At 43.8% G+C, this 72,089-nt stretch overlaps 1 protein-coding gene across 1 annotated transcript; it reads left to right on the top strand.

Annotated features, from left to right (window-relative positions):
• The first annotated feature begins 24,316 nt into the window (after nt 1-24,316).
• Nucleotides 24,317-67,701, top strand: LOC142923249 (lens fiber membrane intrinsic protein-like). The gene is made up of 6 exons (XM_076064246.1): nt 24,317-24,460; nt 33,127-33,249; nt 42,829-42,883; nt 44,736-44,885; nt 61,661-61,795; nt 67,546-67,701. The coding sequence occupies exons 2-6, from the start codon at nt 33,127-33,129 to the stop codon at nt 67,602-67,604; spliced, it is 522 nt and encodes a 173-aa protein (XP_075920361.1). The 5' UTR covers nt 24,317-24,460; the 3' UTR covers nt 67,605-67,701.
• The last annotated feature ends 4,388 nt before the right edge of the window (nt 67,702-72,089 follow it).

Here is a 72,089-nt window from a genome sequence, read left to right as displayed (position 1 = left end):
ACAAAACCTCAACAATTTAACAACAAAACCTCAACAATTTAACAACAAAACCTCAACAATTTAACAACAAAACCTCAACAATTTATCAACAAAACCTCAACAATTTAACAACAAAAACCTCAACAATTTAACAACAAAAACCTCAACAATTTAACAACAAAACCTCAACAATTTAACAACAAAACCTCAACAATTTAACAACAAAACCTCAACAATTTAACAACAAAACCTCAACAATTTATCAACAAAACCTCAACAATTTAACAACAACAAAACCTCAACAATTTAACAACAAAACCTCAACAATTTAACAACAAAAACCTCAACAATTTAACAACAAAAACCTCAACAATTTAACAACAAAACCTCAACAATTTAACAACAAAACCTCAACAATTTAACAACAAAACCTCAACAATTTAACAACAAAACCTCAACAATTTAACAACAAAACCTCAACAATTTAACAACAAAAACCTCAACAATTTAACAACAAAAACCTCAACAATTTAACAACAAAACCTCAACAACAATTTAACAACAAAACCTCAACAATTTAACAACAAAACCTCAACAACAATTTAACAACAAAACCTGAATAATTTAACAACAAAACCTCAACAATTTAACAACAAAAACCTCAACAATTTAACAACAAAACCTCAACAATTTAACAACAAAACCTCAACAATTTAACAACAAAAACGTCAACAATTTAACAACAAAACCTCAACAATTTAACAACAACAAAACCTGAACAATTTAACAACAAAAACCTCAACAATTTAACAACAAAACCTCAACAATTTAACAACAAAACCTCAACAATTTAACAACAAAACCTCAACAATTTAACAACAAAACCTCAACAATTTAACAACAAAACCTCAACAATTTAACAACAAAAACCTCAACAATTTAACAACAAAAACCTCAACAATTTAACAACAAAACCTCAACAATTTAACAACAAAACCTCAACAATTTAACAACAAAACCTCAACAATTTAACAACAACAAAACCTCAACAATTTAACAACAAAACCTCAACAATTTAACAACAAAAACCTCAACAATTTAACAACAAAAACCTCAACAATTTAACAACAAAACCTGAACAATTTAACAACAAAACCTCAACAATTTATCAACAAAACCTCAACAATTTAACAACAACAAAACCTCAACAATTTAACAACAAAACCTCAAAAATTTAACAACAAAAACCTCAACAATTTAACAACAAAAACCTCAACAATTTAACAACAAAACCTCAACAATTTAACAACAAAACCTCAACAATTTATCAACAAAACCTCAACAATTTAACAACAAAACCTGAACAATTTAACAACAAAACCTCAACAATTTAACAACAAAAACCTCAACAATTTAACAACAAAACCTCAACAATTTAACAACAAAACCTCAACAATTTAACAACAAAAACGTCAACAATTTAACAACAAAACCTCAACAATTTAACAACAACAAAACCTCAACAATTTAACAACAAAAACCTCAACAATTTAACAACAAAACCTCAACAATTTAACAACAAAACCTCAACAATTTAACAACAAAAACGTCAACAATTTAACAACAAAAACCTCAACAAACTTAAACAACAAATACCTCAAAAAAATAAACACAAAAATACCTCAACAAACTTAAACAACAAAATACGTCTAAAAAATAAACACAAAAATATACCTCAACAAACTTAAACAACAAAATACCTCTAAAAAATAAACACAAAAATATACCTCAACAATTTAACAACAAAACCTGAACAATTTAACAACAAAACCTCAACAATTTAACAACAAAACCTGAACAATTTAACAACAAAACCTCAACAATTTAACAACAAAACCTGAACAATTTAACAACAAAAACCTCAACAATTTAACAACAAAACCTCAACAATTTAACAACAAAACCTCAACAATTTAACAACAAAACCTCAACAATTTAACAACAAAACCTCAACAATTTATCAACAAAACCTCGACAATTTAACAACAAAAACCTCAACAATTTAACAACAAAAACCTCAACAATTTAACAACAAAACCTCAACAATTTAACAACAAAACCTCAACAATTTAACAACAAAACCTGAACAATTTAACAACAACAAAACCTCAACAATTTAACAACAAAACCTCAACAATTTAACAACAAAAACCTCAACAATTTAACAACAAAAACCTCAACAATTTAACAACAAAACCTCAACAATTTAACAACAAAACCTCAACAATTTAACAACAAAACCTCAACAATTTAACAACAAAACCTCAACAATTTAACAACAAAACCTCAACAATTTAACAACAAAAACCTCAACAATTTAACAACAAAAACCTCAACAATTTAACAACAAAACCTCAACAACAATTTAACAACAAAACCTCAACAATTTAACAACAAAACCTCAACAACAATTTAACAACAAAACCTGAATAATTTAACAACAAAACCTCAACAATTTAACAACAAAAACCTCAACAATTTAACAACAAAACCTCAACAATTTAACAACAAAACCTCAACAATTTAACAACAAAAACGTCAACAATTTAACAACAAAACCTCAACAATTTAACAACAACAAAACCTGAACAATTTAACAACAAAAACCTCAACAATTTAACAACAAAACCTCAACAATTTAACAACAAAACCTCAACAATTTAACAACAAAACCTCAACAATTTAACAACAAAACCTCAACAATTTAACAACAAAACCTCAACAATTTAACAACAAAACCTCAACAATTTAACAACAAAACCTCAACAATTTAACAACAAAAACCTCAACAATTTAACAACAAAACCTGAACAATTTAACAACAAAACCTCAACAATTTAACAACAAAAACCTCAACAATTTAACAACAAAAACCTCAACAATTTAACAACAAAACCTCAACAATTTAACAACAAAACCTCAACAATTTATCAACAAAACCTCAACAATTTATCAACAAAACCTCAACAATTTAACAACAACAAAACCTCAACAATTTAACAACAAAACCTCAAAAATTTAACAACAAAAACCTCAACAATTTAACAACAAAAACCTCAACAATTTAACAACAAAACCTCAACAATTTAACAACAAAACCTCAACAATTTATCAACAAAACCTCAACAATTTAACAACAAAACCTGAACAATTTAACAACAAAACCTCAACAATTTAACAACAAAAACCTCAACAATTTAACAACAAAACCTCAACAATTTAACAACAAAACCTCAACAATTTAACAACAAAAACGTCAACAATTTAACAACAAAACCTCAACAATTTAACAACAACAAAACCTCAACAATTTAACAACAAAAACCTCAACAATTTAACAACAAAACCTCAACAATTTAACAACAAAAACCTCAACAATTTAACAACAAAAACCTCAACAAACTTAAACAACAAATACCTCAAAAAAATAAACACAAAAAAACCTCAACAAACTTAAACAACAAATACCTCAAAAAAATAAACACAAAAATATACCTCAACAATTTAACAACAAAACCTCAACAATTTAACAACAAAACCTCAACAATTTAACAACAAAAACCTCCACAATTTAACAACAAAACCTCAACAATTTAACAACAAAAACCTCAACAATTTAACAACAAAACCTCAACAATTTAACAACAAAACCTCAACAATTTAACAACAAAAACCTCCACAATTTAACAACAAAACCTCAACAATTTAACAACAAAACCTCAACAATTTAACAACAAAACCTCAACAATTTAACAACAAAAACCTCAACAATTTAACAACAAAACCTCAACAATTTAACAACAAAACCTCAACAATTTAACAACAAAACCTCAACAATTTAACAACAAAACCTCAACAATTTAACAACAAAACCTCAACAATTTAACAACAAAACCTCAACAATTTAACAACAAAACCTGAACAATTTAACAACAAAACCTCAACAATTTAACAACAAAAACCTCAACAATTTAACAACAAAACCTCAACAATTTAACAACAAAACCTCAACAATTTATCAACAAAACCTCAACAATTTAACAACAAAACCTCAACAATTTAACAACAAAACCTCAACAATTTAACAACAAAACCTCAACAATTTAACAACAAAACCTCAACAATTTAACAACAAAACCTCAACAATTTATCAACAAAACCTCAACAATTTAACAACAACAAAACCTCAACAATTTAACAACAAAACCTCAACAATTTAACAACAAAAACCTCAACAATTTAACAACAAAAACCTCAACAATTTAACAACAAAACCTCAACAATTTAACAACAAAACCTCAACAATTTATCAACAAAACCTCAACAATTTAACAACAACAAAACCTCAACAATTTAACAACAAAACCTCAACAATTTAACAACAAAACCTCAACAATTTAACAACAAAACCTGAACAATTTAACAACAAAACCTCAACAATTTAACAACATAAACCTCAACAATTTAACAACAAAACCTCAACAATTTAACAACAAAACCTCAACAATTTAACAACAAAAACGTCAACAATTTAACAACAAAAACCTCAACAAACTTAAACAACAAATACCTCAAAAAAATAAACACAAAAATACCTCAACAAACTTAAACAACAAAATACCTCTAAAAAATAAACACAAAAATATACCTCAACAATTTAACAACAAAACCTGAACAATTTAACAACAAAACCTCAACAATTTAACAACAAAACCTGAACAATTTAACAACAAAACCTCAACAATTTAACAACAAAACCTGAACAATTTAACAACAAAAACCTCAACAATTTAACAACAAAACCTCAACAATTTAACAACAAAACCTCAACAATTTAACAACAAAACCTCAACAATTTAACAACAAAACCTCAACAATTTATCAACAAAACCTCAACAATTTAACAACAAAAACCTCAACAATTTAACAACAAAAACCTCAACAATTTAACAACAAAACCTCAACAATTTAACAACAAAACCTCAACAATTTAACAACAAAACCTGAACAATTTAACAACAACAAAACCTCAACAATTTAACAACAAAACCTCAACAATTTAACAACAAAAACCTCAACAATTTAACAACAAAAACCTCAACAATTTAACAACAAAACCTCAACAATTTAACAACAAAACCTCAACAATTTAACAACAAAACCTCAACAATTTAACAACAAAACCTCAACAATTTAACAACAAAACCTCAACAATTTAACAACAAAAACCTCAACAATTTAACAACAAAAACCTCAACAATTTAACAACAAAACCTCAACAACAATTTAACAACAAAACCTCAACAATTTAACAACAAAACCTCAACAACAATTTAACAACAAAACCTGAATAATTTAACAACAAAACCTCAACAATTTAACAACAAAAACCTCAACAATTTAACAACAAAACCTCAACAATTTAACAACAAAACCTCAACAATTTAACAACAAAAACGTCAACAATTTAACAACAAAAACCTCAACAAACTTAAACAACAAATACCTCAAAAAAATAAACACAAAAATACCTCAACAAACTTAAACAACAAAATACGTCTAAAAAATAAACACAAAAATATACCTCAACAAACTTAAACAACAAAATACCTCTAAAAAATAAACACAAAAATATACCTCAACAATTTAACAACAAAACCTGAACAATTTAACAACAAAACCTCAACAATTTAACAACAAAACCTGAACAATTTAACAACAAAACCTCAACAATTTAACAACAAAACCTGAACAATTTAACAACAAAAACCTCAACAATTTAACAACAAAACCTCAACAATTTAACAACAAAACCTCGACAATTTAACAACAAAAACCTCAACAATTTAACAACAAAAACCTCAACAATTTAACAACAAAACCTCAACAATTTAACAACAAAACCTCAACAATTTAACAACAAAACCTGAACAATTTAACAACAACAAAACCTCAACAATTTAACAACAAAACCTCAACAATTTAACAACAAAAACCTCAACAATTTAACAACAAAAACCTCAACAATTTAACAACAAAACCTCAACAATTTAACAACAAAACCTCAACAATTTAACAACAAAACCTCAACAATTTAACAACAAAACCTGAACAATTTAACAACAAAACCTCAACAATTTAACAACAAAAACCTCAACAATTTAACAACAAAACCTCAACAATTTAACAACAAAACCTCAACAATTTATCAACAAAACCTCAACAATTTAACAACAAAACCTCAACAATTTAACAACAAAACCTCAACAATTTAACAACAAAACCTCAACAATTTAACAACAAAACCTCAACAATTTAACAACAAAACCTCAACAATTTATCAACAAAACCTCAACAATTTAACAACAACAAAACCTCAACAATTTAACAACAAAACCTCAACAATTTAACAACAAAAACCTCAACAATTTAACAACAAAAACCTCAACAATTTAACAACAAAACCTCAACAATTTAACAACAAAACCTCAACAATTTATCAACAAAACCTCAACAATTTAACAACAACAAAACCTCAACAATTTAACAACAAAACCTCAACAATTTAACAACAAAACCTCAACAATTTAACAACAAAACCTGAACAATTTAACAACAAAACCTCAACAATTTAACAACATAAACCTCAACAATTTAACAACAAAACCTCAACAATTTAACAACAAAACCTCAACAATTTAACAACAAAAACGTCAACAATTTAACAACAAAAACCTCAACAAACTTAAACAACAAATACCTCAAAAAAATAAACACAAAAATACCTCAACAAACTTAAACAACAAAATACCTCTAAAAAATAAACACAAATATACCTCAACAATTTAACAACAAAACCTGAACAATTTAACAACAAAACCTCAACAATTTAACAACAAAACCTGAACAATTTAACAACAAAACCTCAACAATTTAACAACAAAACCTGAACAATTTAACAACAAAAACCTCAACAATTTAACAACAAAACCTCAACAATTTAACAACAAAACCTCAACAATTTAACAACAAAACCTCAACAATTTAACAACAAAACCTCAACAATTTATCAACAAAACCTCAACAATTTAACAACAAAAACCTCAACAATTTAACAACAAAAACCTCAACAATTTAACAACAAAACCTCAACAATTTAACAACAAAACCTCAACAATTTAACAACAAAACCTGAACAATTTAACAACAACAAAACCTCAACAATTTAACAACAAAACCTCAACAATTTAACAACAAAAACCTCAACAATTTAACAACAAAAACCTCAACAATTTAACAACAAAACCTCAACAATTTAACAACAAAACCTCAACAATTTAACAACAAAACCTCAACAATTTAACAACAAAACCTCAACAATTTAACAACAAAACCTCAACAATTTAACAACAAAAACCTCAACAATTTAACAACAAAAACCTCAACAATTTAACAACAAAACCTCAACAACAATTTAACAACAAAACCTCAACAATTTAACAACAAAACCTCAACAACAATTTAACAACAAAACCTGAATAATTTAACAACAAAACCTCAACAATTTAACAACAAAAACCTCAACAATTTAACAACAAAACCTCAACAATTTAACAACAAAACCTCAACAATTTAACAACAAAAACGTCAACAATTTAACAACAAAAACCTCAACAAACTTAAACAACAAATACCTCAAAAAAATAAACACAAAAATACCTCAACAAACTTAAACAACAAAATACGTCTAAAAAATAAACACAAAAATATACCTCAACAAACTTAAACAACAAAATACCTCTAAAAAATAAACACAAAAATATACCTCAACAATTTAACAACAAAACCTGAACAATTTAACAACAAAACCTCAACAATTTAACAACAAAACCTGAACAATTTAACAACAAAACCTCAACAATTTAACAACAAAACCTGAACAATTTAACAACAAAAACCTCAACAATTTAACAACAAAACCTCAACAATTTAACAACAAAACCTCGACAATTTAACAACAAAAACCTCAACAATTTAACAACAAAAACCTCAACAATTTAACAACAAAACCTCAACAATTTAACAACAAAACCTCAACAATTTAACAACAAAACCTGAACAATTTAACAACAACAAAACCTCAACAATTTAACAACAAAACCTCAACAATTTAACAACAAAAACCTCAACAATTTAACAACAAAAACCTCAACAATTTAACAACAAAACCTCAACAATTTAACAACAAAACCTCAACAATTTAACAACAAAACCTCAACAATTTAACAACAAAACCTGAACAATTTAACAACAAAACCTCAACAATTTAACAACAAAAACCTCAACAATTTAACAACAAAACCTCAACAATTTAACAACAAAACCTCAACAATTTATCAACAAAACCTCAACAATTTAACAACAAAACCTCAACAATTTAACAACAAAACCTCAACAATTTAACAACAAAACCTCAACAATTTAACAACAAAACCTCAACAATTTAACAACAAAACCTCAACAATTTATCAACAAAACCTCAACAATTTAACAACAACAAAACCTCAACAATTTAACAACAAAACCTCAACAATTTAACAACAAAAACCTCAACAATTTAACAACAAAAACCTCAACAATTTAACAACAAAACCTCAACAATTTAACAACAAAACCTCAACAATTTATCAACAAAACCTCAACAATTTAACAACAACAAAACCTCAACAATTTAACAACAAAACCTCAACAATTTAACAACAAAACCTCAACAATTTAACAACAAAACCTGAACAATTTAACAACAAAACCTCAACAATTTAACAACATAAACCTCAACAATTTAACAACAAAACCTCAACAATTTAACAACAAAACCTCAACAATTTAACAACAAAAACGTCAACAATTTAACAACAAAAACCTCAACAAACTTAAACAACAAATACCTCAAAAAAATAAACACAAAAATACCTCAACAAACTTAAACAACAAAATACCTCTAAAAAATAAACACAAAAATATACCTCAACAATTTAACAACAAAACCTGAACAATTTAACAACAAAACCTCAACAATTTAACAACAAAACCTGAACAATTTAACAACAAAACCTCAACAATTTAACAACAAAACCTGAACAATTTAACAACAAAAACCTCAACAATTTAACAACAAAACCTCAACAATTTAACAACAAAACCTCAACAATTTAACAACAAAACCTCAACAATTTAACAACAAAACCTCAACAATTTATCAACAAAACCTCAACAATTTAACAACAAAAACCTCAACAATTTAACAACAAAAACCTCAACAATTTAACAACAAAACCTCAACAATTTAACAACAAAACCTCAACAATTTAACAACAAAACCTGAACAATTTAACAACAACAAAACCTCAACAATTTAACAACAAAACCTCAACAATTTAACAACAAAAACCTCAACAATTTAACAACAAAAACCTCAACAATTTAACAACAAAACCTCAACAATTTAACAACAAAACCTCAACAATTTAACAACAAAACCTCAACAATTTAACAACAAAACCTCAACAATTTAACAACAAAACCTCAACAATTTAACAACAAAAACCTCAACAATTTAACAACAAAAACCTCAACAATTTAACAACAAAACCTCAACAACAATTTAACAACAAAACCTCAACAATTTAACAACAAAACCTCAACAACAATTTAACAACAAAACCTGAATAATTTAACAACAAAACCTCAACAATTTAACAACAAAAACCTCAACAATTTAACAACAAAACCTCAACAATTTAACAACAAAACCTCAACAATTTAACAACAAAAACGTCAACAATTTAACAACAAAAACCTCAACAAACTTAAACAACAAATACCTCAAAAAAATAAACACAAAAATACCTCAACAAACTTAAACAACAAAATACGTCTAAAAAATAAACACAAAAATATACCTCAACAATTTAACAACAAAACCTGAACAATTTAACAACAAAACCTCAACAATTTAACAACAAAACCTGAACAATTTAACAACAAAACCTCAACAATTTAACAACAAAACCTGAACAATTTAACAACAAAAACCTCAACAATTTAACAACAAAACCTCAACAATTTAACAACAAAACCTCGACAATTTAACAACAAAAACCTCAACAATTTAACAACAAAAACCTCAACAATTTAACAACAAAACCTCAACAATTTAACAACAAAACCTCAACAATTTAACAACAAAACCTGAACAATTTAACAACAACAAAACCTCAACAATTTAACAACAAAACCTCAACAATTTAACAACAAAAACCTCAACAATTTAACAACAAAAACCTCAACAATTTAACAACAAAACCTCAACAATTTAACAACAAAACCTCAACAATTTAACAACAAAACCTCAACAATTTAACAACAAAACCTCAACAATTTAACAACAAAACCTCAACAATTTAACAACAAAAACCTCAACAATTTAACAACAAAAACCTCAACAATTTAACAACAAAACCTCAACAACAATTTAACAACAAAACCTCAACAATTTAACAACAAAACCTCAACAACAATTTAACAACAAAACCTGAATAATTTAACAACAAAACCTCAACAATTTAACAACAAAAACCTCAACAATTTAACAACAAAACCTCAACAATTTAACAACAAAACCTCAACAATTTAACAACAAAAACGTCAACAATTTAACAACAAAACCTCAACAATTTAACAACAACAAAACCTGAACAATTTAACAACAAAAACCTCAACAATTTAACAACAAAACCTCAACAATTTAACAACAAAACCTCAACAATTTAACAACAAAACCTCAACAATTTAACAACAAAACCTCAACAATTTAACAACAAAACCTCAACAATTTAACAACAAAACCTCAACAATTTAACAACAAAACCTCAACAATTTAACAACAAAAACCTCAACAATTTAACAACAAAACCTGAACAATTTAACAACAAAACCTCAACAATTTAACAACAAAAACCTCAACAATTTAACAACAAAAACCTCAACAATTTAACAACAAAACCTCAACAATTTAACAACAAAACCTCAACAATTTAACAACAAAACCTCAACAATTTAACAACAACAAAACCTCAACAATTTAACAACAAAACCTCAACAATTTAACAACAAAAACCTCAACAATTTAACAACAAAAACCTCAACAATTTAACAACAAAACCTGAACAATTTAACAACAAAACCTCAACAATTTATCAACAAAACCTCAACAATTTAACAACAACAAAACCTCAACAATTTAACAACAAAAACCTCAACAATTTAACAACAAAAACCTCAACAATTTAACAACAAAACCTCAACAATTTAACAACAAAACCTCAACAATTTAACAACAAAAACCTCAACAATTTAACAACAAAAACCTCAACAATTTAACAACAAAACCTCAACAATTTAACAACAAAACCTCAACAATTTATCAACAAAACCTCAACAATTTAACAACAAAACCTGAACAATTTAACAACAAAACCTCAACAATTTAACAACAAAAACCTCAACAATTTAACAACAAAACCTCAACAATTTAACAACAAAACCTCAACAATTTAACAACAAAAACGTCAACAATTTAACAACAAAACCTCAACAATTTAACAACAACAAAACCTCAACAATTTAACAACAAAAACCTCAACAATTTAACAACAAAACCTCAACAATTTAACAACAAAAACCTCAACAATTTAACAACAAAAACCTCAACAAACTTAAACAACAAATACCTCAAAAAAATAAACACAAAAATACCTCAACAAACTTAAACAACAAAATACGTCTAAAAAATAAACACAAAAATATACCTCAACAAACTTAAACAACAAAATACCTCTAAAAAATAAACACAAAAATATACCTCAACAAACTTAAACAACAAATACCTCTAAAAAATAAACACAAAAATATACCTCAACAAACTTAAACAACAAAATACCTCTAAAAAATAAACACAAAAATATACCTCAACAAACTTAAACAACAAATACCTCTAAAAAATAAACACAAAAATATACCTCAACAAACTTAAACAACAAAATACCTCTAAAAAATAAACAAAAAAAATACCTCAACAATTTAACAACAAAACCTCAACAATTTAACAACAAAACCTCAACAATTTAACAACAAAACCTCAACAATTTATCAACAAAACCTCAACAATTTAACAACAAAACCTCAACAATTTAACAACAAAACCTCAACAATTTAACAACAAAACCTCAACAATTTAACAACAAAACCTCAACAATTTAACAACAAAACCTCAACAATTTATCAACAAAACCTCAACAATTTAACAACAACAAAACCTCAACAATTTAACAACAAAACCTCAACAATTTAACAACAAAAACCTCAACAATTTTACAACAAAAACCTCAACAATTTAACAACAAAACCTCAACAATTTAACAACAAAACCTCAACAATTTATCAACAAAACCTCAACAATTTAACAACAACAAAACCTCAACAATTTAACAACAAAACCTGAACAATTTAACAACAAAAACCTCAAGAATTTAACAACAAAACCTCAACAATTTAACAACAAAACCTCAACAATTTAACAACAAAAACCTCAACAATTTAACAACAAAAACCTCAACAATTTAACAACAAAACCTCAACAATTTAACAACAAAAACCTCAACAATTTAACAACAAAACCTCAACAATTTAACAACAAAAACCTCAACAATTTAACAACAAAACCTCAACAATTTAACAACAAAACCTCAACAATTTAACAACAAAAACCTCAACAATTTAACAACAAAACCTCAACAATTTAACAACAAAACCTGAACAATTTAACAACAAAACCTCAACAATTTAACAACAAAACCTCAACAATTTAACAACAAAACCTCAACAATTTAACAACAAAACCTCAACAATTTAACAACAAAACCTGAACAATTTAACAACAAAACCTCAACAATTTAACAACAAAACCTCAACAATTTAACAACAAAACCTCAACAATTTAACAACAAAAACCTCAACAATTTAACAACAAAACCTGAACAATTTAACAACAAAACCTCAACAATTTAACAACAAAACCTCAACAATTTAACAACAAAACCTCAACAATTTAACAACAACCTCAACAATTTAACAACAAAACCTCAACAATTTAACAACAAAAACCTCAACAATTTAACAACAACAAAAACCTCAACAATTTAACAACAAAACCTCAACAATTTAACAACAAAAACCTCAACAATTTAACAACAAAACCTCAACAATTTAACAACAAAAACCTCAACAATTTAACAACAAAACCTCAACAATTTAACAACAAAACCTCAACAATTTAACAACAACAAAACCTCAACAATTTAACAACAAAACCTGAACAATTTAACAACAAAACCTGAACAATTTAACAACAAAACCTCAACAATTTAACAACAAAACCTCAACAATTTAACAACAACAAAACCTCAACAATTTAACAACAAAACCTGAACAATTTAACAACAAAACCTCAACAATTTAACAACAAAACCTCAACAATTTAACAACAAAAACCTCAACAATTTAACAACAAAACCTGAACAATTTAACAACAAAACCTCAACAATTTAACAACAAAACCTCAACAATTTAACAACAAAACCTCAACAATTTAACAACAACAAAACCTCAACAATTTAACACCAAAAACCTCAACAATTTAACAACAAAACCTCAACAATTTAACAACAAAACCTGAACAATTTAACAACAAAACCTCAACAATTTAACAACAAAACCTCAACAATTTAACAACCAAACCTCTACAATTTAACAACAAAACCTGAACAATTTAACAACAAAACCTCAACAATTTAACAACAAAACCTCAACAATTTAACAACAAAACCTCAACAATTTAACAACAAAACCTCAACAATTTAACAACAAAAACCTCAACAATTTAACAACAACAAAACCTCAACAATTTAATAACAAAACCTCAACAATTTAACAACAAAACCTCAACAAACTTAACAACAAAAACCTCAACAATTTAACAACAAAAACCTCAACAATTTAACAACAAAAACCTCAACAATTTAACAACAAAACCTCAACAATTTAACAACAAAACCTCAACAATTTAACAACAAAAACCTCAACAATTTAACAACAAAACCTCAACAATTTAACAACAAAACCTGAACAATTTAACAACAAAACCTCAACAATTTAACAACAAAACCTCAACAATTTAACAACAAAAACCTCAACAATTTAACAACAAAACCTCAACAATTTAACAACAAAACCTCAACAATTTAACAACAAAACCTGAACAATTTAACAACAAAAACCTCAACAATTTAACAACAAAACCTCAACAATTTAACAACAAAACCTCAACAATTTAACAACAAAACCTCAACAATTTAACAACAAAACCTCAACAATTTATCAACAAAACCTCGACAATTTAACAACAAAAACCTCAACAATTTAACAACAAAAACCTCAACAATTTAACAACAAAACCTCAACAATTTAACAACAAAACCTCAACAATTTAACAACAAAACCTGAACAATTTAACAACAACAAAACCTCAACAATTTAACAACAAAACCTGAACAATTTAACAACAAAACCTGAACAATTTAACAACAAAAACCTCAACAATTTAACAACAAAACCTCAACAATTTAACAACAAAAACCTCAACAATTTAACAACAAAACCTCAACAATTTAACAACAAAACCTCAACAATTTAACAACAAAACCTCAACAATTTAACAACAAAACCTCAACAATTTAACAACAAAAACCTCAACAATTTAACAACAAAACCTCAACAATTTAACAACAAAACCTCAACAATTTAACAACAAAACCTCAACAATTTAACAACAAAACCTCAACAATTTAACAACAAAACCTCAACAATTTAACAACAAATCCTCAACAATTTAACAACAAAACCTCAACAATTTAACAACAACCTCAACAATTTAACAACAAAACCTCAACAATTTAACAACAAAAACCTCAACAATTTAACAACAACAAAAACCTCAACAATTTAACAACAAAACCTCAACAATTTAACAACAACAAAACCTCAACAATTTAACAACAAAACCTCAACAATTTAACAACAAAACCTCAACAATTTAACAACAAAACCTCAACAATTTAACAACAAAACCTCAACAATTTAACAACAAAACCTCAACAATTTAACAACAAAACCTCAACAATTTAACAACAACAAAACCTCAACAATTTAACAACAAAACCTGAACAATTTAACAACAAAACCTGAACAATTTAACAACAAAACCTGAACAATTTAACAACAAAACCTCAACAATTTAACAACAAAACCTCAACAATTTAACAACAACAAAACCTCAACAATTTAACAACAAAACCTGAACAATTTAACAACAAAACCTCAACAATTTAACAACAAAACCTCAACAATTTAACAACAAAAACCTCAACAATTTAACAACAAAACCTGAACAATTTAACAACAAAACCTCAACAATTTAACAACAAAACCTCAACAATTTAACAACAAAACCTCAACAATTTAACAACAACAAAACCTCAACAATTTAACACCAAAAACCTCAACAATTTAACAACAAAACCTCAACAATTTAACAACAAAACCTGAACAATTTAACAACAAAACCTCAACAATTTAACAACAAAACCTCAACAATTTAACAACCAAACCTCTACAATTTAACAACAAAACCTGAACAATTTAACAACAAAACCTCAACAATTTAACAACAAAACCTCAACAATTTAACAACAAAACCTCAACAATTTAACAACAAAACCTCAACAATTTAACAACAAAAACCTCAACAATTTAACAACAACAAAACCTCAACAATTTAATAACAAAACCTCAACAATTTAACAACAAAACCTCAACAAACTTAACAACAAAAACCTCAACAATTTAACAACAAAAACCTCAACAATTTAACAACAAAAACCTCAACAATTTAACAACAAAACCTCAACAATTTAACAACAAAACCTCAACAATTTAACAACAAAAACCTCAACAATTTAACAACAAAACCTCAACAATTTAACAACAAAACCTGAACAATTTAACAACAAAACCTCAACAATTTAACAACAAAACCTCAACAATTTAACAACAAAAACCTCAACAATTTAACAACAAAACCTCAACAATTTAACAACAAAAACCTCAACAACAATTTAACTACAAAACCTCAACAATTTAACAACAAAAACCTCAACAATTTAACAACAAAACCTCAACAATTTAACAACAAAAACCTCAACAATTTAACAACAAAAACCTCAACAATTTAACAACAAAACCTCAACAATTTAACAACAAAACCTCAACAATTTAACAACAAAAACCTCAACAATTTAACAACAAAACCTCAACAACAATTTAACAACAAAAACCTCAACAATTTAACAACAAAACCTCAACAATTTAACAACAACAAAACCTCAACAATTTAACAACAAAACCTCAACAATTTAACAACAAAACCTGAACAATTTAACAACAAAACCTGAACAATTTAACAACAAACCCCTCAACAATTTAACAACAAAACCTCAACAATTTAACAACAAAAACCTCAACAATTTAACAACAAAACCTCAACAATTTAACAACAAAACCTCAACAATTTAACAACAAAACCTCAACAATTTAATAACAAAACCTCAACAATTTAACAACAAAACCTCAACAAACTTAACAACAAAAACCTCAACAATTTAACAACAAAAACCTCAACAATTTAACAACAAAAACCTCAACAATTTAACAACAAAACCTCAACAATTTAACAACAAAACCTCAACAATTTAACAACAAAAACCTCAACAATTTAACAACAAAACCTCAACAATTTAACAACAAAACCTGAACAATTTAACAACAAAACCTCAACAATTTAACAACAAAACCTCAACAATTTAACAACAAAAACCTCAACAATTTAACAACAAAACCTCAACAATTTAACAACAAAAACCTCAACAACAATTTAACTACAAAACCTCAACAATTTAACAACAAAAACCTCAACAATTTAACAACAAAACCTCAACAATTTAACAACAAAAACCTCAACAATTTAACAACAAAAACCTCAACAATTTAACAACAAAACCTCAACAATTTAACAACAAAACCTCAACAATTTAACAACAAAAACCTCAACAATTTAACAACAAAACCTCAACAACAATTTAACAACAAAAACCTCAACAATTTAACAACAAAACCTCAACAATTTAACAACAACAAAACCTCAACAATTTAACAACAAAACCTCAACAATTTAACAACAAAACCTGAACAATTTAACAACAAAACCTGAACAATTTAACAACAAAACCCTCAACAATTTAACAACAAAACCTCAACAATTTAACAACAAAAACCTCAACAATTTAACAACAAAACCTCAACAATTTAACAACAAAACCTCAACAATTTAACAACAAAACCTCAACAATTTAACAACAAAACCTCAACAATTTAACAACAAAAACCTCAACAATTTAACAACAAAACCTCAACAATTTAACAACAAAACCTCAACAATTTAACAACAAAACCTCAACAATTTAACAACAAAACCTCAACAATTTAACAACAAAACCTCAACAATTTAACAACAAAACCTCAACAATTTAACAACAAAACCTCAACAATTTAACAAAACCTCAACAATTTAACAACAAAACCTCAACAATTTAACAACAAAAACCTCAACAATTTAACAACAAAAACCTCAACAATTTAACAACAAAACCTCAACAATTTAACAACAACAAAACCTCAACAATTTAACAACAAAACCTCAACAATTTAACAACAAAACCTCAACAATTTAACAACAAAAACCTCAACAATTTAACAACAAAACCTCAACAATTTAACAACAAAAACCTCAACAATTTAACAACAAAACCTCAACAATTTAACAACAAAACCTCAACAATTTAACAACAAAAACCTCAACAATTTAACAACAAAACCTCAACAATTTAACAACAATAACCTCAACAATTTAACAACAAAACCTCAACAATTTAACAACAAAAACCTCAACAATTTAACAACAAAAACCTCAACAATTTAACAACAAAACCTCAACAATTTAACAACAAAACCTCAACAATTTAACAACAAAACCTCAACAATTTAACAACAAAACCTCAACAATTTAACAACAACAAAACCTCAACAATTTAACAACAAAACCTCAACAATTTAACAACAACAAAACCTCAACAATTTAACAACAAAACCTCAACAATTTAACAACAAAACCTCAACAATTTAACAACAAAACCTCAACAATTTAACAACAACAAAACCTCATGAATTTTATCAACAAAACCTCAACAATTTAACAACAAAACCTCAACAATTTAACAACAAAAACCTCAACAATTTAACAACAAAACCTCAACAATTTAACAACAAAACCTCAACAATTTAACAACAAAACCTCAACAATTTAACAACAAAAACCTCAACAATTTAACAACAACAAAACCTCAACAATTTAACAACAAAACCTCAACAATTTAACAACAAAACCTCAACAATTTAACAACAAAAACCTCAACAATTTAACAACAACAAAACCTCAACAATTTAACAACAAAACCTCAACAATTTAACAACAAAACCTCAACAATTTAACAAAAAAAACCTCAACATATTCTTAGTTTTTTCGGTAAAGTCACCACGTTGAAGAGAAACAACAAAATAATAATATATATATAAAACAATAAAAAAATTCTCACGGACGTTTCGACCATAACTCAAACGGTCATCTTCAGGTGTGTGTTGGTTTGCATAAATTAATTTTTAAACGGCGCCTTTATTTATTTATAAAAAACGTTAGCGCCACGCGCAACGATTTGGCATTTTGCCCAGGACTAGTCCATCTACATTCTGAAAAGAGGAGGGGGGAGACGAAATTTTTTTTTATAATGTATGCTGTCTGAAAGCCACTGTAAGCGTGAACAATCAATTAAGACCTGAAATGGTTTATCAAATCTTTCCAATGATTGCTAAGATAGAATCCATCTTCTCGGTTGAAATTGTCTCTGTGCTTGTATATGTGGATAGCCTCATGAACGAATCTCTCATGGAAGCCAGATGGCTTACAAAGAACCTCTGTCTTGGAAAAGTCAATGGCATGTGAGCCTACTGAATTAGAACAATGATCTGCTACGGCCGAGGTGTTGGTCCTACCGTGTTTAAGGTCTGCTTTGTGTTCACGAATGCGGTCCGAGACATGGCGTTTGGTTTCTCCAATGTAACTACTACCACAGAGGCAACTTAGTTTGTAGACACCAGGGTATTGTATGTCCGGAATCACATCTTTTACAGACGGAACCAGATTACGGATTTTATGTAATGTGTTGAAACGGACCTGGATCTTGTGTTTATTCAAGATTTTGGAGATCTTTTTTGTGATCCCAGCAATGTAGGGTAAAGTGATGGTTTTGAAAGGCTCCTCAAGAGGGTTCTTCTTCATGGTTTGAGTGATAGCTTTGCGGATTGTATAGTCGGAGTAACCATTAGCCCTAAGAGCTTGGTGTACGTGCTTGAGTTCACTGCTTATGTGTTCCTGGTCGGATATGCATTGGGCTCTATGATACAGAGTCTTGATGAGAGAATTCTTCTGTGATGGATGGTGGTGGGAATCCGGTTTCAGATAAGCATCCGTATGGGTAGCTTTCCTGTAGACAGAGTGGCTCATTGAACCATCAGGTCTCTTTTTAATTAGGACATCCAAAAAAGGTATCTTGCCATCTATTTCGACTTCCATGGTAAATCTGATGGCTGGGTGTATGGAATTGATGTGGTCGAAGAATTGGTCTAGAGCAGGCCGGCCATGTGGCCAGATGACAAAAGTGTCATCAACGTACCTCTTCCATAAGGTCGGGCGTAGAGTGGCAGTCTGGATGGCGTCAGTTTCAAATTTTTCCATGAATACGTTGGCTACAACCGGAGATAGGGGGGAGCCCATTGGGGTGCCCTCAGTTTGTTTGTAGAAAGTTCCATTCCAGGTGAAGTATGTGTTGGTTAAGCAATGTCTCACCAGGGGGGTACATCAGTATGCAGTCCTTGATTAACCAGGTCTTCAATGATAGCGATGGTGTCAGGTACCGGGACTTTGGTGAACAAGGACACCACATCAAAACTGACAAGCAGGTCGTCTGGGGACAGGGAAATGCCTTTGATTGTCGATACCAGGTGAGTAGAATTTAGTACCGCAGAGGTGGTTTTTCCAGTGAAAGGTCGCAGTATATCAGCAAGAAAACGTGCCAGTTTGTAGGTGGGGGAGCTTATAGTAGAGACGATGGGACGAAGGGGTGTATCTACTTTATGTATTTTTGGTAAGCCGTATAATCTTGGTGGCCTGGCAGCAGAAGGTTTCAACGAAAACTGTTTAGATTGATCAATTAATGCGGTTGAATCAGAAATTATTCTGTTGGTTTGTGTGACGAGGCTGTTGGTGGGATCTCTTTTTATTTTTGTACAACTACCATCGTCGAGTAATTCTTTAATTTTGTTGTTATATTCTATTTTATCCATGATGACAGTAGCATTGCCTTTGTCAGATGAGAGGACTACAATATCATTCCTCTTTTTTAAGTTATATAATTCAAAACGCTCATCTTTGCTGAGGTTGCTAGCTGGCATCTTAGCGTTTTTGAGGGTTGCAGCGATTTCAGATCTTGCTACGTCTGCAGCGATGTGACCCAGGCCCCTGAGAGCAACGTCTACTTGGGCAATTATATCATTAACTGGTATGTGTTTAGGTGTGACTGCAAAGTTTAGACCTTTAGCTAAAACGGATTTCAGACCATCGGAAATAAAACTGTTACTGCGATTAATTACGACTTTATTAACGTCTAACTTTTTGGTGTGTGGGTCCGGTCTTTTGTTGAAGAGGAGGTTAAATTTGGAAATCAGGTTTTCCTTACACTTGGTCGACATAGTAGCAGCTGAAGAGGCAGTCATATTGTCTACATGTTCCCAATCCGATGTGGACATTATTGCCGTCAATGATAAGTGTGATTTGTAGAGTGTCTTGTCTAACTGATCTAGTTCTGTGCGTATAAGTCTGATTTTTTCTGAGATAAGAGCTAAGCTAGTTTTGAAAATAATTCGTTTCGCATTAGAAGAAGTTACAGCAGCAGAGGTCAGTGTATATGCGATTGGTATTACCCCAGAGTCGCGGCATCTCTTCAGGAAGGTGAGAGACTCGATCAGCTGAGCTTTCTTATCCCGGAGTTTGTTGAAGGATCTTAAAGTTATGTGAAAACCCTCCCCGTAGAGGCGATTACATTTTGATTGAAAGCTTTCGTGACTGCAGTAATTCATATTCTTAGTTTTTTTGGTAAAGTCACCACGTTGAAGAGAAACAACAAATTAATAAAATAAATATAAAACAATAAAAAATGCTCACGACGTTTCGACCATAACACAAACGGTCATCTTCAGGTGTGTTGGTGTCTACAAACTAAGTTGCCTCTGTGGTAGTAGTTACATTGGAGAAACCAAACGCCATGTCTCGGACCGCATTCGTGAACACAAAGCAGACCTTAAATACGGTAGGACCAACACCTCGGCAGTGGCAGATCACTGTTATAATTCAGTAGGCTCACATGACATTGACTTTTCCAAGACGGAGGTTCTTTGTAAGCCATCTGGCTTCCATGAGAGATTCGTTCACGAGGCTATCCACATATACAAGCACAGAGACAATTTCAACCGAGAAGATGGATTCTATCTTAGCAATCATTGGAAAGATTTGATAAACCATTTCAGTTCTTAATTGATTGTTCACGCTTACAGTGGCTTTCAGACAGCATACATTATAAAAAAAATTCGTCTCCCCCCTCCTCTTTTCAGAATGTAGATGGACTAGTCCTGGGCAAACTGCCAAATCGTTGCGCGTGGCGCTAACGGTTTTTTTTAAATAAATAAAGGCGCCGTTTAAAAATAAATTTATGCGAACCAACACACACCTGAAGATGACCGTTTGAGTTATGGTCGAAACGTCCGTGAGAATTTTTTTATTGTTTTATATATATTTTGTTATTTTGTTGTTTCTCTTCAACGTGGTGACTTTACCGAAAAAACTAAGAATATGAATTACTGCAGTCACGAAAGCTTTAAATCAAAATTTTAAACATTATTATTTCGTGTCCCTGGTTAGTCAGTGTTATTTTTGCTAATTGCTTATGCCTCAAGAGTACATAAATGGCTGTTATTCACCACAAACACTTTGCTTTTGTGATCAAGACCGGTGGACATTGAAGACAGGAGAGTGAACCTATTCATCTTCTTTGGTTCTTTCGGTAAAGTCACCACGTAGAATGAGAATGAAATAATAAATTGACGAAATAAAATTACACAATAATATCATATTCATAGTTGTTTTTCGGTAAAGTCACGTTGAAGAGAAACAATAAAATAATAAAATATATATGTAAAACAATAAAACAAATAAAAAATTCTCACGACGTCGTGAGTTATGGTCGAAACGTCGTGAGAATTTTTTTATATTTTTTATTGTTTTATATATATTTTATTAATTTGTTGTTTCTTTTCAACGTGGTGACTTTACCGAAAAAACTAAGAATACGAATTACTGCAGTCACGAAAGCTTTAAATGAAAAAAAAAAATTAACCTAAACAATTTTACCCCCCCCAAAAAAAAAGTCGACAAACTTTAACAAGAGAAACTTTTTGTTCAAAAAAAAATAACACAAACCCATCACTCCCTCCCTCCCCTTCCAACCCCACCCACCACCCACACCACTCCACGCACACTCTCTCAAATTCGCCCTTACGAAGGCACAACATGTTTTTTTTTTGCTTTGTTCCAATGGTTGTGGTGATGGTGTTGTTGTGGTGTTGTTGTGGTGATGGTGGTGGTGGTGGTGTTGTTGTTGTTGTTGTGCCGCTGGGAGGGAGTGAGTGAGGGAGGGAGGGAGGGAGGGGGGGTCTGGATTTCTGTCAAAACTCACGGCCGACGGCTACGCCGCTCGCTAAACTTTTTGGTTCGCTCGGCACGGCTTGGTCGCTCTGCTCACCCAGCTCGCTCGGCTGATCGCTCACCCAGCTCGCTCGGCTGATCGCTCACTCGCTCGCTCGGCTGATCGCTCACCCAGCTCGCTCGGCTGATCGCTCACCCAGCTCGCTCGGCTGATCGCTCACCCAGCTCGCTCGGCTGATCGCTCACCCAGCTCGCTCGGCTGATCGCTCACCCAGCTCGCTCGGCTGATCGCTCACCCAGCTCGCTCGGCTGATCGCTCACCCAGCTCGCTCGGCTGATCGCTCACCCAGCTCGCTCGGCTGATCGCTCACCCAGCTCGCTCGGCTGATCGCTCACCCAGCTCGCTCGGCTGATCGCTCACCCAGCTCGCTCGGCTGATCGCTCACCCATCCGCTCACTCACCCATCCGCCCAGCTGATCGCTCACCCAGCTCGCTCGGCTGATCGCTCGCTCGCTCGCTCAGCTGATCGCTCAGCTGATCGCTCACCCATCCGCTCAGCTGATCGCTCACCCATCCGCTCAGCTGATCGCTCACCCATCCGCTCACTCACCCATCCGCTCACTCACCCATCCGCTCACTCACCCATCCGCTCACTCACCCATCCGCCCAGCTGATCGCTCACCCATCCGCTCAGCTGATCGCTCACCCATCCGCTCACTCACCCATCCGCCCAGCTGATCGCTCACCCATCCGCTCAGCTGATCGCTCACCCATCCGCTCACTCACCCATCCGCTCGGCTGATCGCTCACCCATCCGCTCAGCTGATCGCTCAGACGCTCAGCTGATCGCTCACTCGCTCAGCTGATCGCTCACTCGCTCAGCTGATCGCTCAGCTGATCGACCACTCGCTCAGCTGATCACTCACTCACTCGCTCAGCTGATCACTCACTCGCTCAGCTGATCACTCAGCTGATCACTCACTCGATCAGCTGATCACTCGCTCAGCTGATCACTCGCTCAGCTGATCACTCACTCGCTCAGCTGATCACTCACTCAGCTGATCACTCAGCTGGTCACTCACTCGCTCAGCTGATCACTCACTCAGCTGATCAATCGGCGGATCACTCGCCCAGCAAATCGCAGTCAGGGCCCCGCTCAACTGCAACTCACTCATCCCACAGACAGACAGAGACAGTGAGACAGACAGACAGACACAGACAGACACAGACATACACTGACACAGACAGACACAGACAGACAGACACAGACAGACACAGACAGACAAGGGCAGACGTGTTTGGGCTTAGACGGCTCAAAGGTGAGTCCGTGTGATGAGTCTATGGGTCTCTGTGTGGTGAGTCTATGGGTCTCTGTGTGGTGAGTCTGTGGGTCTCTGTGTGGTGAGTCTATGGGTCTCTGTGTGGTGAGTCTATGGGTGTCTGTGTGGTGAGTCTGTGGGTGTCTGTGTGGTGAGTCTATGGGTCTCTGTGTGGTGAGTCTGTGGGTCTCTGTGTGTGAGTCTGTGGGTCTCTGTGTGGTGAGTCTATGGGTCTCTGTGTGGTGAGTCTGTGGGTCTCTGTGTGTGAGTCTGTGGGTCTCTGTGTGGTGAGTCTATGGGTCTCTGTGTGGTGAGTCTATGGGTCTCTGTGTGGTGAGTCTGTGGGTCTCTGTGTGTGAGTCTGTGGGTCTTTGTGTGGTGAGTCTATGGGTCTCTGTGTGATGAGTCTATGGGTGTCTGTGTGGTGAGTCTATGGGTCTCTGTGTGGTGAGTCTATGGTTCTCTGTGTGGTGAGTCTATGGATGTCTGTGTGGTGGGTCTATGGGTCTCTGTGTGGTGAGTCTATGGGTGTCTGTGTGGTGAGTCTATGGGTCTCTATGTGGTGAGTCTATGGGTCTCTGTGTGGTGAGTCTATGGGTCTCTGTGTGGTGAGTCTATGGGTCTCTGTGTGGTGAGTCTGTGGGTCTTTGTGTGGTGAGTCTATGGGTCTCTGTGTGGTGAGTCTGTGGGTCTCTGTGTGGTGAGTCTGTGGGTGTCTGTGTGGTGAGTCTGTGGGTCTCTGTGTGATGAGTCTGTGGGTCTCTGTGTGATGAGTCTGTGGGTCTCTGTGTGGTGAGTCTGTGGGTCTCTGTGTGGTGAGTCTATGGGTGTCTGTGTGGTGAGTCTATGGGTGTCTGTGTGGTGAGTCTATGGGTGTCTGTGTGGTGAGTCTATGGGTGTCCGTGTGGTGAGTCTGTGGGTCTCTGTGTGGTGAGTCTATGGGTCTCTGTGTCGTGAGTCTATGGGTCTCTGTGTGATGAGTCTATGGGTCTCTGTGTGGTGAGTCTATGGGTCTCTGTGTGGTGAGTCTATGGGTCTCTGTGTGGTGAGTCTGTGGGTCTCTGTGTGGTGAGTCTATGGGTCTCTGTGTGGTGAGCCTATGGGTCTCTGTGTGGTGAGTCTATGGGTCTCTGTGTGGTGAGTCTATGGGTCTCTGTGTCGTGAGTCTATGGGTCTCTGTGTGATGAGTCTGTGGGTCTCTGTGTGGTGTGTCTATGGGTGTCTTTGTAGTGAGTCTATGGGTCTCTGTGTGATGAGTCTGTGGGTCTCTGTGTGGTGAGTCTATGGGTGTCTTTGTGGTGAGTCTATGGGTGTCTGTGTGGTGAGTCTATGGGTGTCTGTGTGGTGAGTCTATGGGTGTCTGTGTAGTGAGTCTATGGGTGTCTGTGTGGTGAGTCTATGGGTCTCTGTGTGATGAGTCTGTGGGTGTCTGTGTGGTGAGTCTATGGGTCTCTGTGTGGTGAGTCTGTGGGTCTCTGTGTGGTGTGTCTATGGGTGTCTGTGTGGTGAGTCTATGGGTCTCTGTGTGGTGAGTCTATGGGTGTCTGTGTGGTGTGTCTATGGGTGTCTGTGTGGTGAGTCTATGGGTGTCTGTGTGGTGAGTCTATGGGTGTCTGTGTGGTGAGTCTATGGGTCTCTGTGTGGTGAGTCTATGGGTCTCTGTGGGGTGAGTCTATGGGTCTCTCTGTGGTCAGTCTGTGGGTCTCTGTGTGGTGAGTCTATGGGTGTCCGTGTGGTGAGTCTATGGGTCTCTGTGTGGTGAGTCTGTGGGTGTCTGTGTGGTGAGTCTATGGGTCTCTGTGTGGTGAGTCTGTGGGTCTCTGTGTGGTGAGTCTGTGGGTCTCTGTGTGGTGAGTCTGTGGGTCTCTGTGTGGTGAGTCTATGGGTGTCTGTGTGGTGAGTCTATGGGTCTCTGTGTGGTGAGTCTATGGGTGTCTGTGTGGTGAGTCTATGGGTCTCTGTGTGGTGAGTCTATGGGTGTCTGTGTGGTGAGTCTATGGGTGTCTGTGTGGTGAGTCTATGGGTCTCTGTGTGGTGAGTCTATGGGTCTCTGTGTGGTGAGTCTATGGATGTCTGTGTGGTGAGTCTATGGGTCTCTGTGTGGTGAGTCTATGGGTGTCTGTGTGGTGAGTCTATGGGTCTCTGTGTAGTGAGTCTATGGGTGTCTGTGTGGTGAGTCTATGGGTCTCTATGTGGTGAGTCTATGGGTCTCTGTGTGGTGAGTCTATGGGTCTCTGTGTGGTGAGTCTATGGGTCTCTATGTGGTGAGTCTATGGGTCTCTGTGTGGTGAGTCTATGGGTCTCTGTGTGGTGAGTCTATGGGTATCTGTGTAGTGAGTCTATGGGTCTCTGTGTGGTGAGTCTATGGGTGTCTGTGTGGTGAGTCTATGGGTGTCTGTGTGGTGAGTCTATGGGTGTCTGTGTGGTGAGTCTATGGGTGTCCGTGTGGTGAGTCTATGGGTCTCTGTGTGGTGAGTCTATGGGTCTCTATGTGGTGAGTCTGTGGGTCTCTGTGTGGTGAGTCTGTGGGTCTCTGTGTGGTGAGTCTGTGGCTCTCTGTGTGGTGAGTCTGTGGGTGTCTGTGTGGTGAGTCTGTGGGTCTCTGTGTGGTGATGAGTCTATGGGTCTCTGTGTGAGTGAGCCTGTGGGTCTCTGTGTTAGTGAGTCTATGGGTCTCTCTGTGGTCAGTCTGTGGGTCTTTGTGTGATGAGTCTGTGGGTCTCTGTGTGGTGAGTCTATGGGTGTCTGTGTGGTGAGTCTGTGGGTCTCTGTGTGGTGAGTCTATGGGTGTCTGTGTGGTGAGTCTGTGGGTCTCTGTGTGATGAGTCTATGGGTCTCTCTGTGGTGAGTCTGTGGGTCTCTGTGTGATGAGTCTGTGGGTCTCTGTGTGGTGAGTCTATGGGTCTCTGTGTGGTGAGTCTGTGGGTCTCTGTGTGTGAGTCTATGGGTCTCTGTGTGGAGAGTCTGTGGGTCTCTGTGTGGTGAGTCTGTGGGTCTCTGTGTGGTGAGTCTATGGGTCTCTGTGTTGTGAGTCTGTGGGTCTCTGTGTGGTGAGTCTATGGGTCTCTGTGTGGAGAGTCTATGGGTGTCTGTGTGGTGAGTCTACGGGTTTCTGTGGTGAGTCTGTGGGTGTCTGTGTGGTGAGTCTATGGGTCTCTGTGTGGTGAGTCTATGGGTCTCTGTGTGGTGAGTCTATGGGTGTCTGTGTGGTGAGTCTATGGGTCTCTGTGTGATGAGTCTGTGGACCTCTCTGTGGTGAGTCTGTGGGTCTCTGTGTGGTGAGTCTATGGGTCTCTGTGTGGTGAGTCTGTGGGTCTCTGTGTGATGAGTCTATGGGTCTCTCTGTGGTGAGTCTGTGGGTCTCTGTGTGGTGAGTCTATGGGTCTCTGTGTGATGAGTCTATGGGTCTCTCTGTGGTGAGTCTGTGGGTGTCTGTGTGGTGAGTCTGTGGGTCTCTGTGTGATGAGTCTATGGGTCTCTCTGTGGTGAGTCTGTGGGTGTCTGTGTGGTGAGTCTGTGGGTCTCTGTGTGGTGAGTCTACGGGTTTCTGTGGTGAGTCTGTGGGTGTCTGAGTGGTGAGTCTGTGGGTCTCTGTGTGGTGAGTCTGTGGGTGTCTGTGTGGTGAGTCTACGGGTTCCTGTGGTGAGTCTGTGGGTGTCTGTGTGGTGAGTCTGTGGGTGTCTGTGTGGTGAGTCTGTGGGTCTCTGTGTGGTGAGTCTGTGGGTCTCTGTGTGGTGAGTCTGTGGATCTCTGTGTGATGAGTTTACAGTGAGGGAAAAAAAGTATTTGATCCCCTGCTGATTTTGTACGTTTGCCCACTGACAAAGAAATGATCAGTCTATAATTTTAATGGTAGGTTTATTTGAACAGTGAGAGACAGAATAACAACAAAATCCGGAAAAACGCATGTCAAAAATGTTATTAATTGATTTGCATTTTAACGAGGGAAATAAGAATTTGACCTCCTCTGCAAAACATGACTTAGTACTTGTTGGCAAAACCCTTGCTGGCAATCACAGAGGTCAGACGTTTCTTGTAGTTGGCCACCAGGTTTGCAACACATCTCAGGAGGGATTTTGTCCCACTCCTCTTTGCAGATCTTCTCCAAGTCATTAAGGTTTCGAGGCTGACGTTTGGCCAATTCGAAACCTTCAGCTCCCTCCACAGATTGTCTACGGGATTAAGGTCTGGAGACTGGCTAGGCCCACTCCAGGACCTTAATGTGCTTCTTCTTGAGCCACTCCTTTGTTGCCTTGGCCGTGTGGTTTGGGTCATTGTCATGCTGGAATACCCATCCACGGACCCATTTTCAATGCCCTGGGCTGAGGGAAGGAGGTTCTCACCCAAAGATTTGACGGTAACATGGCCCCCGTCCATCGTCCCTTTGATGCGGTGAAGTTGTCCTGTCCCCCTTAGCAGAAAAACACCCCCAAAGCATAATGTTTCCACCTCCATGTTTGACGGTGGGGGATGGTGTTCTTGGGGTCATAGGCAGCAATCCTCCTCCTCCAAACACGGCGAGTTGAGTTGATGCCAAAGAGCTCCATTTTGGTCTCATCTGACCCCACAACACTTTCACCCAGTTGTCCTCTGAATCATTCAGATTCTTCATTGGCAGACTTCAGACGGGCATGTATATTTGTGCTTTCTTGAGCAGGGGGACCTTGCGGGCGCTGCAGGATTTCAGTCCTTCACGGCGTAGTGTGTTACCAATTGTTGTCTTGGTGACTGTGGTCCCAGCTGCCTTGAGGTCATTGACAAGATCCTCCCGTGTAGTTCTGGGCTGATTCCTCACCGTTCTCATGATCATTGCAACTCCACGAGGTGAGATCTTGCATGGAGCCCCAGGCCGATGGGAGATTGACAGTTCTTTTGTGTTTCTAACATTTGCGAATAATCGCACCAACTGTTGTCACCTTCTCACCAAGCTGCTTGGCAATGGTCTCGTAGCCCATTCCAGCCTCGTGTAGGTCTACAATCTTGTCCCTGACATCCTTGGAGAGCTCCTTGGTCTTGGCCATGGTGGAGAGTTTGGAATCTGATTGATTGCTTCTGTGGACAGGTGTCTTTTATACGGGTAACGAGCTGAGATTTAAAGCACTCCCTTTAAGAGTGTGCTCCTAATCTCAGCTCGTTACCTGTATAAAAGACGCCTGGGAGACAGAAATCTTTCTGATTGATAGGGGGTCAAATACTTATTTCCCTTATATTGCAAATCAATTTATAACATTTTTGACATGCGTTTTTCTGGATTTTGTTGTGGTTATTCTGTCTCTCACTGTCCAAATAAACCTACCATTAATATTATAGACTGATCATTTCTTTGTCAGTGGGCAAACGTACAAAATCAGCAGGGGATCAAATGATTTTTTCCCTCACTGTATGGGTCTCTGTGTGGTGAGTCTATGGGTCTCTGTGTGGTGAGTCTATGGGTCTCTGTGTGATGAGTCTATGGGTCTCTGTTTGGTGAGGCTATGGGTCTCTGTGTGGTGAGTCTATGGGTCTCTGTGTGGTGAGTCTATGGGTCTCTGTGTGGTGAGTCTATGGGTGTCTGTGTGGTGAGTCTGTGGGTATCTGTGTGGTGAGTCTATAGGTCTCTGTGTGGTGAGTCTATAGGTCTCTGTGTGGTGAGTCTATAGGTCTCTGTGTGGTGAGTCTATGGGTCTCTGTGTGGTGAGTCTATGGGTGTCTGTGTGGTGAGTCTATAGGTCTCTGTGTGGTGAGTCTGTGGGTCTATGTGTGTTGAGTCTATGCGTTTCAGTGTGGTGAGTCTATGGGTCTCTGTGTGGTGAGTCTATGGGTCTCTGTGTGAGTCTATGGGTCTCTGTGTGAGTCTATGGGTCTCTGTCTGAGTCGATGCGTCTCTGTGTGAGTCTACGGGTCTCTATGTGAGTCTATGGGTCTCTGTGTGAGTGTATGGGACTCTGTGTGAGTCTACGGGTCTCTGTGTGAGTCTATAGGCATCTGTGTGAGTCTATGGGTATCTGTGTGAGTCTATGGGTCTCTGTGTGAGTCTATATGTCTCTGTGTGAGTCAATGGGTCTCTGTGTGAGTCTAAGAGTCTCTGTGTGAGTCTATGGGTCTCTGTGAGAGTCTACGGGTCTCTGTGTGTGTCTATTGGTCTCTGTGTGAGTCTATGGGTCTCTGTGTGGTGGTGAGTCTATGGGTCTCTGTGTGGTGAGTCTATGGGTCTCTGTGTGTTGAGTCTATGGGTCTCTGTGTGGTGAGTCTATGGGTGTCTGTGTGATGAGTCTATGGGTCTCTGTGTGGTGAGTCTGTGGGTCTATGTGTGATGAGTCTATGGGTCTCTGTGTGGTGAGTCTGTGGGTCTCTGTCTGGTGAGTCTATGGGTGTCTGTGTGGTGAGTCTATGGGTCTCTGTGTGGTGAGTCTATGGGTCTCTGTGTGAGTCTATAGATCTCTGTGTGTGTCTATGGGTTTCTGTGTGAGGCTACGGGTCTCTGTGTGAGTCTATGGGTCTCTGTGTGAGTCTACGGGTCTCTGTGTGTGTTTATGGGTCTCGGTGTGAGTCTATGGGTCTCTGTGTGAGTCTTTGGGTTTGTCAATGGGTGAGTGAGTTAATGACTGAGTGAGCGGGTGATTGATTCGACGTCTGAGTGAGCGGGTTTGTGAGTGAGTGGTTGAGCCATTTGGTGAGTGGGTAGGTGAGTGGGTGGTTGAGTGGGTGGGTGAGTGAGTAGGTGGTTGAGTAGGTGGGTGACTGAGTGGGTCGGTGAGTGGGTGGGTGAGTGAGTGAAAGAGTGAGTGGGTGGGTGGGTGGATGAGTGGATGGTTGAGTGGGTGGGTGAGTTAGTGAAAGAGTGAGTGAGTGGGTGCGTGGGTGGGTGAGTGAGTGGATGAGTAGCTGAGTGAGTGCGTGTGTGGATGAGTGGATGGTTGAGTGGGTGGGTGGGCGAGTTAGTGAATGGGTGAGTGAGTCAGTGAGTGAGTTGGTGGGTGAATGAGTTGGTGAGTGGGTGGGGGAGTGAGGTGATGAGTAGGTGAGTCGGTGGTTGAAGGGTTGGGTGAGTGGGTGGTTGAGTGAGTGAGTGGATGAGTAGGTAAATGAGTGGGTGAGTGGGTGGTTGAGTGGGTGGGTGAGTGACTGAGTGGGTGAGTAGGTGGTTGAGTGAGTGAGTGCCTGGGTGAGTGGGTGGATGTCCGTCTATAGTTAGAGTACTGGAGGAGAGACAAAGGCGGCCGGGCGTGGTGGTTCTGGCCACCCACCCCCTCTGTGTGTGTAGCCACAGCGCCGGTAACAGCACTTGCCCCTGTAGTCTGCTAGGGCTATACGCGGGATATGTATGTGTGTGTGTCTGTGTGTGTGTCTATGTCTGTGTGTGAGTTTGTGTTCGTGGGTCTGTGTGAGCCTGTATTTGTCTGTGTGTGTGTGTCTGTGTTTGAGTCTGTGTGTTTGTCTGTGTGTGTGTCTGTGTGTGTCTGTGTGTGTGTCTCGCTAACAGCACTTGCCCCTACATACGGTTAAGGCTATACGGGGGATCTTTGTCTTTGTGTCTGTGTGTGTGTGGGTCTTTGTGTGTGTCTGCATGAATCTGTGTGTCTGTTTGTGTGAGTCTGTGTGTTTGGCTGTGTGAGTCTGTGTGTGTCTGTGTGTGTTTGAATCTGTGTGTGTGACTGTGTGCTTATGACCGGCTCCAGTTTAACAGCGGAGGTCTCACTCCGAATCAGTCGAGCGGCAATATCTTTTCATCGGTTGCGTAACGCTGTGTGGAAGCTACCCGGTCTGTCGCTCCGCACTAAGCTTCAGGTCTTCTCGGCCACGGTCATTCCCTCCCTTCTCTACGCTTGCGAAACGTGGACCCCCTTAATGGAACATCTCCGCCGGTTAGAAACATTTAAGCTAGCCTGCCTACGATCCATCCTGGGTTTAACCTGCAGGCTGGATTGTGTGAGGAGCTCACAAATCTGGGCAAGGTCCCATCGGTGAGCTCCTCCGGCAGGCAAGGCTGCGATGGCCGGGTCATGTAGCCCGCATGCCCAGCCACCGCATGCCGAAACAGCATTTGTTTGGCCGGATTGAGGGGGCTAAGCGGGCGCGGCACGGGCTAGAGAAGAGATGGAGTGATGTGGTACAGGAGGACGTGGAGCTGAGTGGACTTGCCGATGACCGGTACCAGCGGTGTCAAGATCGGCCTCTGTGGAGGAGGCTCGTGAAGGACGCTACTGGGCAGTTGGAGGCAGTCGCCCTCCAACAACAACGGAGGGCGGAGGAGCGACGCTCACAACAACGAGCGGAGCGTCGGGTGGCTAAAGCACAGCAGGTTGGCACAGTAGGGGGCACAGGTGGTGCATCAGCCAGTCATCTCAGCCAGTCATCTCAGTCATCTCAGTCAGTCGACCAGTGGCACCTGCTGGGTCTGCCCCGTGACCTCCTGCCAGCGGGCGTTCGACACTCCACGTGATAGCCTCAAGGTGCACATAGCCTGGCACAAGCGTCGGGGTGACGTCACCGCCACTTAGTGGCGAATGGCGGTTGTTGTTGTTGTTGTTGTGTGTATATGTGTGTATATGTGTATGTGTGTTTACGTGTACGTGTGTGTCTGTGTGTGCGTCTGTGCTTCAGAGTATGCGCGTGTCCTACTGGCTAACGGCACTTGCCCCTACATTGCATCGGAGACTACCTGGGGGTTACCTTTGTCTCTGCAGATGATGTTCGGACTGCTAGGAGCCAGCCTTGTCTTTGGCTGTGCGGGCAGTCTGCTACTCATCGTGTCCACGGCAACGGACTTCTGGCTCGAGTACCGCTTCTCCGGGAACCTCTCTCACCAAGTACCCATAGACTCAACACTGCCACCCATAGACTCAACACTGCCACCCATAGACTCAGCACTGCACCATAGACTCAGCACTGCCCATAGACTCAACACTGCACCATAGACTCAACACTGCCACCCATAGACTCAACACTGAACCATAGACTCAACACTGCACCATAGACTCAACACTGCCACCCATAGACTCAACACTGCCACCCATAGACTCAGCACAGCCCATAGACTCAACACTGCACCATAGACTCAACACTGCCACCCATAGACTCAACACTGCCACCCATAGACTCAACACTGCACCATAGACTCAACACTGCCAGCCATAGACTCAACACTGCCACCCATAGACTCAGCACTGCACCATAGACTCAGCACTGCACCATAGACTCAGCACTGCACCATAGACTCAGCACTGCACCATAGACTCAGCACTGCACCATAGACTCAGCACTGCACCATAGACTCAACACTGCACCATAGACTCAACACTGCCACCCATAGACTCAGCACTGCACCATAGACTCAGCACTGCACCATAGACTCAGCACTGCACCATAGACTCAACACTGCCACCCATAGACTCAACACTGCCACCATAGACTCAACACTGCCACCCATAGACTCAACACTGCCACCCATAGACTCAGCACTGCACCATAGACTCAACACTGCCACCCATAGACTCAACACTGCACCATAGACTCAACACTGCCACCATAGACTCAACACTGCACCATAGACTCAACACTGCCACCCATAGACTCAACACTGCACCATAGACTCAACACTGCACCATAGACTCAACACTGCCACCCATAGACTCAGCACTGCACCATAGACTCAACACTGCACCATAGACTCAACACTGCACCATAGACTCAACACTGCCACCCATAGACTCAACACTGCCACCATAGACTCAACACTGCACCAAAGACTCAACACTGCCACCCATAGACTCAACACTGCACCATAGACTCAGCACTGCACAATAGACTCAGCATTGCACCATAGACTCAACACTGCACCATAGACTCAACACTGCCACCCATAGACTCAACATTGCACCATAGACTCAACACTGCCACCCATAGACTCAACACTGCCACCCATAGACTCAACACTGCCACCCATAGACTCAGCACTGCACCATAGACTCAACACTGCCACCCATAGACTCAGCACTGCACCATAGACTCAACACTGCCACCCATAGACTCAACACTGCACCATAGACTCAACACTGCACCATAGACTCAACACTGCCACCCATAGACTCAGCACTGCCACCCATAGACTCAACACTGCCACCCATAGACTCAGCACTGCCCCATAGACTCAACACTGCACCATAGACTCAACACTGCACCATAGACTCAGCACTGCACCATAGACTCAGCACTGCACCATAGACTCAACACTGCACCATAGACTCAACACTGCCACCCATAGACTCAGCACTGCACCATAGACTCAGCACTGCCCCATAGACTCAACACTGCACCATAGACTCAACACTGCACCATAGACTCAGCACTGCACCATAGACTCAACACTGCCACCCATAGACTCAGCACTGCCACCCATAGACTCAGCACTGCCACCCATAGACTCAGCACTGCACCATAGACTCAACACTGTCATAGACTCAGCACTGCCACCCATAGACTCAGCACTGCACCATAGACTCAGCACTGCACCATAGACTCAACACTGCCACCCATAGACTCAACACTGCACCATAGACTCAGCACTGCACCATAGACTCAACACTGCACCATAGACTCAGCACTGCACCATAGACTCAGCACTGCACCATAGACTCAACACTGCACCATAGACTCAGCACTGCACCATAGACTCAACACTGCACCATAGACTCAACACTGCACCATAGACTCAGCACTGCACCATAGACTCAGCACTGCACCATAGACTCAGCACTGCCCCATAGACTCAAAACTGCACCATAGACTCAACACTGTACCATAGACTCAACACTGCACCATAGACTCAACACTGCACCATAGACTCAGCACTGCACCATAGACTCAACACTGCACCATAGACTCAACACTGCCACCCATAGACTCAACACTGCACCATAGACTCAGCACTGCACCATAGACTCAACACTGCCACCCATAGACTCAACACTGCCACCCATAGACTCAACACTGCCCATAGACTCAGCACTGCACCATAGACTCAACACTGCCACCCATAGACTCAACACTGCACCATAGACTCAACACTGCACCATAGACTCAACACTGCCACCCATAGACTCAACACTGCACCATAGACTCAACACTGCACAATAGACTCAACACTGCCACCCATAGACTCAACACTGCACCATAGACTCAACACTGCCACCCATAGACTCAACACTGCACCATAGACTCAACACTGCCACCCATAGACTCAACACTGCCACCCATAGACTCAACACTGCACCATAGACTCAACACTGCACCATAGACTCAACACTGCCACCCATAGACTCAGCACTGCCACCCATAGACTCAGCACTGCCACCCATAGACTCAGCACTGCACCATAGACTCAACACTGCCCATAGACTCAACACTGCGCCATAGACTCAACACTGCACCATAGACTCAACACTGCCACCCATAGACTCAACACTGCACCATAGACTCAGCACTGCACCATAGACTCAGCACTGCACCATAGACTAAACACTGCACCATAGACTCAACACTGCACCATAGACTCAACACTGCACCATAGACTCAACACTGCCACCCATAGACTCAACAATGCACCATAGACTCAACACTGCCACCCATAGACTCAACACTGCACCATAGACTCAGCACTGCACCATAGACTCAGCACTGCACCATAGACTCAACACTGCACCATAGACTCAACCCTGCACCATAGACTCAACACTGCCCATAGACGCAACACTGCACCATAGACTCAACACTGCCCATAGACTCAACACTGCACCATAGACTCAGCACTGCACCATAGACTCAACACTGCACCATAGACTCAACACTGCCCATAGACTCAACACTGCACCATAGACTCAACACTGCACCATAGACTCAACACTGCCCATAGACTCAACACTGCACCATAGACTCAACACTGCCACCCATAGACTCAACACTGCACCATAGACTCAGCACTGCACAATAGACTCAGCATTGCACCATAGACTCAACACTGCACCATAGACTCAACACTGCCACCCATAGACTCAACATTGCACCATAGACTCAACACTGCCACCCATAGACTCAACACTGCCACCCATAGACTCAACACTGCCACCCATAGACTCAGCACTGCACCATAGACTCAACACTGCCACCCATAGACTCAGCACTGCACCATAGACTCAACACTGCCACCCATAGACTCAACACTGCACCATAGACTCAACACTGCACCATAGACTCAACACTGCCACCCATAGACTCAGCACTGCCACCCATAGACTCAACACTGCCACCCATAGACTCAGCACTGCCCCATAGACTCAACACTGCACCATAGACTCAACACTGCACCATAGACTCAGCACTGCACCATAGACTCAGCACTGCACCATAGACTCAACACTGCACCATAGACTCAACACTGCCACCCATAGACTCAGCACTGCACCATAGACTCAGCACTGCCCCATAGACTCAACACTGCACCATAGACTCAACACTGCACCATAGACTCAGCACTGCACCATAGACTCAACACTGCCACCCATAGACTCAGCACTGCCACCCATAGACTCAGCACTGCCACCCATAGACTCAGCACTGCACCATAGACTCAACACTGTCATAGACTCAGCACTGCCACCCATAGACTCAGCACTGCACCATAGACTCAGCACTGCACCATAGACTCAACACTGCCACCCATAGACTCAACACTGCACCATAGACTCAGCACTGCACCATAGACTCAACACTGCACCATAGACTCAGCACTGCACCATAGACTCAGCACTGCACCATAGACTCAACACTGCACCATAGACTCAGCACTGCACCATAGACTCAACACTGCACCATAGACTCAACACTGCACCATAGACTCAGCACTGCACCATAGACTCAGCACTGCACCATAGACTCAGCACTGCCCCATAGACTCAAAACTGCACCATAGACTCAACACTGTACCATAGACTCAACACTGCACCATAGACTCAACACTGCACCATAGACTCAGCACTGCACCATAGACTCAACACTGCACCATAGACTCAACACTGCCACCCATAGACTCAACACTGCACCATAGACTCAGCACTGCACCATAGACTCAACACTGCCACCCATAGACTCAACACTGCCACCCATAGACTCAACACTGCCCATAGACTCAGCACTGCACCATAGACTCAACACTGCCACCCATAGACTCAACACTGCACCATAGACTCAACACTGCACCATAGACTCAACACTGCCACCCATAGACTCAACACTGCACCATAGACTCAACACTGCACAATAGACTCAACACTGCCACCCATAGACTCAACACTGCACCATAGACTCAACACTGCCACCCATAGACTCAACACTGCACCATAGACTCAACACTGCCACCCATAGACTCAACACTGCCACCCATAGACTCAACACTGCACCATAGACTCAACACTGCACCATAGACTCAACACTGCCACCCATAGACTCAGCACTGCCACCCATAGACTCAGCACTGCCACCCATAGACTCAGCACTGCACCATAGACTCAACACTGCCCATAGACTCAACACTGCGCCATAGACTCAACACTGCACCATAGACTCAACACTGCCACCCATAGACTCAACACTGCACCATAGACTCAGCACTGCACCATAGACTCAGCACTGCACCATAGACTAAACACTGCACCATAGACTCAACACTGCACCATAGACTCAACACTGCACCATAGACTCAACACTGCCACCCATAGACTCAACAATGCACCATAGACTCAACACTGCCACCCATAGACTCAACACTGCACCATAGACTCAGCACTGCACCATAGACTCAACACTGCACCATAGACTCAACACTGCACCATAGACTCAACCCTGCACCATAGACTCAACACTGCCCATAGACGCAACACTGCACCATAGACTCAACACTGCCCATAGACTCAACACTGCACCATAGACTCAGCACTGCACCATAGACTCAACACTGCACCATAGACTCAACACTGCCCATAGACTCAACACTGCACCATAGACTCAACACTGCACCATAGACTCAACACTGCCCATAGACTCAACACTGCACCATAGACTCAACACTGCACCATAGACTCAACACTGCACCATAGACTCAACACTGCACCATAGACTCAGCACTGCACCATAGACTCAACACTGCACCATAGACTCAGCACTGCACCATAGACTCAGCACCAAACCATAGACTCAACACTGCACCATAGACTCAACACTGCACCATAGACTCAACACTGCACCATAGACTCAACACTGCACCATAGACTCAGCACTGCACCATAGACTCAACACTGCACCATAGACTCAGCACTGCACCATAGACTCAGCACTGCACCATAGACTCAACACTGCACCATAGACTCAGCACTGCACCATAGACTCAACACTGCACCATAGACTCAACACTGCACCATAGACTCAGCACTGCACCATAGACTCAGCACTGCACCATAGACTCAGCACTGCCCCATAGACTCAAAACTGCACCATAGACTCAACACTGTACCATAGACTCAACACTGCACCATAGACTCAACACTGCACCATAGACTCAGCACTGCACCATAGACTCAACACTGCACCATAGACTCAACACTGCCACCCATAGACTCAACACTGCACCATAGACTCAGCACTGCACCATAGACTCAACACTGCCACCCATAGACTCAACACTGCCACCCATAGACTCAACACTGCCCATAGACTCAGCACTGCACCATAGACTCAACACTGCCACCCATAGACTCAACACTGCACCATAGACTCAACACTGCACCATAGACTCAACACTGCCACCCATAGACTCAACACTGCACCATAGACTCAACACTGCACAATAGACTCAACACTGCCACCCATAGACTCAACACTGCACCATAGACTCAACACTGCCACCCATAGACTCAACACTGCACCATAGACTCAACACTGCCACCCATAGACTCAACACTGCCACCCATAGACTCAACACTGCACCATAGACTCAACACTGCACCATAGACTCAACACTGCCACCCATAGACTCAGCACTGCCACCCATAGACTCAGCACTGCCACCCATAGACTCAGCACTGCACCATAGACTCAACACTGCCCATAGACTCAACACTGCGCCATAGACTCAACACTGCACCATAGACTCAACACTGCCACCCATAGACTCAACACTGCACCATAGACTCAGCACTGCACCATAGACTCAGCACTGCACCATAGACTAAACACTGCACCATAGACTCAACACTGCACCATAGACTCAACACTGCACCATAGACTCAACACTGCCACCCATAGACTCAACAATGCACCATAGACTCAACACTGCCACCCATAGACTCAACACTGCACCATAGACTCAGCACTGCACCATAGACTCAGCACTGCACCATAGACTCAACACTGCACCATAGACTCAACCCTGCACCATAGACTCAACACTGCCCATAGACGCAACACTGCACCATAGACTCAACACTGCCCATAGACTCAACACTGCACCATAGACTCAGCACTGCACCATAGACTCAACACTGCACCATAGACTCAACACTGCCCATAGACTCAACACTGCCCATAGACTCAACACTGCACCATAGACTCAACACTGCACCATAGACTCAACACTGCCCATAGACTCAACACTGCACCATAGACTCAACACTGCACCATAGACTCAACACTGCACCATAGACTCAACACTGCACCATAGACTCAACACTGCACCATAGACTCAACACTGCACCATAGACTCAGCACTGCACCATAGACTCAGCACCAAACCATAGACTCAACACTGCACCATAGACTCAACACTGCACCATAGACTCAACACTGCACCATAGACTCAACACTGCACCATAGACTCAACACTGCACCATAGACTCAGCACCGCACCATAGACTCAACACTGCACCATAGACTCAACACTGCACCAGAGACTCATCACTGCACCATAGACTCAGCACTGCACCATAGACTCAACACTGCACCATAGACTCAACACTGCCACCCATAGACTCAACACTGCACCATAGACTCAGCACTGCCCCATTGACTCAGCACTGCACCATAGACTCAGCACTGCACCATAGACTCAACACTGCCACCATAGACTCAACACTGCACCATAGACTCAACACTGCCACCCATAGACTCAACACTGCACCATAGACTCAACACTGCCACCATAGACTCAACACTGCCCCATAGACTCAGCACTGCACCATAGACTCAGCACTGCACCATAGACTAAACACTGCACCATAGACTCAACACTGCACCATAGACTCAACACTGCCACCCATAGACTCAACACTGCACCATAGACTCAACACTGCACCATAGACTCAACACTGCACCATAGACTCAACACTGCACCATAGACTCAACACTGCCACCCATAGACTCAACACTGCCACCCATAGACTCAACACTGCACCATAGACTCAGCACTGCACCATAGACTCAACACTGCACCATAGACTCAGCACTGCACCATAGACTCAGCACTGCACCATAGACTCAACACTGCACCATAGATTCAACACTGCACCATAGACTCAGCACTGCACCATAGACTCAACACTGCACCATAGACTCAACACTGCACCATAGACTCAACACTGCCACCCATATACTCAACACTGCACCATAGACTCAGCACTGCACCATAGACTCAACACTGCACCATAGACTCAACACTGCACCATAGACTCAACACTGCACCATAGACTCAACACTGCCACCCATATACTCAACACTGCACCATAGACTCAGCACTGCACCATAGACTCAACACTGCACCATAGACTCAGCACTGCACCATAGACTCAACACTGCACCATAGACTCAACACTGCACCAGAGACTCAACACTGCACCATAGACTCAACACTGCCACCCATAGACTCAACACTGCACCATAGACTCAGCACTGCACCATAGACTCAACACTGCACCATAGACTCAACACTGCACCATAGACTCAACACTGCACCATAGAATCAACACTGCCACCATAGACTCAACACTGCACCATAGATTCAACACTACAGCATAGACTCAGCACTGCACCATAGACTCAACACTGCACCATAGACTCAGCACTGCACCATAGACTCAGCACTGCACCATAGACTCAGCACTGCACCATAGACTCAACACTGCACCATAGACTCAGCACTGCACCATAGACTCAGCACTGCACCATAGACTCAGCACTGCACCATAGACTCAGCACTGCACCATAGACTAAACACTGCACCATAGACTCAACACTGCACCATAGACTCAGCACTGCACCATAGACTCAACACTGCACCATAGACTCAACACTGCACCATAGACTCAACACTGCCACCATAGACTCAACACTGCACCATAGACTCAGCACTGCACCATAGACTCAACACTGCACCATAGACTCAACACTGCACCATAGACTCAACACTGCACCATAGACTCAACACTGCACCATAGACTCAGCACTGCACCATAGACTCAACACTGCACCATAGACTCAACACTGCCACCCATAGACTCAGCACTGCCACCATAGACTCAGCACTGCACCATAGACTCAACACTGCACCATAGACTCAGCACTGCACCATAGACTCAACACTGCACCATAGACTCAACACTGCCTATAGACTCAGCACTGCACCATAGACTCAACACTGCCACCCATAGACTCAACACTGCACCATAGACTCAGCACTGCACAATAGACTCAACACTGCCCATAGACTCAACACTGCACCATAGACTCAACACTTCCCATAGACTCAACACTGCCCATAGACTCAACACTGCACCATAGACTCAACACTGCACCATAGACTCAACACTGCCCATAGACTCAACACTGTCATAGAATCAGCACTGCCCATAGACTCAACACTGCACCATAGACTCAACACTGCACCATAGACTCAGCACTGCACCATAGACTCAACACTGCACCATAGACTCAACACTGCACCATAGACTCAGCACTGCACCATAGACTCAGCACTGCACCATAGACTCAGCACTGCACCATAGACTCAACACTGCACCATAGACTCAACACTGCACTATAGACGCAACACTGCACCATAGACTCAGCACTGCACCATAGACTCAACACTGCACCATAGACTCAACACTGCACCATAGACTCAACACTGCACTATAGACGCAACACTGCACCATAGACTCAGCACTGCACCATAGACTCAACACTGCACCATAGACTCAACACTGCCCATAGACTCAACACTGCACCATAGACTCAACACTGCCCATAGACTCAACACTGATGTTTTTGTTCATGTTGTTGATTTGTAGGGGCTGTGGAGATACTGCGTGGGTAATAAATGTTACTACCACACGGATACAATGGGTGAGTAACACTCACTCACCCACTCATTCACTCTACTCACTCACCCACTCATTCACCCACTCATTCACTCACTCACTCACCCACTTATTCACTCATTCACTCATCCACCCACCCACTCACCCACCCACTCACTCACCCACTCTCTCACTCACCCACTCACCAACCCACCCACTCACCCATTCGCTCAATAATCCACTCAAGCACCCACTCACCCACCCACCTATCCACTCACCCACACAATTAATTACCCACTCACCCACTCACTCACCCACTCACTCACGCACCCACTCACCCACCCACTCTCCCACCCACTAACCCACTCACTCACCCACTCACTCACTCACCCACTCACCCACCCACTCACCCACTCACTCACCCACTCACCCACCCACTCACTCACTCACTCACCCACCCACCCACTCACTCACCCATTCACCCACTCACTCACTCACTCACCCATGCACCCACCCACTCACCCATCCACTCACCCACTCACTCACTCACTCACCCACCCACTCACCCACCCACTCACCCATCCACTCACTCACTCACTCACCCACTCACTCACTCACTCACCCACTCACCAACCCACCCACTCTCCCACTCACTCACTCACCCACTCACTCACCCACTCACCCACCCACTCACTCACCCACTCACCCACTCACTCACTCACCCACTCACCCACCCACTCTCCCTCCCACTCACCCACTCACCGACCCACCCACGAACTCACCCACCCACCAACTCACTCACCCACCCACTCACCCACTCACTCACCCACCCACTCACCCACTCACTCACTCACTCACCCACCCACCCACCCACTCACCCACTCACCCACTCACTCACTCACCCACCCACCCACCCACTCACCCACCCACTCACCCAATCACTCACTCACCAACTCACCCACCCACTCTCCCTTCCACTCACCCACTCACTCACTCACCGACCCACCCACCCACCCACCCACTCACCCACTCACTCACCCACCCACTCACCCACCCACTCACCCACTCACTCACTCACTCACCCACCCACCCACCCACTCACCGACTCACCCACTCACCCACTCACCCACCCACCCACCCACTCACCCACCCACTCACCCACCCACCCACCCACTCACCCACCCACTCACCCACCCACTCACCCACTCACTCACTCACTCACCAACCCACCCACTCACCCACCCACCCACCCACTCACCCACTCACCCACCCACCCACCCACTCACCCACCCACTCACCCAATAACTCACTCACCAACTCACCCACCCACTATCCCTTCCACTCACTCACTCACTTACTCACCCACCCACCAACTCACCCACTCACCCACCCACTCACTCACTCACCCACCCACCAACCCACCAACTCACTCACTCACCCACCCACTCACCCACCCACCCACTCACTCACCCACCCACCCACTCACTTACCCACCCACCCACCCACCAACTCACCCACTCACTATCTCACCCACCCACTCACCCATTCACCCACTTACTCACTCACCCACGCACCCACGCACCCACTCACTCACTCACTCACCCACCCACTCACCCACCCACCCACCCACTCACCCACTCACCCACCCACCCACCCACTCACCCACCCAATCACCCAATCACTCACTCACCAACTCACCCACCCACTCACTCACTCACTCACCCACTCACTCACTCACCCACTCACTCACCCACCCACCCACTCACCCACTCACCCACCCACCCACCCACTCACCCACTCACTCACTCACCCACTCACTCACCCACCCACCCACCCACTCACCCACTCACTCACCCACCCACCCACTCACCCACCCACCCACCGTCTCCCGCCCTCAGCGTTCATGGACACGACAAGAGCTCTGCTCCTCCTCTCGCTGATCGTCTGCGTGGCTGCTGTGGCATGTGGTGCCTTCGCCTTCAACAACTCGAGATCCTTCTACCGTCTGGACCGAACCTGGATCAGCGGACTCGTCTTCATGCTCGCTGGTAACCACTCATTCACTCAATCACTCAGTCACTTACTCACTCAGTCACTCAGTCACTTACTCAGTCATTCACTCACTCAGTCACTCATTCACTCAGACACTCACCCACTCACTCACCCAGTCACTCAGTCACTCACTCAGTTACTCACTCAGTCACTCATTCACTCACTCAGTCACTCACTCAGTCACTCAGTCACTCACTCACTCACTCAGTCACTCACTCACTCAGTCACTCATTCACTCACTCACTCAGTCACTCATTCACTCTCTCAGTCACTCACTCAGTCACTCAGTCACTTACATAGTCACTCATTCACTCACTCACTCAGTCACTCAGTCACTCAATCACTCAGTCACTCATTCACTCACTCACTCACTCAGCCACTCATTCACTCACTCACTCAGTCACTCACTCAGTCACTCAGTCACTTACTCAGTCATTCACTCAATCAGTTACTCAGTCACTCACTCATTCACTCAGTCACTCATTCACCCAGTCACTCAGTCACTCACTCACTCACTCAGTCACTCACACACCCAGTCACTCAGTCACTCAATCACTCAGTCACTCATTCACTCACTCACTCACTCAGTCACTCATTCACTCACTCACTCAGTCACTCACTCAGTCACTCATTCACTCACTCACTCAGTCACTCACTCAGTCACTCATTCACCCAGTCACTCAGTCACTCACTCACTCACTCAGTCACTCACACACCCAGTCACTCAGTCACTCAATCACTCAGTCACTCATTCACTCACTCACTCAGTCACTCATTCACTCACTCACTCAGTCACTCACTCAGTCACTCAGTCATTACTCACCCATTCACTCACTCACTCACCCACAGACTCAGCAGTGAGACCCACAGACTCAGTATTGAGACCCACAGACTCAGCACTGACACCTACAGACTCAGCAATGAGACCCACAGACTGAGCACTGCCATAGACTCAACACTGAGACCCACAGACTCAGCACTGCCATAGACTCAGCACTGAGACCCATAGACTCATCACTGAGACCCACAGACTCAGCACTGAAACCCACAGAATCAGCGCTGCCCCATAGACTCAGCATTGAGACCCACAGACTCAGCACTGAGACCCACAGACTCAGCACTGAGACCCACAGACTCAGCACTGAGACCCACAGACTCAGCATTGAAACGCAATGACTCAACACTGAGACCCACAGACTCACCACTGAGACCCACAGACTCACCACTGAGACCCACAGACTCAGCACTGAGACCCACAGACTCAGCACTGAGACCCACAGACTCAACACTGAGACCCAACGACTCAGCATTGAGACCCGCAGACTCACACAGAGACCCACAGACTCAACACTGAGACCCACAGACTCAATACTGAGACCCACAGACTCACCACTGAGACCCACAGACTCAGCACTGAGACCCACAGACTCAGCTCTGAGACCCACAGACTCAACACTGAGACCCACAGACTCAGCATTGAGACCCACAGACTCAGCACTGAGACCTATAGACTCAGCACTGAGAACCACAGACTCAGCACTGAGACCCATAGACTCAGCACTGCCACAGACTCAGCACTGAGACCCACAGACCCAGCACTGAGACCCACAGACTCAGTACTGAGACCCACAGACTCAACACTGAGACCCAACGACTCAGCATTGAGACCCGCAGACTCACACAGAGACCCACAGACTCAACACTGAGACCCACAGACTCAATACTGAGACCCACAGACTCACCACTGAGACCCACAGACTCAGCACTGAGACCCACAGACTCAGCACTGAGACCCACAGACTCAGCACTGTCACAGACTCAGCACTGAGACCCACAGTCTCAGCACTGAGACCCACAGACTCAACACTGAGACCCACAGACTCAGCAGTGAGACCCACAGACTCAGCTCTGAGACCCACAGACTCAACACTGAGACCCACAGACTCAGCATTGAGACCCACAGACTCAGCACTGCCATAGACTCAGCACTGAGACCCACAGACTCAGCACTGTCACAGACTCAGCACTGAGACCCACAGACTCAGCATTGAGACCCACAGACTCAACACTGAGACCCACAGACTCAGCATTGAGACCCACAGACTCAGCACTGAGACCCACAGACTCAGCACTGAGACCCACAGACTCAGCACTGCACCATAGACTCAGCATTGAGACCCACAGACTCAACACTGAGACCCACAGACTCAGCACTGTCACAGACTCAGCACTGAGACCCACAGACTCAAGACTGAGACCCATGGACTCAGCACTGCCATAGACTCAACACTGAGACCTACAGACTCAGCACTGAGACCCATAGACTCAACACAGAGACCCAAAGACTCAGCACTGAGACCCTCAGACTCAGCACTGAGAGCCATAGACTCAACACTGAGACCCACAGACTCAGCATTGAGACCCACAGACTCAACACTGAGACGCACAGACTCAGCGATGAGACCCACAGACTCAACTATGAGACCCACATACTCAGCACTGAGACCCACAGACTCAGCATTGAGACCCACAGACTCAACACTGAGACCCACAGACTCAACACTGAGACCCACAGACTCAACACTGAGACCCACAGACTCAGCACTGTCACAGACTCAGCACTCAGACCCACAGACTCAGTACTGAGACCCACAGACTCAGTACTGAGACCCACAGACTCAGAGCTGAGACCCACAGACTCAGCACTGCCATAGACTCACCGCTGAGACCAACAGACTCAACATTGAGACCCACAGACTCAGCACTGAGACCCACAGACGCAGCACTGCCACAGACTCAGCACTAAGACCCAAAGACTCAGCACTGAGACCCACAGACTCAGCACTGAGACCCACAGACTGAACATTGAGACCCAAAGACTCAACACTGAGACCCACAGACTCAACACTGTGACCCATAGACTCAGCACTGAGACCCACAGACTCAGCACTGAGACCCACAGACTCAGCATTGAGACCCACAGACTCAACACTGTCACAGACTCAGCATTGAGACCCACAGACTCAACACTGTCACAGACTCAGCACTGAGACCCACAGACTCAATACTGAGACCCACAGACTCACCACTGAGACCCACAGGCTCAGCACTGAGACCCACAGACTCAGCTCTGAGACCCACAGACTCAACACTGAGACCCACAGACTCAGCATTGAGACCCACAGACTCAGCACTGAGACCCATAGACTCAGCACTGCCACAGACTCAGCACTGAGACCCACAGTCCCAGCACTGAGACCCACAGACTCAGTACTGAGACCCACAGACTCAACACTGAGACCCAACGACTCAGCATTGAGACCCGCAGACTCACACAGAGACCCACAGACTCAACACTGAGACCCACAGACTCAATACTGAGACCCACAGACTCACCACTGAGACCCACAGACTCAACACTGAGACCCATAGACTCAACACTGAGACCCACAGACTCAGCACTGTCACAGACTCAGCACTGATACCCACAGACTCAGCACTGAGACCCACAGACTCAGCACTGAGACCCACAGACTCAGCATTGAGACCCACAGACTCAGCACTGAGACCCACAGACTCAACACTGAGGCCCACAGACTCAACACTGAGACCTACAGACTCAACACTGAGACCTACAGACTCAGCACTGAGACCCACAGACTCAGAACTGAGACCTACAGACTCAACACTGCCAAATACTCAGCACTGAGACCCAAGGACTCAGCACTGAGACCCACAGACTCAGCATTGAGACCCATAGACTCAGCACTGCACCATAGACTCAGCACTGCACAATAGACTCAGCACTGCACCATAGACTCAGCACTGCACCATAGACTCAGCACTGCACCATAGACTCAGCACAGCACCATAGACTCAGCACTGCACCATAGACTCAACACTGCACCACAGACTCAGCACTGCACCATAGACTCAACACTGCACCATAGACTCAACACTGCACCATAGACTCAACACCGCACCATAGACTCAACACTGCACCATAGACTCAGCACTGCACCATAGACTCAACACTGCCACTCATAGACTCAACACTGCACCATAGACTCAACACTGCACCATAGACTCAACACTGCCACCTATAGACTCAGCACTGCACCATAGACTCAACACTGCACCATAGACTCAGCACTGCCACCATAGACTCAGCACTGCACGATAGAGTCAACACTGCACCATAGACTCAACACTGCACCATAGACTCAACACTGCCACCCATAGACTCAACACTGCACCATAGACTCAGCACCGCCCATAGACTCAACACTGCCACCTATAGACTCAACACTGCACCATAGACTCAACACTGCACCATAGACTCAACACTGCACCATAGACTCAACACTGCACCATAGACTCAACACTGCACCATAGACTCAACACTGCACCATAGACTCAACACTGCACCATAGACTCAACACTGCACCATAGACTCAACACTGCACCACAGACTCAACACTGCACCGTAGACTCAGCACTGCACCATAGACTCAACACTGCACCATAGACTCAACATTGCACCATAGACTCAGCACTGCACCACAGACTCAGCACTGCACCATAGACTCAGCACTGCACCATAGACTCAACACTGCCACTCATAGACTCAACACTGCACCATAGACTCAACACTGCACCATAGACTCAACACTGCCACCTATAGACTCAACACTGCACCATAGACTCAACACTGCACCAAAGACTCAACACTGCCACCCATAGACTCAACACTGCACCATAGACTCAGCACGGCACCATAGACTCAACACTGCACCATAGACTCAACACTGTACCATAGACTCAACACTGCACCATAGACTCAACACTGCACCATAGACTCAACACTGCACCATAGACTCAACACTGCACCATAGACTCAACACCGCACCATAGACTCAACACTGCACCATAGACTCAGCACTGCACCATAGACTCAACACTGCACCATAGACTCAGCACTGCCACCATAGACTCAGCACTGCACCATAGACTCAACACTGCACCATAGACTCAACACTGCACCATAGACTCAACACTGCCACCCATAGACTCAACACTGCACCATAGACTCAGCACCACCCATAGACTCAACACTGCCACCTATAGACTCAACACTGCACCATAGACTCAACACTGCACCATAGACTCAACACTGCAACATAGAGTCAACACTGCACCATAGACTCAGCACTGCACCATAGACTCAACACTGCACCATAGACTCAGCACTGCACCATAGACTCAACACTGCACCATAGACTCAACACTGCACCATAGACTCAGCACCGCCGATAGACTCAACACTCCCCATAGACTCAGCACTGCACCATAGACTCAACACTGCACTATAGACTCAGCACTGCACCACAGACTCAACACTGTACCATAGACTCAGCACTGCACCATAGACTCAGCACTGCACCATCGACTCAACACTGCACCATAGACTCAGCACAACACCATAGACTCAGCACTGCACCATAGACTCAGCACTGCACCATAGACTCAACACTGCACAATAGACTCAACACTGCACCATAGACTCAACACTACACCATAGACTCAAGACTGCACTGTAGATTCAACACTGCACCATAAACTCAACACTGCCACCCATAGACTCAACACTACCCATAGACTCAACACTGTACCATAGACTCAACACTGCCACCATAGACTCAGCACTGCACCGTAGACTCAGCACTGCACCATAGACTCAGCACTGCACCATAGACTCAACACTGCACCATTGACTCAACACTGCACCATAGACTCAACACTGCACCGTAGACTCAGCACTGCACCATAGACTCAACACTGCACCATAGACTCAACACTGCACCATAAACTCAACACTGCACCATAGACTCAGCACTGCACCATAGACTCAACACTGCCCATAGACTCAACACTGCCACCTATAGACTCAACACTGCACCATAGACTCAACACTGCACCATAGACTCAACACTGTACCATAGACTCAACACTGCACCATAGACTCAGCACTGCCACCATAGACTCAACACTGCACCATAGACTCAACACTGCACCATAGACTCAACACTGCCACCCATAGACTCAACACTGCACCATAGACTCAACACTGCACCATAGACTCAGCACTGCACCACAGACTCAGCACTGCCACCCATAGACTCAACACTGCACCATAGACTCAACACTGCACCATAGACTCAACACTGCACCATAGACTCAACACTGCACCATAGACTCAACACTGCACCATAGACTCAACACTGCCACCCATAGAATCAGCACTGCACCATAGACTCAACACTGCCACCCATAGACTCAACACTGCCAACCATAGACTCAACACTGCACCATAGACTCAACACTGCACCATAGACTCAACACTGCCACCCATAGACTCAGCACTGCCCATAGACTCAACACTGCACCATAGACTCAACACTGCACCATAGACTCAAGACTGCACCATAGACTCAACACTGCACCATAGACTCAACACTGCCCATAGACTCAACACTGCACCATAGACTCAACACTGCCACCATAGACTCAGCACTGCACCGTAGACTCAACACTGCCACCATAGACTCAACACTGCACCATAGACTCAACACTGCACCATAGACTCAACACTGCACCATAGACTCAACACTGCACCATAGACTCAACACTGCACCATAGACTCAACACTGCAACCCATAGACTCAACACTGCCACCCATAGACTCAACACTGCCACCTATAGACTCAACACTGCCACCCATATACTCAACACTGCCACCATAGACTCAACACTGCACCACAGACTCAACACTGCACCATAGACTCAACACTGCACCATAGACTCAGCACTGCACCATAGACTCAACACTGCACCATAGACTCGACACTGCCACCCATAGACTCAACACTGCACCATAGACTCAACACTGCACCATAGACTCAGCACTGCACCATAGACTCAACACTGCACCATAGACTCAGCACTGCACCATAGACTCAACACTGCCCATAGACTCAACACTGCCCACAAACTCAACACTGCCCATAGACTCAACACTGCACCATAGACTCAACACTGCACCATAGACTCAGCACTGCACCATAGACTCAACACTGCACCATAGACTCAACACTGCACCATAGACTCAACACTGCACCATAGACTCAACACTGCCACCCATAGACTCAACACTGCCATAGACTCAACACTGCACCATAGACTCAGCACTGCCACCCATAGACTCAACACTGCACCATAGACTCAACACTGCACCATAGACTCAACACTGCACCATAGACTCAACACTGCACCATAGACTCAACACTGCACCATAGACTCAACACTGCACCATAGACTCAACACTGCACCATAGACTCAGCACTGCACCATAGACTCAACACTGCACCATAGACTCAGCACTGCCCCATAGACTCAACACTGCACCATAGACTCAACACTGCACCATAGACTCAACACTGCACCATAGACTCAACACTGCACCATAGACTCAACACTGCACCATAGACTCAACACTGCACCATAGACTCAACACTGCACCACAGACTCAACACTGCACCGTAGACTCAGCACTGCACCATAGACTCAACACTGCACCATAGACTCAACATTGCACCATAGACTCAGCACTGCACCACAGACTCAGCACTGCACCATAGACCCAGCACTGCACCATAGACTCAACACTGCCACTCATAGACTCAACACTGCACCATAGACTCAACACTGCACCATAGACTCAACACTGCCACCTATAGACTCAACACTGCACCATAGACTCAACACTGCACCATAGACTCAACACTGCCACCCATAGACTCAACACTGCACCATAGACTCAGCACGGCACCATAGACTAAACACTGCACCATAGACTCAACACTGTACCATAGACTCAACACTGCACCATAGACTCAACACTGCACCATAGACTCAACACTGCACCATAGACTCAACACTGCACCATAGACTCAACACTGCACCATAGACTCAACACCGCACCATAGACTCAACACTGCACCATAGACTCAGCACTGCACCATAGACTCAACACTGCACCATAGACTCAGCACTGCCACCATAGACTCAGCACTGCACCATAGACTCAACACTGCACCATAGACTCAACACTGCACCATAGACTCAACACTGCCACCCATAGACTCAACACTGCACCATAGACTCAGCACCGCCCATAGACTCAACACTGCCACCTAAAGACTCAACACTGCACCATAGACTCAACACTGCACCATAGACTCAACACTGCACCATAGAGTCAACACTGCACCATAGACTCAGCACTGCACCATAGACTCAACACTGCACCGTAGACTCAGCACTGCACCATAGACTCAACACTGCACCATAGACTCAGCACCACCGATAGACTCAACACTCCCCATAGACTCAGGACTGCACCATAGACTCAACACTGCACTATAGACTCAGCACTGCACCATAGACTCAACACTGCACCATAGACTCAACACTGCACCATAGACTCAACACTGCACCATAGACTCAACACTGCACCATAGACTCAACACTGCACCATAGACTCAGCACTGCACCATAGACTCAACACTGCACCATAGACTCAGCACTGCCCCATAGACTCAACACTGCACCATAGACTCAACACTGCACCATAGACTCAACACTGCACCATAGACTCAACACTGCACCATAGACTCAACACTGCACCATAGACTCAACACTGCACCATAGACTCAACACTGCACCACAGACTCAACACTGCACCGTAGACTCAGCACTGCACCATAGACTCAACACTGCACCATAGACTCAACATTGCACCATAGACTCAGCACTGCACCACAGACTCAGCACTGCACCATAGACCCAGCACTGCACCATAGACTCAACACTGCCACTCATAGACTCAACACTGCACCATAGACTCAACACTGCACCATAGACTCAACACTGCCACCTATAGACTCAACACTGCACCATAGACTCAACACTGCACCATAGACTCAACACTGCCACCCATAGACTCAACACTGCACCATAGACTCAGCACGGCACCATAGACTAAACACTGCACCATAGACTCAACACTGTACCATAGACTCAACACTGCACCATAGACTCAACACTGCACCATAGACTCAACACTGCACCATAGACTCAACACTGCACCATAGACTCAACACTGCACCATAGACTCAACACCGCACCATAGACTCAACACTGCACCATAGACTCAGCACTGCACCATAGACTCAACACTGCACCATAGACTCAGCACTGCCACCATAGACTCAGCACTGCACCATAGACTCAACACTGCACCATAGACTCAACACTGCACCATAGACTCAACACTGCCACCCATAGACTCAACACTGCACCATAGACTCAGCACCGCCCATAGACTCAACACTGCCACCTAAAGACTCAACACTGCACCATAGACTCAACACTGCACCATAGACTCAACACTGCACCATAGAGTCAACACTGCACCATAGACTCAGCACTGCACCATAGACTCAACACTGCACCGTAGACTCAGCACTGCACCATAGACTCAACACTGCACCATAGACTCAGCACCACCGATAGACTCAACACTCCCCATAGACTCAGGACTGCACCATAGACTCAACACTGCACTATAGACTCAGCACTGCACCATAGACTCAACACTGTACCATAGACTCAGCACTGCACCATAGACTCAGCACTGCACCATCGACTCAACACTGCACCATAGACTCAGCACTACACCATAGACTCAGCACTGCACCATAGACTCAGCACTGCACCATAGACTAACAATGCACAATAGACTCAACACTGCACCATAGACTCAACACTACACCATAGACTCAAGACTGCACTGTAGATTCAACACTGCACCATAAACTCAACACTGCCACCCATAGACTCAACACTACCCATAGACTCAACACTGTACCATAGACTCAACACTGCCACCATAGACTCAGCACTGCACCGTAGACTCAGCACTGCACCATAGACTCAGCACTGCACCATAGACTCAACACTGCACCATAGACTCAACACTGCACCATAGACTCAACACTGCACCGTAGACTCAGCACTGCACCATAGACTCAACACTGCACCATAGACTCAACACTGCACCATAGACTCAACACTGCACCATAGACTCAGCACTGCACCATAGACTCAACACTGCCCATAGAATCAACACTGCCACCTATAGACTCAACACTGCACCATAGACTCAACACTGCACCATAGACTCAACACTGTACCATAGACTCAACACTGCACCACAGACTCAGCACTGCCACCATAGACTCAACACTGCACCATAGACTCAACACTGCACCATAGACTCAACACTGCCACCCATAGACTCAACACTGCACCATAGACTCAACACTGCACCATAGACTCAGCACTGCACCACAGACTCAGCACTGCCACCCATAGACTCAACACTGAACCATAGACTCAACACTGCACCATAGACTCAACACTGCACCATAGACTCAACCCTGCACCATAGACTCAACACTGCACCATAGACTCAACACTGCCACCCATAGACTCAGCACTGCACAATAGACTCAACACTGCCACCCATAGACTCAACACTGCCAACCATAGACTCAACACTGCACCATAGACTCAACACTGCACCATAGACTCAACACTGCCACCCATAGACTCAGCACTGCCCATAGACTCAACACTGCACCATAGACTCAACACTGCACCATAGACTCAACACTGCACCATAGACTCAACACTGCACCATAGACTCAACACTGCCCATAGACTCAACACTGCACCATAGACTCAACACTGCCACCATAGACTCAGCACTGCACCGTAGACTCAACACTGCCACCATAGACTCAACACTGCACCATAGACTCAACACTGCCACCATAGACTCAGCACTGCACCGTAGACTCAACACTGCCACCATAGACTCAACACTGCACCATAGACTCAACACTGCACCATAGACTCAACACTGCACCATAGACTCAACACTGCACCATAGACTCAACACTGCACCATAGACTCAACACTGCACCATAGACTCAACACTGCCACCCATAGACTCAGCACTGCACCATAGACTCAACACTGCCACCCATAGACTCAACACTGCCAACCATAGACTCAACACTGCACCATAGACTCAACACTGCACCATAGACTCAACACTGCACCATAGACTCAACACTGCACCATAGACTCAACACTGCACCATAGACTCAACACTGCCCATAGACTCAACACTGCACCATAGACTCAACACTGCCACCATAGACTCAGCACTGCACCATAGACTCAACACTGCACCATAGACTCAACACTGCACCATAGACTCAACACTGCCACCCATAGACTCAGCACTGCACCATAGACTCAACACTGCCACCCATAGACTCAGCACTGCACCATAGACTCAACACTGCCACCCATAGACTCAACACTGCCACCCATAGACTCAGCACTGCCCATAGACTCAACACTGCACCATAGACTCAACACTGCACCATAGACTCAACACTGCACCATAGACTCAACACTGCACCATAGACTCAACACTGCCCATAGACTCAACACTGCACCATAGACTCAACACTGCCACCATAGACTCAGCACTGCACCATAGACTCAACACTGCACCATAGACTCAGCACTGCACCATAGACTCAACACTGCACCATAGACTCAACACTGCCACCCATAGACTCAACACTGCACCATAGACTCAACACTGCACCATAGACTCAACACTGCACCATAGACTCAACACTGCCACCCATAGACTCAAGACTGCACCATAGACTCAGCACTGCCCATAGACTCATCACTGCCCATAGACTCAACACTGCACCATAGACTCAACACTGCACCATAGACTCAGCACTGCCACCCATAGACTCAACACTGCACTATAGACTCAACACTGCCCCATAGACTCAACACTGCCACCCATAGACTCAACACTGCACCATAGACTCAACACTGCACCATAGACTCAACACTGCACCATAGACTCAACACTGCACCATAGACTCAACACTGCACCATAGACTCAACACTGCCCCCCTTAGACTCAGCAAAGCACCATAGACTCAACACTGCCACCCATAGACTCAACACTGCCAACCATAGACTCAACACTGCACCATAGACTCAACACTGCACCATAGACTCAACACTGCCACCCATAGACTCAGCACTGCCCATAGACTCAACACTGCACCATAGACTCAACACTGCACCATAGACTCAACACTGCACCATAGACTCAACACTGCACCATAGACTCAACACTGCCCATAGACTCAACACTGCACCATAGACTCAACACTGCCACCATAGACTCAGCACTGCACCGTAGACTCAACACTGCCACCATAGACTCAACACTGCACCATAGACTCAACACTGCACCATAGACTCAACACTGCACCATAGACTCAACACTGCACCATAGACTCAACACTGCACCATAGACTCAACACTGCACCATAGACTCAGCACTGCCACCCATAGACTCAACACTGCACCATAGACTCAACACTGCACCATAGACTCAACACTGCACCATAGACTCAACACTGCACCATAGACTCAACACTGCCACCATAGACTCAACACTGCCACCATAGACTCAACACTGTACCATAGACTCAGCACTGCACCATAGACTCAACACTGCATCATAGACTCAACACTGCATCATAGACTCAGCACTGCATCATAGACTCAACACTGCCACCATAGACTCAACACTGCACCATAGACTCAACACTGCACCATAGACTCAACACTGCCACCCATAGACTCAACACTGCCATAGACTCAACACTGCACCATAGACTCAACACTGCCACCCATAGACTCAACACTGCCACCTATAGACTCAACACTGCCACCCATAGACTCAACACTGCACCATAGACTCAGCACTGCACCATAGACTCAACACTGCACCATAGACTCAACACTGCCACCCATAGACTCAACACTGCACCATAGACTCAACACTGCACCATAGACTCAGCACTGCACCATAGACTCAACACTGCACCATAGACTCAGCACTGCACCATAGACTCAACACTGCCCATAGACTCAACACTGCCCACAAACTCAACACTGCCCATAGACTCAACACTGCACCATAGACTCAATACTGCACCATAGACTCAGCACTGCACCATAGACTCAACACTGCACCATAGACTCAACACTGCACCATAGACTCAACACTGCACCATAGACTCAACACTGCCACCCATAGACTCAACACTGCCATGACTCAACACTGCACCATAGACTCAGCACTGCCACCCATAGACTCAACACTGCACCATAGACTCAACACTGCACCATAGACTCAACACTGCACCATAGACTCAACACTGCACCATAGACTCAACACTGCACCATAGACTCAACACTGCACCATAGACTCAACACTGCACCATAGACTCAACACTGCACCATAGACTCAGCACTGCACCATAGACTCAACACTGCACCATAGACTCAGCACTGCCCCATAGACTCAACACTGCACCATAGACTCAACACTTCACCATAGACTCAACACTGCACCATAGACTCAACACTGCACCATAGACTCAACACTGCACCATAGACTCAACACTGCACCATAGACTCAACACTGCCACCATAGACTCAACACTGCCACCATAGACTCAACACTGCCACCATAGACTCAACACTGCACCATAGACTCAACACTGCCACCCATAGACTCAACACTGCCAACCATAGACTCAACACTGCACCATAGACTCAACACTGCACCATAGACTCAGCACTGCCACCCATAGACTCAACACTGCACTATAGACTCAACACTGCCCCATAGACTCAACACTGCCACCCATAGACTCAACACTGCACCATAGACTCAACACTGCACCATAGACTCAACACTGCACCATAGACTCAACACTGCACCATAGACTCAACACTGCACCATAGACTCAACACTGCCACCCATAGACTCAGCACTGCACCATAGACTCAACACTGCCACCCATAGACTCAACACTGCCAACCATAGACTCAACACTGCACCATAGACTCAACACTGCACCATAGACTCAACACTGCCACCCATAGACTCAGCACTGCCCATAGACTCAACACTGCACCATAGACTCAACACTGCACCATAGACTCAACACTGCACCATAGACTCAACACTGCACCATAGACTCAACACTGCCCATAGACTCAACACTGCACCATAGACTCAACACTGCCACCATAGACTCAGCACTGCACCATAGACTCAACACTGCACCATAGACTCAGCACTGCACCATAGACTCAACACTGCACCATAGACTCAACACTGCCACCCATAGACTCAACACTGCACCATAGACTCAACACTGCACCATAGACTCAACACTGCACCATAGACTCAACACTGCCACCCATAGACTCAAGACTGCACCATAGACTCTGCACTGCCCATAGACTCATCACTGCCCATAGACTCAACACTGCACCATAGACTCAACACTGCACCATAGACTCAACACTGCACCATAGACTCAACACTGCACCATAGACTCAACACTGCACCATAGACTCAACACTGCACCATAGACTCAACACTGCACCATAGACTCAACACTGCACCATAGACTCAACACTGCACCATAGACTCAACACTGCACCATAGACTCAGCACTGCACCATAGACTCAACACTGCACCATAGACTCAGCACTGCCCCATAGACTCAACACTGCACCATAGACTCAACACTTCACCATAGACTCAACACTGCACCATAGACTCAACACTGCACCATAGACTCAACACTGCACCATAGACTCAACACTGCACCATAGACTCAACACTGCCACCATAGACTCAACACTGCCACCATAGACTCAACACTGCCACCATAGACTCAACACTGCACCATAGACTCAACACTGCCACCCATAGACTCAACACTGCCAACCATAGACTCAACACTGCACCATAGACTCAACACTGCACCATAGACTCAGCACTGCCACCCATAGACTCAACACTGCACTATAGACTCAACACTGCCCCATAGACTCAACACTGCCACCCATAGACTCAACACTGCACCATAGACTCAACACTGCACCATAGACTCAACACTGCACCATAGACTCAACACTGCACCATAGACTCAACACTGCACCATAGACTCAACACTGCCACCCATAGACTCAGCACTGCACCATAGACTCAACACTGCCACCCATAGACTCAACACTGCCAACCATAGACTCAACACTGCACCATAGACTCAACACTGCACCATAGACTCAACACTGCCACCCATAGACTCAGCACTGCCCATAGACTCAACACTGCACCATAGACTCAACACTGCACCATAGACTCAACACTGCACCATAGACTCAACACTGCACCATAGACTCAACACTGCCCATAGACTCAACACTGCACCATAGACTCAACACTGCCACCATAGACTCAGCACTGCACCATAGACTCAACACTGCACCATAGACTCAGCACTGCACCATAGACTCAACACTGCACCATAGACTCAACACTGCCACCCATAGACTCAACACTGCACCATAGACTCAACACTGCACCATAGACTCAACACTGCACCATAGACTCAACACTGCCACCCATAGACTCAAGACTGCACCATAGACTCTGCACTGCCCATAGACTCATCACTGCCCATAGACTCAACACTGCACCATAGACTCAACACTGCACCATAGACTCAGCACTGCCACCCATAGACTCAACACTGCACTATAGACTCAACACTGCCCCATAGACTCAACACTGCCACCCATAGACTCAACACTGCACCATAGACTCAACACTGCACCATAGACTCAACACTGCACCATAGACTCAACACTGCACCATAGACTCAACACTGCACCATAGACTCAACACTGCCACCCATAGACTCAGCAAAGCACCATAGACTCAACACTGCCACCCATAGACTCAACACTGCCAACCATAGACTCAACACTGCACCATAGACTCAACACTGCACCATAGACTCAACACTGCCACCCATAGACTCAGCACTGCCCATAGACTCAACACTGCACCATAGACTCAACACTGCACCATAGACTCAACACTGCACCATAGACTCAACACTGCACCATAGACTCAACACTGCCCATAGACTCAACACTGCACCATAGACTCAACACTGCCACCATAGACTCAGCACTGCACCGTAGACTCAACACTGCCACCATAGACTCAACACTGCACCATAGACTCAACACTGCACCATAGACTCAACACTGCACCATAGACTCAACACTGCACCATAGACTCAACACTGCACCATAGACTCAACACTGCACCATAGACTCAACACTGCACCATAGACTCAACACTGCACCATAGACTCAACACTGCACCATAGACTCAACACTGCACCATAGACTCAGCACTGCCCATAGACTCAACACTGCACCATAGACTCAACACTGCACCATAGACTCAACACTGCCACCATAGACTCAACACTGTACCATAGACTCAGCACTGCACCATAGACTCAACACTGCACCATAGACTCAACACTGCACCATAGACTCAACACTGCCACATAGACTCAACACTGTACCATAGACTCAGCACTGCTACCCATAGACTCAGCACCTCCACCCTCCCTCCTCCGTGCCCTCCAGCCCTGCTTTTGGCTCTGGCCCTGGCCGTCTATTCCTCGAGCGCCGCCAACGTCCATGCCAAGCGCTACACGGACTGGAAGTTTTCGTGGTCATACTTCCTCAGCTGGGCCGCGCTAATGCTCACCTTCATGGCGGGTGAGACACATGCTCACCCTGGTCACTCACCAGGTCACTCACTCACCTGGTCACTCACTCACCTGGTCACTCACCTGGTCACTCACCAGGTCACCAGCTCACTCACTCACCAGCTCACTCACTCACCTGGTCACTCACTCACCTGGTCACTCACCAGCTCACTCAATCACCTGGTCACTCACCTTCATGGCGGGTGAGACACACGCTCACCTTGGTCACTCACCTGGTCACTCACTCACCTGGTCACTCACTCACCTGGTCACTCACTCACCTGGTCACTCACCTGGTCACTCACTCACCTGGTCACTCACCAGCTCACTCAATCACCTGGTCACTCACCTTCATGGCGGGTGAGACACACGCTCACCCTGGTCACTCACCTGGTCACTCACTCACCTGGTCACTCACCAGCTCACTCACTCACCTGGTCACTCACTCACCTGGTCACTCACCTGGTCACTCACCTGGTCACTCACTCACCAGTTCACTCACCTTCATGGCGGGTAAGACACACGCTCACCCTGGTCACTCACCTGGTCACTCACCTGGTCACCTGGTCACTCACTCACCAGCTCACTCACCAGCTCACTCACTCACCTGGTCACTCACTCACCAGCTCACTCACTCACCACTCACTCACTCACCACTCACTCACTCACCAGCTCACTCACTCACCACTCACTCACTCACTCACCAGCTCACTCACTCACTCACCACTCACCTGGTCACTCACTCACCAGCTCACTCACCTGTTCACTCACTCACCAGCTCACTCACTCACCACTCACTCACTCACTCACCAGCTCACTCACTCACTCACCAGCTCACTCACTCACTCACCTGGTCACTCACTCACCAGCTCACTCACTCACCTGGTCACTCACTCACCACTCACTCACCTTCATGGCGGGTAAGACACAAGCTCACCTGGTCACTCACCAGTTCACTCACTCACTCACTCACCTGGTCACTCACCTGGTCACTCACCTGGTCACTCACTCACCTGGTCACTCACTCACCTGGTCACTCACCTGGTCACTCACTCACCTGGTCACTCACCTGGTCACTCACTCACCTGGTCACTCACTCACCTGGTCACTCACCTGGTCACTCACTCACCTGGTCACTCACTCACCTGGTCACTCACTCACCTGGTCACTCACCTGGTCACTCACTCACCTGGTCACTCACCAGGTCACCAGCTCACTCACTCACCAGCTCACTCACTCACCTGGTCATTCACTCACTCACCTGGTCACTCACTCACCTGGTCACTCACTCACCTGGTCACTCACCAGCTCACTCACTCACCTGGTCACTCACCTGGTCACTCACTCACCTGGTCACTCACTCACCTGGTCATTCACTCACTCACCAGCTCACTCACTCACTCACCACTCACTCAATCACTCACTCACCACTAACTCAATCACTCACTCACTCACTAACCAGGTCACTCACTCACCTTCATGGCGGGTAAGACACACACTCACCTGGTCACTCACCTGGTCACTCACTCACCTGGTCACTCACCTGGTCACTCACCAGATCACTCACCTGGTCACTCACCTGGTCACTCACCAGCTCACTCACTCACATGGTCACTCACCAGCTCACTCACTCACATGGTCACTCACTCACCTGGTCACTCACCAGGTCACTCACCTGGTCACTCACTCACCTGGTCACTCACCTGGTCACTCACCTGGTCACTCACCTGGTCACTCACCAGCTCACTCACTCACCTGGTCACTCACCAGCTCACTCACTCACATGGTCACTCACTCACCTGGTCACTCACCAGGTCACTCACCTGGTCACTCACCTGGTCACTCACCTGGTCACTCACTCACCAGCTCACTCACTCACCTGGTCACTCACTCACCTGGTCACTCACCAGTTCACCCACTCACTCACCTGGTCACTCACCAGATCACTCACTCACCTGGTCACTCACTCACCTGGTCACTCACCAGCTCACTCACTCACCTGGTCACTCACCAGCTCACTCACTCACCTGGTCACTCACTCACCTGGTCACTCACCTGGTCACTCACCAGGTCACTCACCAGCTCACTCACCTGGTCACTCACCTGGTCACTCACCAGCTCACTCACTCACATGGTCACTCACCAGCTCACTCACTCACATGGTCACTCACCAGGTCACTCACCAGGTCACTCACCAGGTCACTCACCAGCTCACTCACCTGGTCACTCACCTGGTCACTCACCAGATCACTCACTCACCTGGTCACTCACTCACCTGGTCACTCACCAGTTCACCCACTCACTCACCTGGTCACTCACCAGATCACTCACTCACCTGGTCACTCACTCACCTGGTCACTCACTTGGTCACCTGGTCACTCACTCACCAGCTCACTCACTCACCAGCTCACTCACTCACCTGGTCACTCACCTGGTCACTCATTCACCTGGTCACTCACCTGGTCACTCACTCACCTGGTCACTCACTCACCTGGTCACTCACCTGGTCACTCACCTGGTCACTCACCTCGTCACTCACTCACCTGGTCACTCACCTGGTCACCTGGTCACTCACTCACCAGCTCACTCATCAGGTCACTCACCAGCTCACTCACTCACCTGGTCACTCACCTGGTCACTCACTCACCTGGTCACTCACTCACCTGGTCACTCACCAGCTCACTCACTCACCTGGTCACTCACCAGGTCACTCACTCACCTGGTCACTCACTCACCTGGTCACTCATCAGCTCACTCACTCACCAGTTCATTCACCTTCATCGCGGGTAAGACACACGCTCACCCTGGTCACTCACCTGGTCACTCACTCACCTGGTCACTCACTCACCTGGTCATTCACTCACCTGGTCACTCACCTGGTCACTCACTCACCTGGTCACTCACCTGGTCACTCACTCACCTGGTCACTCACTCACCTGGTCACTCACCTGGTCACTCACTCACCTGGTCACTCACTCACCTGGTCATTCACTCACCTGGTCACTCACCTGGTCACTCACCTGGTCACTCACTCACCTGGTCACTCACCTGGTCACTCACTCACCTGGTCACTCACCTGGTCACTCACCAGCTCACTCACTCACCTGGTCACTCACCAGCTCACTCACTCACCTGGTCACTCACCAGATCACTCACCTGGTCACCTGGTCACTCACTCACCAGCTCACTCACTCACCAGCTCACTCACTCACCTGGTCACTCACCTGGTCACTCACTCACCTGGTCACTCACCTGGTCACTCACCTGGTCACTCACTCACCTGGTCACTCACCTGGTCACTCACCAGCTCACTCACTCACCTGGTCACTCACCAGCTCACTCACTCACCTGGTCACTCACTCACCTGGTCACCTGGTCACTCACTCACCTGGTCACTCACCAGCTCACTCACTCACCTGGTCACTCACCTGGTCACTCACTCACCTGGTCACTCACCTGGTCACTCACTCACCTGGTCACTCACCTGGTCACTCACTCACCAGCTCACTCACTCACCTGGTCACTCACTCACCTGGTCACTCATCTGGTCACTCACTCACCTGGTCACTCACCAGCTCACTCACTCACCTGGTCACTCACCAGCTCACTCACTCACCTGGTCACTCATCTGGTCACTCACTCACCTGGTCACTCACCAGCTCACTCACTCACCTGGTCACTCACCAGCTCACTCACTCACCTGGTCACTCATCTGGTCACTCACTCACCTGGTCACTCACCAGCTCACTCACTCACCTGGTCACTCACTCACCTGGTCACTCACCTGGTCACTCACTCACCTGGTCACTCACCTGGTCACTCACTCACCTGGTCACTCACCTGGTCACTCACCAGCTCACTCACTCACCTGGTCACTCACCTGGTCACTCACTCTCCTGGTCACTCACCTGGTCACTCACTCACCTGGTCACTCACCTGGTCACTCACTCACCTGGTCACTCACCAGATCACTCACCTGGTCACCTGGTCACTCACTCACCAGCTCACTCACCAGCTCACTCACTCACCTGGTCACTCACCTGGTCACTCACTCACCTGGTCACTCACCTGGTCACTCACTCACCTGGTCACTCACCTGGTCACTCACTCACCTGGTCACTCACCTGGTCACTCACTCACCTGGTCACTCACCTGGTCACTCACCAGCTCACTCACTCACCTGGTCACTCACCTGGTCACTCACTCACCTGGTCACTCACCTGGTCACTCACTCACCTGGTCACTCACCTGGTCACTCACTCACCTGGTCACTCACCTGGTCACTCACTCACCTGGTCACTCACCAGATCACTCACCTGGTCACCTGGTCACTCACTCACCAGCTCACTCACTCACCAGCTCACTCACTCACCTGGTCACTCACTCACCAGCTCACTCACTCACCACTCACTCACCTGGTCACTCACTCACCAACTCACTCACTCAGCAGTTCACTCACTCACCACTCACTCACTCACTCACCAGCTCACTCACTCACCACTCACTCACCAGCTCACTCACTCACCACTCACTCACCTGGTCACTCACCTGGTCACCTGGTCACTCACTCACCAGCTCACTCACCAGCTCACTCACTCACCTGGTCACTCACTCACCAGCTCACTCACTCACCACTCACTCACTCACCACTCACTCACTCACCAGCTCACTCACTCACCACTCACTCACTCACTCACCAGCTCACTCACTCACTCACCACTCACCTGGTCACTCACTCACCAGCTCACTCACCTGTTCACTCACTCACCAGCTCACTCACTCACCTGGTCACTCACCTGGTCACTCACTCACTCACCAGCCACTCACTCACCAGTTCACTCACTCACTCACCACTCACTCACCACCTCACTCACTCACTCGCCACTCACTCACCACTCACTTACCACCTCACTCACTCAGCAGTTCACTCACTCACCACTCACTCACTCACTCACCAGCTCACTCACTCACCACTCACTCACCAGCTCACTCACTCACTAACTCACTCACCAGCTCACTCACCAGCTCACTCACCAACTCACTCACTCACTCGCCAGCTCACTCACTCACTCACCACTCACTCACTCACCAGGTCACTCACTAACCTTCATGGCTGGTAAGACACAAGCTCACCTGGTCACTCACCTGGTCACTCACTCACCACTCTTTCACTCACTCACTCACCACTCACTCACTCACTCACCACTCACTCACTCACCAGCTCACTCACTCACCAGGTCACTCACTCACTCACCCACTCACTCACCCACTCACTCACTCACCCACTCACTCACTCACCCACTCACTCACTCACCCACTCACTCACCCACCCACCCACTCACTCACTCACCCACTCACTCACTCAATCATCCACTCACTCACCCGCTCACTCACTCACCCACTCACTCACCCACTCACTCACTCACTCACCCACTCACTAACTCACTCACCAGCTCACTCACCAGCTCACTCACTCACCAGCTCACTCACTCACTCACCCACTCACTCACTCACCCACCCACTCACTCACCCACTCACCCACTCACTCACTCACCCACCCACTCACCCACTCACTCACTCACCCACTCACTCACCCACTCACCCACCCACTCACTCACTCACCCACTCACTCACTCACCCACCCACTCACTCACCCACTCACTCACTCTCTACAGCCCTGCTAGAAGCTACCTGGGTGACATGAGTAACGCCATCTTTGTCTGTGTGTCTCTTTGTCTCTCTGTGTGTATCTGAGTGCAGGAATGTTGTCTATGTGCTCGTACCAAGCCAAAGGTCTCGGAGACATTGACCCGCAGTAGAATCGACCAATGTCTCTCTCCCACTTAGACACACACAGACATAGACACACAAACACATAGACACACACAGACACACACACACAGACACTAACATAGACACACTCACACATAGACACACACATATAGACACACACACACAGATAGACACACACATAGACACACACACACATAGACACACACACACATAGTCAAACACATAGACACATACACACACATAGACACACACAGACACTAACATAGACACACACATAGACACATACACACACATACACACACACACATAGACACACACACATAGACACACACACACATAGACACACACACATAGACACACACACATTGACACACACACACACATAGGTCAAACACATAGACACACACACACACATAGACACACACAGACACTAACATAGACACACACATAGACACACACACACATAGACACACGGACACACACACAGACACACACACAGACACACACACAGACACACACACAGACACAGACACACACACAGACACACACACACACAGACACACACACAGACACACACACAGACACAGACACACACACAGACACAGACACACACACAGACACACACACAGACACACACACAGACACACACACACACACATAGACACACACACACACACAGACACACACACACAGACGCACACACACACACAGACACACACACACAGACACACACACAGTCACGCGTGTATTGCTTATAGCTTTAACGGTGTACACTTTGAAAAGTTACCATCTGGGGTACACTTTGAATAGTTACCATCTGGGGTACACTTTGAATAGTTACCATCTGGGGTACACTTTGAAAAGTTACCATCTGGGGTACACTTTGAAAAGTTACCATCTGGGGTACACTTTGAAAAGTTACCATCTGGGGTACACTTTGAATCGTTACCATCTGGGGTACACTTTGAATAGTTACCATTTGGGGTACCCTTTGAATAGTTACCTTCTGGGGTATACTTTGAATCGTTACCATCTGGGGTACACTTTGAATAGTTACCATTTGGGGTACACTTTGAAATGTTACCATCTGGGGTACACTTTGAATAGTTACCATCTGGTGTACACTTTGAATAGTTACCTTTTGGGGTACACTTTGAATAGTTACCATCTCGGGTACACTTTGAATAGTTACCATCCGGGGTACACTTTGAATAGTTACCTTCTGGGGGTACACTTTGAAAAGTTACCTTCTGGGGTTACACTTTGAATAGTTACCATCTGGGGTACACTTTGAAAAGTTACCATCTGGGGTACACTTTGAAAAGTTACCATCTGGGGTAAACTTTGAAAGTTACCATCTGAGGTACACTTTGAATAGTTACCATCTGGGGTACAATTTGAATAGTTACCATCTGGGGTACACTTTGAATAGTTACCATCTGGGGTACACTTTGAATAGTTACCTTCTGGGCTTCACTTTGAATAGTTACCATCTGGGGTACACTTTGAATAGTTACCCTTTGGGGTACACTTTGAAATGTTACCATCTGGGGTACACTTTGAAATGTTACCATCTGGGGTTACACTTTGAATAGTTACCATCTGGGGTACACTTTGAAAAGTTACCATCTGGGGGTACACTTTGAAAAGTTACCATCTGGGGTTCACTTTGAATAGTTACCATCTGGGGTACACTTTGAAAAGTTACCATCTGGGGTACACTTTGAAAAGTTACCTTCTGGGGTTCACTTTGAATAGTTACCATCTGGGGTACACTTTGAATAGTTACCCTTTGGGGGTACACTTTGAAATGTTACCATCTGGGGTACACTTTGAAATGTTACCCTTTGGGGTTACACTTCGAATAGTTACCATCTGGGGTACACTTTGAAAAGTTACCATCTGGGGGTATACTTTGAAATGTTACCATCTGGGGTACACTTTGAATAGTTACCATCTGGGGTACACTTTGAATAGTTACCATCTGGGGTACACTTTGAAAAGTTACCTTCTGGGGGTACACTTTGAAAAGTTACCTTCTGGGGTTACACTTTGAATAGTTACCATCTGGGGTACACTTTGAAAAGTTACCATCTGGGGTAAACTTTGAATAATTACCATCTGGGCTACACTTTGAATAGTTACCATCTGGGGTACACTTTGAAAAGTTACCATCTGGGGTACACTTTGAAAAGTTACCATCTGGGGTACACTTTGAAAGTTACCATCTGAGGTACACTTTGAATAGTTACCATCTGGGGTACAATTTGAATAGTTACCATCTGGGGTACACTTTGAATAGTTACCATCTGGGGTACACTTTGAATAGTTACCTTCTGGGGTTCACTTTGAATAGTTACCATCTGGGGTACACTTTGAATAGTTACCCTTTGGGGTACACTTTGAAATGTTACCATCTGGGGTACACTTTGAAATGTTACCATCTGGGGTTACACTTTGAATAGTTACCATCTGGGGTACACTTTGAAAAGTTACCATCTGGGGGTACACTTTGAAAAGTTACCATCTGGGGTTCACTTTGAATAGTTACCATCTGGGGTACACTTTGAAAAGTTACCATCTGGGGTACACTTTGAAAAGTTACCTTCTGGGGTTCACTTTGAATAGTTACCATCTGGGGTACACTTTGAATAGTTACCCTTTGGGGGTACACTTTGAAATGTTACCATCTGGGGTACACTTTGAAATGTTACCCTTTGGGGTTACACTTCGAATAGTTACCATCTGGGGTACACTTTGAAAAGTTACCATCTGGGGGTATACTTTGAAATGTTACCATCTGGGGTACACTTTGAATAGTTACCATCTGGGGTACACTTTGAATAGTTACCATCTGGGGTACACTTTGAAAAGTTACCTTCTGGGGGTACACTTTGAAAAGTTACCTTCTGGGGTTACACTTTGAATAGTTACCATCTGGGGTACACTTTGAAAAGTTACCATCTGGGGTAAACTTTGAATAATTACCATCTGGGCTATACTTTGAATAGTTACCATCTGGGGTACACTTTGAAAAGTTACCATCTGGGGTTCGCTTTGAAACAACAACAGTTTGTATTGAAATTCAGATTCTTTGGGTGCACTCTGAGAAAGTGCATCGTGTTCAAGTTCAAATTAATTGGGTGCACTTTGAAAAGTCACCGATTGAGTTTCGCTTTGAAAAGGTACATTTTGGGTACCCTTTGAAAAAGCACCAATTGGGTACACTTTGAAAAAGCGCCAATTGAGTTTCGCTTTGAAAAGGTACATATTGGGTGCACTTTGAAAAAGCACCAATTGAGTACCACTGTTAAAAAAGGTAAATATTGGGTACACTTTGAAAAGGCACAGTTGGGTGCATTTTCAAAAGGTACATATTGGGTACACTCTGAAAAAAAAATCACAAATTGAGTACCGCTGTTAAAAAGGTAAATATTGGGTACACTTTGAAAAGGCACAATTGGGTGCACTTTGAAAAGGAACATATTGGGTACACTTTTAAAAAGTACCAATTTGGTGCACTGTAAAACGGTATCAATTGGGTACACTTTGAAAAATCACCAATTGGGTACACTGAAAAGACACAATTGGGTACACTTTGAAAAGGCGCAATTGGGTACACTTTGAAAAAAATCACAAATTGAGTACCGCTGTTAAAAAGGTAAATATTGGGTAACACTTTTTAAAAAAATAAAAAATAAACTACTACTATCGGCCTAGCACTGTGAAAAAAGTGCGCTACATTGAAACAGCAACGAGTTTTTTTGGGTACACTTTGGAATTTTTTTAAAATTCGCATCAAATGGTTACACCCTGAAATTGTTCGCTGCGTGTGAATTGAATTAAAGCTTGTTGGGTGCACTCTTTAAAACCAGGCCATTAACGCGCGAAATTCTTTCTCATTGGGTACACGTTGAAAAAGCGCCTCTTGGTAACCAGTACGTATTGGGCGGGATTGGTATGTTCGCATTTAAACGTGAGTTAAATTGGGTACAATTTGAAAAAAAGCGCGAATTGGGTACACTTTGAAAAGTAGAGTATTTTTTTTTTATTGAATTTTGATTTAAAGTTTTCTTCACCGCAGGGATTCATATTCTTGGTTCTTTTCGGAAGGGTCACCACCACGTAGAAGGGAAACAATAAAATAATAAAAATATAAAACAATACAAATTCTGCAAACACAAGAAGCAATCATCATCAGGTGTGAAAAACAATAAAATAATAAAAATATAAAACAATAAAATTATTAAAATATAAAACAATAAAATAATAAAAATATAAAACAATACAATTCTGCAAACACAAGAAGCAATCATCATCAGGTGTGAAAAACAATAAAATAATAAAAATATAAAACAATAAAATTATTAAAATATAAAACAATAAAATAATAAAAATATAAAACAATAAAATTCTGCGACACAAGAAGCAATCATCATCAGGTGTGAAAAACAATAAAATAATAAAAATATAAAACAATAAAATTATAAAAATATAAAACAATAAAATTC

The sequence above is a fragment of the Petromyzon marinus genome, unplaced genomic scaffold (genome assembly GCF_048934315.1).
Source record: "Petromyzon marinus isolate PM22_M1 ecotype Great Lakes invasive population unplaced genomic scaffold, UKy_Petmar_22M1.pri1.0 PM_Scaffold_36, whole genome shotgun sequence".
Lineage (NCBI taxonomy): Eukaryota > Metazoa > Chordata > Hyperoartia > Petromyzontiformes > Petromyzontidae > Petromyzon > Petromyzon marinus.
Note: the sequence above shows the minus strand (reverse complement) of the source record. Positions and strands in the feature narration are given on the sequence as shown.

Coding starts and splice junctions, on each gene's coding strand:
- LOC142923249 (XM_076064246.1), top strand. CDS start 33,127: ATGATGTTCGGACTGCTAGGAGCCAGCCTTGTCTTTGGCTGTGCGGGC. Junction 33,250..42,828: donor CCGGGAACCTCTCTCACCAA/GTACCCATAGAC, acceptor GTTGATTTGTAG/GGGCTGTGGAGATACTGCGT. Junction 44,886..61,660: donor ACTCGTCTTCATGCTCGCTG/GTAACCACTCAT, acceptor CGTGCCCTCCAG/CCCTGCTTTTGGCTCTGGCC.